This window comes from Lactuca saligna, chromosome 5 (genome assembly GCF_052625555.1).
Source record: "Lactuca saligna cultivar CGN05327 chromosome 5, ASM5262555v1, whole genome shotgun sequence".
NCBI classification, from domain to species: Eukaryota; Viridiplantae; Streptophyta; class Magnoliopsida; order Asterales; family Asteraceae; genus Lactuca; species Lactuca saligna.
Genome location: NC_136421.1, coordinates 314,587,371 through 314,659,459, shown reverse-complemented (window position 1 = coordinate 314,659,459; position 72,089 = coordinate 314,587,371). Strand labels below are relative to the sequence as shown.

Below are 72,089 nucleotides of genomic sequence, written 5' to 3'. Positions count from 1 at the left end.
TCAGCTGCCCTTAATCTGGGATGTTCCTCTGTAAGATCATTTAACAAGTCAAAGAAACAGCAATACCAGAAGGTATCTAAGCCTAAGAACCCAAGATTCCTGCACATATGTTCAACCTCCATCTTTTTGATTAAATGCCTGGTAAATCAGTTGAAGCCCAGACTTCAAAATTGAACTAGGAACTTGGATAGGTTGAGATAGAATTTAAGTTGTAAGCAAATGGAGTTCAGGAGATGCTTCATTGAAGAGGATCTAATTTTCCTCTACACATGTTCATATAAGATTTTCTCTCTAATTTTCTGCTTTTGTTAAACGTGCAGACCCCTGAGATTCTTCAGTTGTCAAAGAAGAAGATTAAGGAGAAGCTAAAAGAAGTTGATCAAAATGGTAAATTCTTTTGGTAGCAATTAGTAATTTTAAACAGTACAAAATGAAACTTTATAATTTCAACTAGAGAATAGTACAATTCTTTTATGATATCTGTCAATTGTCATGCCATAAACTATTACATATATCAAAATGGAAAAAATGCCATAGGAACCAATTTTATTTTATTCCATTGCTATAAAGTTTGAAGAAAATAAGAACACTATTACATTGGTTCTTGAATCTTTACTTTAAGTCCTTACAGCTTATATCAGATTGTGTATTGCTCCTTATAAGGCACATAACCCTTTTTTTCTTTTTCATCAATTGCTGCACTGATAAATTGCTACCCTGGATAATGATGTCTTTAATTTTTCTGGATTTGTCTGAGAAAAGCTAGCCTCATCTTTTGACTCTTTATATGTATATGCAATTAGGCATACCATTTTCTGATATCAGCAATAAAGCAGTACTATTTAAATGTTATCTATTAATTTCACGTTAAGCATTCCCTTCTCTTTTACTTCTGTTGTGGAGGAGTCTGGGAGTTTCCTGCTACAGTTAAACATGTCCTTATTGTCAGGTTGGTGGTTTAGGTCCCAAAGGGAATCTTTTTTGCAATTTTGGTCCTTATTTTCATGGTTTAATAAGGCTTTTGGTACTTGGGTTGTCAACTCTAACAACCCAAATGTTAAATTTATGAAACTGACCATTTTGTCTCTCTCATCTTAATCTCTTTCATTTCTATTTTCATCAGAATTTCTCTCTCCTTAAACACTTTTAAATAGAATCTTTTTGAAATTATACTTCTCATTTCATGGTGTCAAAATCCTAAATGTCTTCATTGTCTATGCCATTCCATGTTCAAGGAGCATCAATTTACGCCTAACAAAATTCATCACTTTTCCTAAAAAATAAATGTTCTATATTTTTAAGGAGCATAGCTATTCCAGTATCCCTTAATTCCTGAAAAGATTCTCTAAAAAAGAATATTGTTTGTACTTTTAGTAAGTACTCATTTCACGGTTTCATAACATTTTTGGTCAATGGGTAACTTTAACAACACATGTGTTATAGAGGATCTGGATTTGTTGAGGCTTTGTAGTAGGATAACTATTTGATCCCATAAACTCATTAACTTTTCTCAATTGCAACAGCTGAAAGGTTTGGTTTTGTTTGTGATAGATCCCTAACATGGAGCAAAGAATATGTGCTCTAAATCAGCATGTTGTTTTTCTTTCTTACCTTTTCTATTTGGTTCATAGAAATTTGAAGGATACGGAATGAAATTTGATCCCATCAAAACTCCCTTAAAATATGTTTTCAAAGGATTTTACCAATAATAGCCACTTTACTTGGAACAATGACTGGGAATATTACAATAAACCTCAAACAAGAACTAAAACTCATAAGTTAGCTTTAATAATGGACCAAAAGTGTAACTTGATATTGTTTCTAAGTTTGTGTGTTGTGTATTCTTCTGACAAATTTATGCCTTTCTGTATTAATCTTTTTAAAGGATCAACATGGATTGATTGCTTCTTCTGTTTCCCATGACTTCAGATCCAATTCAAAAGGCAAGTAAATTTACACTTGTACAACCACAAACTACAATTCTAATTAAAATTATCACATTGTGTACACACAGTAAACCCTCATCATTTTATCGCCATAGTTAATGAATCTGTTGTTAAAGACAGGGGAATGTTTTGCTCAACATATCATCATCAAACATGAAATTGCTTGAAACCAACTTGACATATTTCTCATTTGGTGACAGTTGTTCAACCTTTGAATTTAGACACTGAAGACTGCATGGAAAACTCCTTGAGCACTTTATTTAGTACACCTGGTAATTCTTTACACAAGACATATTTCTATTTAGTCAATTCTTTTGTTTACTTAGAAAGTATACTTTTATTGTTTATTGAATTGGGACAACAGGGAAAATAAATTGCAAATGGTGTGGTTGAAATGTAAAAAACAAGTGCTAATAATCATTTCTCTTTTGTGAATAAAAATATTTTTTTATACATGAGAATTTTGTTAAACCACTTCAATTTTTTTGCATGAATCTATTCATTTAGCTGTGATGCTTGAACAAGCATCTTATTGTTACCTTTTATTTCAACCATTTCATCTTATTGTTAGGTTAAGAAGTATGTATTTCTTTTTAGTGATCTATCTGTAAAAGAAATAATTTTCATTATTGAATATCAAATGTAGCTTATTTATTTATTTTTTTTCAATTTTGCTTTTTTCTAATAAAGAAACATGGAGTCATATTCGGGAACATGTCTGTTTTGATATAGGACAGTAAGTTAGTTCTAAATAAAGTTTTATAAAATAGTATTATGCTGAAATGGTTGAAATTACATTATTACCCTCGTTGGACACAGGCGGTAGGTTTTTAGGCATCTATCAAAGCCAAGCAATGCAACAAATTAAATTTGTTGATGAATGCATGCTATGATAGACATGAGGTAAAAAATTTCATTATATAACAAATGTAACCAGTCTTTTTTCATTTTTTGAAATCATGAAAAAACTGTTGTTTCTTTTTGAAATAATAGGGGATTGATTGTATTTGTCATTTGTACAGGATAACTTGGAATTCTTGGATGATATCAATAAGATAAATTTATGTATCTATTAATCAGGAAGGCTTATTGATGCTCAATTACTTAAAGGTAAACAATTTACGAAACTATCTTTAACTTTTTTAGTTTTTCATACTCTGAAGAATGTAATTAATCTGTCTGATATAAAATATCTTTCATTCGTTTTTGTTTTACAGCATCTTAGTTTGTTTCTTTCTCTTACAGTATTCTACTTTAACTTTTTCTTATTACGGAAATGTACTTTGAAAACCTTCAGCTGTCTACCCAATTATATCATTGTACTTTCATTTTTTTTCTTCTTAAAGCATCATGCTTTGAAAGTTGTACCAGATTTTAGCATTTTTTTTTCTTAGTGTGACATTATACTTTGAATATTCTACCCATTTGTTGATTTTTTTTTTTTTTTTTTTTTTTGTAAAATCTGATTTTAAGCGTGTCTGGTAGGCTTATTTCAGAATGCGTTTTTGTGGGTTTGTTGATCATTTGAAAATTTTAATGTGTGTTTGGATGTTTTTTGTTCGTCTGGTCGTTTGAGAATGTATTTCAAGTTTTGTTGGTAACTGTTTAGTAAGGCCAAAATCAGAGTGATAGTTCTTTTTCTTATTTATTCTTTTTAATTAGTTTGTTTCAAAGCTTTATGCATTTATTTTCACCATGTTTGGATTGCTGTTTTCTTAGTACTACAAAAAGGTTTGTCTTGGTCTTCAAGGTTATTCACACTGTGAGGTTAATTTTTTTATAGAATGATGAAAACATCTGCATGGTTTCCATCCATAACATAACCTCAAACTTTTTGATTTTGTCAAAGAAAAAAAATTTGAATTCATGTGTTAATATACCCTTGGTCACTACAAATACTATTTTTCGGTACACTGATGCACTTTATTTCCAAGTATTTTTAATTCATGATTCATTAATAATGCAGATAGATAGATCAACAATATCCTAACAGTGGATTTTTAAATGTACTTCATTCCATTTTGTTATACTGATTTCCAACGTCTTATCGTCTCTGTTGTAAAGTACTTATGGAAAGTTGGAGTGAAAAAAAAAAGTTAACCTAAAGATTCTCCAATCATTGGCCACTTTTAAAAGTTTTTATTTTTTATATCGACTAGTTAACTCTCATGCTACTCTTATTGTTATGACAAAAATAGCATGCCACTTTCATTTTTTAAACAAAAATATGCTACTTTTAGTGTTATATCAAAAATAGTATAACATTTAAGGTTTTGGTTAATTATGCAAGCTCATCTAAGGAAGCATAACAAGTTTGTAGTTTGAGGCTGCAAGTGGCTATTTCTTTTGGATTTAGGCTGCATGTTTGTGATGCACTTACATTAATGGGTGATGAATCAAAAGAAGCAGATGTTGCATCTATGATCAAAACAGTGAGCCATAATTCTTGTTTATAAAAGTTGTGGAATTTTGTTGACCTTAACCTCATTACAGGCTGCATGTTTGTGAGGCACTTGCATCTATGATCTTTTACCTCTCAGTTTTGTAGATCATGTAGCCTTTAATCAATTTGTATAGTAATTACAGGTGAATGGCATTCCTCCTGGATGTATTTCATGATTTCTGCCATTTGATTATTGATTTCTTTGCCATATGAATTGTTGGTTTTTTTAGGTGTTTGGTTATTGCAGTGTTGTCATGACTGCAGTGAAGTCATCTGGTTGTGTAAGAGATACTTTTTAATGTTGCTACATTTAATGTTAAGAGGCAAGCCTAATTGTATTTAACAAAATGAGAGACAAACATGGCCATCATCCTTGTCTTCTGATAAAGTGTAAGTTATTTTATGGCTAACTGCAATTGTTTTTTCTTAGCAGTTATTATTATACATTACAAACTGGATTTTTGGAGAAAATATGCAAACCTATAACCAATATATAAACATTTTAGGATTGTAACATTGTTGTCTTAAAACATGAAACATCGTTAACACGTGAGTATGCTCTCCTTGCAATCGGAGCAATTCTGATAACTGGTCTAAATGTTGCTCGCTTGGCTTTGTGTTGGCATCTAATACAAAGAAAATATAAACTTATAGGGATTTTGATGGTCTATCAAGGCTTTGCTGTTTTACCAACTTATAGTCAATGTTCCTTATTATAAAGACTGTTATTACGAAAAGCTGATTTAACCTCTTATTGCTTTAAAATGTGTCTGAATAATATGTTACAGATAAAGATATGCAGCTGAAAATCAACCAAAACTTACAATGAGGAAGGCCAAGTGAGCAATCTTGAATCATTCTTGTTTTATGTATTTCCAGAAATACCCTTCTGTTTTTAAAACGTGTGCTTATTTTTTATTATCTTCAGGAAATGATGTGCTTTTTTAATAAAAAAGATGTTGAATACTGCATGGAAAACTCCTTGAGCACTTATTTAGTACACCTGGTAATTCTTTACAAAAGACATTTTGCTATTTAGTCAGTTCTTTTATTAATTTAGAAAGTGTACTTTTATTATTTATTGAATTGGGACAACAGGGAAAATAAATGGCAAATGGTGTGATTGAAATGTAAAAAACAAGTGGTCAATATAGAGAGGTAATAATCATTTCTCTTTTGTGAATAAAAATATTTTTTATACATGAGAATTTTGTTAAAACACTTCAATTTTTTTGCAGGAATCTATTATTCATTTAGCTGTGATGCTTGAACAAGCATCTTATTGTTACCTTTAATTTCAACCATTTCATGTTATTGTTAGGTTAAGAAGTATGGATTTCTTTTTAGTGATCTATCTATAAAAGAAATAATTTTCATTATTGAATATCAATGATCCCCGAGTGTAGCTGATTGTTCAATTTTGCTTTTTTTTTTTTATAAAGAAACAACATGGAGTCATATTCGGGAACATGTCTGTTTTCATATAGGACAGTAAGTTAGTCCTAAATAAAGTTTTATATAATAGTATTATGCTGAATTGGCTGAAATTACATTATTACCCTCATTGGATACAGGTGGTAGGCTTGTAGGCATCAATCAAAGCCAAGCAATGCAATAAATTTGTTAATGAATGCATACTCTGATAGACACGAGGTAAAAAATTTCATTATACAACAAATGTAACTAGTCTTTTTTCATTTTTTGATATCATGAAAAAACTGTTGTTTCTTTTTCACATAATTTGATTGTATTTTTCATCTGTACAGGACAACTTGGAATTCTTTGGATGATATTTTATAATTGAGACTTACTGTGTTCTGCATTATTGATAAATTTATGTATCTATTAATCAGTAAGGCTTATTGATGCTCAATTACTTCAAGGTAAACAATTTACAAAACTATCATTGACCACTCTTAAAACTTTTGTTATTATTATTATTATTATTATTGACTAGTTTACTCTCATGCTACTCTCATCGTAAATTTGTAATGACAAAAATAGCATGCCACTTTCATTTTTAATCAGAAGTAACATGCTACTTTTAGTGTTATATCAAAAATAGCATGCTAATTTCATTTTTAAAACAAAACTTGTATGCTACTTTTAGTTTTATGACAAAAATACCATGCTGCCTTTATTTTTAAGGAAGCATACATAACAAGTTTGTAAAGAGGTGAATAATATATAGTTTCTCTTCTAAATAAACTGTGAGTGCATGTAACAACCAAGTGGCTATTTCTTTTAAATTGAGGCTGCATGTTTGTGAGGCACTTACATTAATGAGAGATGAATCAAAAGAAGCAGATGTTGCATCTATGATCCAAATAGTGAACCATAATTCTTGTTTAAAAAGTTGTGGAATTTTGTTGACCTTAATCTTATTACAGGCATTTGATCAATTTGTATAGTAATTACAGGTGAATGGCATCCCCCCTGGATTTATTTCAACTCATATAATTGTTAAATCTTGGGAAATACATTTAGAAAAAACTCTTGTTCTCATAATTACAGACATAAACATCTATTTCCAATAACATGATTAATATTTCATAACTTCTGCCATATGAATTGTTGGTTTTTAGGGAAGTAACAACCATCACCTTGTTTGTTCACCAAAAACCAGATGAAATTGTTGGATGACATGTTTGATTTTACATAACAGTGTATATGTATGATAGGAACTTTATGTATTTTTCAGTTATTAAGGCTTATTGATGCTCGCTCATCTAGGTGTTTGGTTATTGCAGTGTTGTCGTGAATGCATTGAAGTCATCTAAGAGAGACTTTTTAATGTTGATGCATTTATTGGTAAGAGGCAAACATTACTAAAAGGTAACAACTTACATAACTTTAATTCTTCAGCACTTTTAGTTTTCTGTACATTAAAGACTATAATATTATCTAATCTTTCAGGAGAGAATGCATATCCTATGCTATGTGGGATAGATTAGTATTTAACAAAATGAAAGACAAACATGGCCATCACCCTTGTCTTCTGATGTCATGGATTTTCTTAAAGTGTAAGCTATTTTAAGGTGCTAACTGCAATTGTTTTTCTTATTATGACATTAATTATACCTTTAATAATCTAATGATTTATATTGTGGTTAGTTTTTTTTACTCTTTTTTCATTGTTTAATTATCTATTTGAAAAATAAAAAAGCGTATGGTATGTACAGACATGAGATACTTTTTTGTGTATGCAGCTTAAGATGGACCTACTTCCTGTTATCTGGTTTCATCAGAAGAAGAGTCTTAATACTAAGTTATATTGTGATTTTGCTGTGAAGTTGCATCATATACATATAGTTATTATATACGCAACAAACTGTATTTTTGGAGAAAATATGCAAATTTATGCAACATTTTAGGATTATAACATTGTTAAACGAGAATCAGATCTCTTTGCAATCCTGATAACTGGTCCAAATCTTCACTTGCATCCATCACAAAGAAAATATAAATTTATAGGGCTTCGCTGTTATAACAACTTAGAGTCCATGTTGCTTATTATAAAGATTGTTATTACGAAAGCTGAATTTACCTCTTAATGCTTTTAAATCTGTCTGAATGTAAAGATATGATGTGAAAATCAACCAAAACTTACAATGAAGAATCCGATAAGGAAGGCCAAATGAGCAATCTCTTATCATTCCTGTTTGTGTATTTCCATAAAAATCGTATGCCTGGTATTTCTTTTCAAAAGATATTTTCTATTTAGTCAATTCTTTTTTTTATTTATAAAGTGTACTTTTTAATTAATATGGAAAGGAAATACCACATGGTGTGGGTTGAAATATGCTAAAGACAATTGGTCAATATAATGAATGAGGTAATAATCAAATCTCTTTTGTGATTAAAAAATTTATTTACATATATGAGAATGCTGGTAAAAAACTTCAATTTTTTTTTGCAGGAATCTCTTCATTCAGCTGTGATGATTGAACAAGCATCTTATTAATTTAGCCAAACCAAATACATGTTAAGAAAGTATGGATTTCATCTCATTCACTATATTATACTTTCTTCATTGAAATTGTATATATTTGGAAAAAAAACACATTTGTTTTGCATCACCATAGTTACTGATTTTGTTGCTGTGGTAGTGATAGAACAAGGGCACAGTGTTGTTCTTCTAGAGAAAGGGGAATATTTTGCTCTAAATGCATCTAAGATTACTACATTATACTTTCTTCACTGTAATAAGATTACAAGTATTTGATGGAGCTATTGCCTGATGTTAAGTAGCTTATTGTTATTTTCTTAAGGCGGATTGGGATTGAGATTGGGTATAAATACATTATATAATTTTTCTGTATTTATTTCTACAGATACAAATAAATATTGAGAAGCAGCTACAGCTTAGCCAACTATTGGTTTTGTGTCTGTTGTATATTAATTTCTCCTTGTTGCTTTTTATAAGTTGGATTGTATAACATTGCAACAGGAATCCTGTATTGGAATTGTTGATCATGCATATTTATTATAATGTTGAAGTTTTAAATCCTCTTTTTAATGCTGCATTTATTTTATTAAACTGCAGTTAATCTTTGTGAATCAGTCTTCTGCGCATGCCACAGACATTGGTAAGTGTAAGTTTCAGCCTTTAAAACTTTTAAAAAAATGCTTAAATTTGTGATTAGTTGATGATAGTGGGCATCCATGATGTGTTATCAAATAATTGCACTGATAAGATTGTTTAGTGTTAGTTAATAGGTGGTTGGAGGGATAGCTGAGCTAGTGCCATCTGTGAAGCATCACCAATTTAGTGTTTGACTTTCACTAACTCTGTCTTCTTGTTATCATGAAAACAGACATGAGTTTCTGATATGAGCTGGTTAATCTTTTCATGATTTCTGCCATTTGATTGCATATAAACTGGTGCTTCTACAGAAGTAACAAACAACCAGATGATGTTGCTACATTATGGTATACGAGTGCTTTCTATTTTCTTATTCATTTTTTTTTTCATGTCTACCAAAGTTGAATCTTTTCCTTCCACTCTTTCCTTTTCCTACGGAAGCTTGTCTGCAAATGTTACTGGTGGAAGTCCTGAAATTAAGTTGTATCCATCGGATAATGCCATTTGTTTCATCATATATTATTTCAGTTATCTTCCTTTGGCGTACTATGGAAGCTCAGTTGGATTTTACCAAGGAGTAAGAAACTCAAGTTTATGTATGATAATGATTTGATCACATAAGTCAAAACTGTTATTTCTTTTTGATATAATGGGGGATTGTATTTATTTGTGTTTGAAGTTGTTGGTTGGATGACATGGCGGAATTGAGACTTACTATATAACAGAGTGGAAAGACTGTTGTTGGTTTATGATAAATTTGTGTATTTTTCAACTAGTAAGGCTTATTGATGCTCAGTTAGGTGCGTGGTTACTGCAGTGAAGTGGTCTGAGAGAAAGACCGTTTAATAATGCAAAGAGGCAAGCATTACTTAAAGGAAACAATTTACAATGTTTTCTTCACAACTTTGTTGACCAAAAGTGATATTGATAAATATTAAACAAGTAAGGAAGGTGTGGAGTGCACACTTATTTAAGTTTATTCAAGATTAAAAGTAGACTGTCATTTAGGGGGCAGCGCCCTAAGGAGCGGGGTCCAAGGGGCAAAGCCCTTTGCTGGTATTAATCCAAATGTAGAATATTTGACCTGTTTTTATGCTTGGTATTAATCCTTATAGAAAATCCGGATTTATGACAGTTTTCAGAAAAAGGAGGTATTTAACCAATTTTGGTCAGTTTTTTCTGGTACTTACGAAATTCATATATCTAATTCTCTGTTCTTTTCTCTTTTGAGTCTTATCCAATCAAAGAGTAGAGAGTACCACCCAATTTTTTGATTTGATCACAATTCTCAGTATATCCAAGTGCCTTTATTACCCATAATTTCTAACAACCTTTATGTTTTCCGTAATTTAAAGATTATATATAATCTGTCTGATATTTTGTCATTCAGGCAAGAATACATCTCCTATGCTATCATTGATTTTCTGAAAGTATAAGTTTTTTTAGGGCCAAATGCAATAAACAACTTACTTTCATTTGTTTGTGTTTTATAGCATCCTACTTTCGTTTCTTTCTATTATAGTATTGTACTTTCAATCTGATTTTCTAACTACACCAGTTGTAGTGCAACTTAAAACAAAAGGAAATTACATAGTTTTTTTGTAGTTATGTTGATCTTTTCCCATAACTTTTTTTTTGGGTTATTTTCTTGTATGTCTGGTAGGTTTGTTTCAAAGTGTGTTTTTGTTGATACTTTGATAATGTTTTGTGTGTGGGTAAGCGATGCATCACCTAACTTTTTACTTGTTTCTCTTCCATTGATTTTCATTTTACTAATTCTCTGGTCAAAATCTTGGATCTAGTCATGGCTTGAATGTGTTAGGTTTACCATATTGTATGTAGTTTGTTGGTTTGTTTATGAGGTTAAAACATCTTTTAGGTTTTTATTAACATTTTTACTCGAATCTAATCTTATTGTAGTTTTGGCTAACAACAACAACAATGTTATCTCCCCTCGCTCCCCTAAACCAGAATCACATGGTTTGTTGATGAGGATGAAGACATCCATTCTTGATTTGAATCGAACACACTACTACTAAACTTGTATGATTCTTGATTCTTGGTTATATTTTTTTCTAAATTTTAGTTACATAATAACAATAACATGAGTTAGTTAATCTTTCATGATTTATGCCATATGAATTGGTGCTTTTCAGGGAAGTAACAACCATCAATCACCCTATTTGTCTACCAAAACCAGATAATGTTGCTACAATACGCATACAAGTCACTTATGTTTTTTTGTTTCTTTTCAATTCTACCAAAGTTGGAACTTTTCTTACCATAAGTGGAACTTATTCCATATTGATAAATGATAAGATTGGGGAAACCTGATTTCTAAAGTTACTGGTGGAAGTCTTGAAATTAACTTTTCTTACCATAAGTGGAACTTTCTTCAGCACTTCAAGAATATAATATCTTTCAGGAAAGGATGCATTTCCTATGGTAGATAGATTACTATTTAACAAAATATGAGACAAACTTGGCAATCACCCTTGCTTGTCTCCGAAGTCATGGATTTTTAAAGTGTAGAGCTAACTGCAATAAATAACAACCTACTTTCATTTCTTTTATTACAGTATTATACTTTCAACTTTTTCTTACCAAGACTTTGAAATATTTACCCAATTATAGCATACTACTTTTAGTCTTTTAGCTATATACTTTTAGATGTCTACCCTATTATAGCATTCTACTTTCATCTTTTTTTCTTATGCTTTGAAAATTTTACCCACTTATAGCATTGTTCTTCCGGTTCTTCTTTCCTATTGTGACATTACTTATCCTCTGAATAATCTACTCATTTATACCATCCTACATTCCACTGTTTTGCATTATAGTCTAAAAAATGTACCTAATTAAGCTGTGAAATCACTAGGCTGGTAGAATTTTGTAATGCTCTATGTAGATGCTAAGGTATAGAACATTCTATTATGACATTATACTTTCATAATCAGTATCTTAACATGTTATGTTTTCACGTTTTGTCCATATATGAACGGTATAGAACATAACACATTTTATAAAAGGAACATATGTTCATATATGAAAATATGTCCATAAATGAACATAAGTTTGTGGGTTAATATATGATGGCATATCCTTGATTGCCATAGTCATCTAAAATATAGCTTTTAAGTGTTAATTACACATACATTATTCAATAATACATTGGGATTAAAAATTAGATTAAAAGGTGGATTTTGTCTAATTATGTTGAACCTTTGGTTAATCATTTGGTAGAACATGGGTTTAATTTTTTTTTATATTACATCGGTACAAAGATGAAATAGTATAGGATCGATGTTATTATTAAAAATAGTTATATGTTTCTAAATGTTAGTTTTAAAAACATTTATGTTAAATACATTAATACCTAATTTTTTTGGAGAATGTCCTAATTTGAATAAAAAGGTTAATCCTCAAAAGTGGACCGTATTGTTTAATTTTGATAATACAGTTGGCATCATTAAGAAATTTATGGTTAATTATGATAATTTGAATGAAAGGGTAAATACCCGTCAACCCACAATTTACTTACTTGAATATACAACGATCAATAATCAACAAACTACACATCAAAAATCGATATATTAATTGATGTCTAAAAGCCAAATTAGTGGATTAACCCAATTAAGGAACATACTTCATTATTAATAGTTCGTCAACGTATATTACAAAACTACTATTCATTGTCCAAAATCTATTTTCCGAAACGATGTTTGCGTTGCATCGCATGGTTGTTTAATAATTATTTTTAATTATCAACATTATTTTCGTTTCTTACCCATGGTTTCCATGGGTTGTAACCTAGTTTAATATATAAATAAATAGTAGTCGTTTGACAAGGTATAATTATAATATGTGTTGTATAATTATACGGGACAAATATCGATAGTTTATAACAATTCCGAATTATACAAAACGACAAATAATTTAATATTCAATTAAGTAATAGTTGTTTGAATTTGTATAATTATAATACTAGCAGTGCACCCGCGCAAAGCGGCGGGACGTGTAAATTCTTTCAGTGATATGTTTCCTCTAAAAAAATGTTATGTTACAAAAGAAAGTACACGTCGAAGACAAAATAATCAAACTATGGTGTTATTTGAGAAATGAAGTCATTTTTTGTTCCTGGACGGTGAATTTTATAGTAGAGGAGGGAGCAAAGAGGTATATGCGATTGGAGGGATATTTGAATCAACATGCTAAATTTAAGGATATCTAAAAGGGTTCAAAATTTGAATGAATCCGAGATTTGAGGAAACCATATCAAATTGTTGAAAAATATAAGGAGATTTGATGATAAATATTTGAATTCAAAATATGGTTAAAATTTAATATTATTTTATTAATGATTACTTGTACTATCAGCTTTATCATTTGGACGTCTTAAAAAAATATTATTATTATAATCAATCTATTTTTAGAAATAGTTAGATTTCTTTTATAAGATAGTAAAGATATGTCATTAAATTATACGTATTGAGTATAAATAACGTATGACAAATTTCAAATCATATAAATATAGTAGTAAAAGTGTTATAAAAGTAACAATTTTTATGATAGTTTTGATATACCAGTTAAATAGATTGCATATATATATGATACTATCGATTTCGGTTTATACAAATCGTTTAAAATAAATTAATATAATTTATAGAGTTTAACATGTGTCATATGAATATAAATACAAAAGCTTTATTTAATAAAAATAACAATTTTCATAATAGTTTCAATATACCGGTTAAATAGAATTTCTATAAACAATACTAAATATTTCGGTTTATATAAATCGTTAAAAGATATAGTTTATAGAATTTGACATAACGATTACGTAGATTCCAGTTAATATAAATCATTAAAAGAATTTGATATAGTTTGACATGTATTCTCAATTTTATAATAGTGTTGATATACTGGTTAAATAGATTGCATATAAACGATACTAACGATTGGTTTATATATATCGTTTGGAAAAAACTAATATAATTTTAGAGTTAACATGTGGCATATGAATATAAATAAAAAAAGTGTTATTTAATAAAAATAACAATTTTCATAATAGTTTCAATATACCGGTTAAATACATTTCATTTAAACATTTCTAAAGATTTCGGTTTATATAAATCGTTAAAAGATATAGTTTATAGAATTTGACATAATGATTAAACAGATTTCGGTTTATATAAATCGTTAAATGATTTTCATATAGTTTGACATGTATTCCCAATTTTTATAATAGCTTTGATATACCGGTTAAATAGATTGCATATAAACGATACTAATGATTTCGGTTTATACAAATCGCTTAAAAGAAATAGTTTATATAATTTTACATAACGACTAAATGTTGGAAAAATAATAAAGTAAGAAAGTGAACAATAGATTCTATATTACGAAAGGGATCAATGAGAAGCGGTCCAGTCATGCCGAAGGCTCGGGAGCGGTCAAAATAGGCTGAAGGGCCTGCGAGGCGGTCCAGTCAGGCTGAAGGCTCATTTATGCATGATGTTATTTATATATGTTATCTGGTTGGTTGTTGGTACTTTGGGGAACTCACTAAGCTTCAGGCTTACATTTTTGGTTTATGGTTTCAGGTACTTCAGTGAATCGTGGCAATGTGAAGGCGTGACCGTACACATCCTAAAGTTTTGGACTTATGATTTCTCGGAAACTTTGATAATGTGAACGTTTTGAAAACTATGTTGAAAGAGATTTTGGTTTTTAAATAATGTTTTGGGAACAACGTTTTTGTAAACACTTATATAGAAAAAGGGTTTTTCGAGAAATTTAAATTTTATAAAATTTTATGGATGTTACAATATCTATACTTGAGACAAGGATAGACCTGGAGACTCTAAGGAGACCTATATAGTGAGAATTCCCTCGAGTCTTATGCTAATTGTTTCTATGTTGTGTTTTCAGTTTGAGGATGGTGATGACTACTTGAGGAGGAGGTTCCAATTCAGGTTTTGTCTCTGGCTCGGGCACAAAACCGATTGATGAAAGGCTACGTGAGCTTAATGCGGCCGAGGTTACTTGTTGCATTTTGGATGAGCGACTCAGAGCCTTCTGAGTCAAGATTGGTGCAGACCATATTAGGGCGCGGACTCCTTCATTCTAGGAGTTCTAAGCTTATGGAGCACCTGAGTTCTTTGGGGCTAAGGACCCCATCGCTAACCGAAGTTGGATCGCTAACATAGACAATGCTCAGCGGAAGAGCTTTTTCCTTGAAGGGGCAAAGGTAGGGTTTGAATCCCGCTTATTAAGGGATCGGGCACGTGACTGGTGGGATGAGGTTGGTCGATCTATGGGGATTGCGGCTGTAGCAGTCAGACTATTGAGTTAGCAGTTCGTTACGAGATTTCAGAAGGAGTTTGCACCGGCGATCGAGGTGCAACAACTGGCGAAGGAGTTTCAGGACCTGCGCCAGACTATTGAGATTTGAGACTATAGCGGAGATTATCGCCAAGTTTAGAGAGAGGACTCTTTTGGTTTTGCAGTACTTTGAGGATACGGGTGAGCATTTGGACCAAACCGGCTCTTGGACCGGACCGATTATGGAGAATATTATGGACTGTGGACCGGACCGGATGTGTCATGTCCGTGTCCGTGTTCGGGTCCGGGTCCAGGTAAGTCCGGGTTTTTCGGTTCTTGGACCAGTCCAACTTTAATTGCATAGAGTACAAGTTGTTAAAATAAATTTTTGGGTTTGATAGAACTCGTTAAAACGAATATATTATTGGGTTTGATACGATATAACTTGTAAAAATGATTACGTTCCGTTTCATGTATAACTAATCTACCTTAATGTTATAATATTATAAATTGCAAAAATAATTTTCCAAATAAAAACAACTGACATATAAATCAAGTTCACAAAGATCCATTTCATATGATTTATCTGTGAAAGATACATAAAATTCAAAATTATAGTCTAAAATAATAGTTAAAAAGTTAAAATATTTCAGCTTTGATAGTTCAACTTTGAAGGATTAATCATTGAATATAATACCAAAGTCAACAAAATTATAGTCTAAATTTATCTACAAACTGTAAACTAGATGTTGGAAAAAAACGAATGTCAATCCGACTTAAAACGAATGAATTATGGCTGTTAAAAAAATTTCACACATTAAAAATTTTTAAAAATATTGCTGAAAAGCTGAAAATTTTCAGCTTTGATAGCTCAACTTTGAAACACTGTAACTCGTTGAATATAATACAAAAATCAACAAAATCATAGTCTAAATTCATCTACAAGCTATAAATTAAACGTTGGAAAAAACCGCGTATCAATCCGAATTAAAACAAATGAGTTATGGTTGTTTAAAAAGTTTCACATATTACAAAATTTAAAAATATTGTTGAAAAGCCGAAAATTTTCAGCTTTGATAGCTTAACTTTGAAAGACTGTAACTTAGGGATGAGATTTAGAACCAAAACCGGAATCGGACCAAAATCGGAACCGTTAGAACTAGAATATATAAAACCTGTTCCGAGTTCCGGGTAATTCGGGTTTGGGTCCATCGGGTCCGGGTAAACCGGGTCTAAAAATCGGAACCGGTGTTTGGAACCGGAACAACTTTTAGGACCAGAACCGGTTTTTGTGAAACGTTTAAAAGATGCATATCTCATTCGTTTCAACTCCGATTGACATGCAGATTTTTCCAACATGTAGTTTGTACATGATTTTAGACTATAAATTTGCCATTTTTAGTTTTATATTCATTGACTTACAGTCCACCAAAGTCGAGATATCAAAGTTGAAAGTTTTTAGTTTTTTAGTTTTTTTGTATACGGTGAAAGTTTTAAAACATGCATATCTAATTCGTTTGAAGTCGGATTAACATGTGGTTTTTTCCCAACTTATAGGTTACAGTTTGTATATGAGTTTAGACTATAATTTTGTCATTTTTGGTTTAATATTTAATGATTTACAGTCCTCCGAAATCGGGATATCAAAACTGAAAATTTTCAACTTTTTAGCTATTTGTTTTTGTACTTTGTATTCTGTGAAAATGTTAACGCATGCATATCTCATTTGTTTAAAGTCGGATTGACATGCGGTTTTTTCCAAAGTGTATTTTAGAGTTTGGACATGATTTTAGACTATAATTTTGTTAATTTTGGTTTCATATTCAATGAGTTACAGTCCCCCAAATTCGGGATATCAATATAAAAGTTTTCAAAGTTCAACCCACTAAGTAGTAAGTAATTACCAAAAAATTCTGCTTTTTCCGGGTTTTCCGGTTCTAAACTCACTTTATCTTGTTCCAACCTACCCACTTTGATGTTTCCGGGTTTTCCGGTTCTAGACCCACTTTACCCAGTACCATACCCGGAACCGAACCGGAACCGATTCCTACATACTGGTCTGGATTCCGGTTCTTCAAAATCCCATTAACCGGTTCCGGGTTTTCTGAGTCCGGGTCCATCCGGTCCGGGTACAGTGTAAGTCATTGAATATAATATCAAAATCAACAAAATTATAGTCTAAATTCATCTACAAACTGTAAATTAAACGTTGGAAAAAATCACGTGTCAACTCGACTTAAAACGAATGAGTTATGGTTGTTTAAAAATTTTCACAGATTACAATTTTTTTTTAAATCGGGTCCAACCGGTTCTAAACTTGGTAAAAACCGGACCGGACCGGGAAAAAAACCGGACTGGTTTTAATGGATTCCTAGAACCGAGAACCGACCAAGGGGTTAAAAAAACGGTCCGGTCCGGTCCACCAGTCCAAATGCTCACCGCTAGTTAAGGATGGGGAGATGAAGAAGACGAGATATCATGACATGTTGAAGGATGACATCAAGGAGTTTGTGAGTTACTCAGAGTGCAAGACCCTAAATGATATGATTGAGAGGGCCCATGAGCGGTAGATTAAGTTGGAGCTTCGGATGAAGCTCAAACTATAGTAGGTGCAGACTATTATGGGTCAGGCTAAGAGGCCCAATGTTTCTAATTCACACTCTAGGGGCCAGCAGGGCCGAGGCCACTACAGAAAGTGCGGTATGAAACACAGCGAGGATTGTCAACCAGCGGGTTCAGGTTGTTACAAATGTGGGCAGACGGGTCATATGAGTAGGGGTCTTCCCCCGGAGTGCATTGATCTGTTTTCATTGCAACCAGATAGGCCACAGGAAGGTCGATTGTCCGAGGTTGACCAGAGGGGTAGTGGCGGCGTCTACACAAGCCACTTTGAGGATTACTGATGGCCGTCAGGGAAAGATGCAGGTACCTATGGTGAAGAGCAGGGCATTTTAGCTAACCACCGATGAGGCTCGTGCAACGCCATATGTGGTTACTAGTATGTGAACTTTTCATATTTTATTGCTTTCCTTATTTATGCTTATGATTATATCTGATCTTTTATAGGGACCTTTTTGGTAAATGGTATGACTGCTCATGTATTGCTTGATTCTGGAACTATCTAATCCTTTGTATCCCTTGCGCTTAACAAGAAGTTCTGCAATGCTCCCATGATCCTGGATTACCCGTTGGAGGTTGAGTTTGTTGACGGTCGTTCTGTGAGTACTTCAAGGGTTCATCATGGGTGTATTCTGAATTTGTTTAGCAAGAGGCACTCTATTGATTTGGTACCGATCCCCTTGCGAGGATCGAAGGTTATCATTGGGATGGATTGGTTGGGTCCTAATGGGGCCATGATCGACTGTGAGCGCTTTTTAGTGAGAGTTCGAACCCCAAGTGGGGGAGAACTGGTTATTCCTGGCGAGAAAGATTTGTATGGGATAACTCTCTATTCAGTTGCGAGGGCCAGGAGATATCTGCAACACGGTTGTTTTGGGTTTCTAGTATATGTGGTGGATACTCGGGTGGTGGGCATGACGATGTTGAGTGGGGTTCCCATTGTTCGGGATTTCCCCTATGTGTTTCCTGAAGAATTGACAAGAGTGCCTCAAGAGAGGCAAGTCGAGTTTTGGATTGATCTAGTTCCTGGAGAGGCTCCAAAATCCAAGGCACTGCATCGTTTGGCACGACCAGAGATGCATGAGTTGTCTACGCAACTTCAGGAGCTGCTAGGCAAATGATTCATTCAACCGAGCAACTCATCTTGAGGAGACCTGATTTTGTTTGTGAAAAAGAAGGATGGTTCGTACAAGATGTGCACTGGCTACCGGGAGTTGAATAAGCTAATGGTGAATAACTGTTACCCACTTCTGAGGATCAATGATTTATTTTATCGGTTGCAGGGTGCATCTTGGTTTTCCAAGATTGATTTGCGATCAAGATACCATCAAATGAGTTCAGAGAAGACAATGTGAAGAAGACAACCTTCAAGACTTGTTATGGTTATTACGAGTTCGTGGTGATTCCATTCGGGCTCACCAACGCACCAGCAACATTCATGGATCTCATGAACCGGGTTTTCAAGCCGATGTTGGATCGATTGGTGATAGTGTTTATTGATGATATTTTGGTCTACTCCAAGACTAAGGAGCAACATGAGGAGCACTTGTGGGCGGTGTTGGAGACCCTAAGAAGGGAGAGATTGTATTTCAATTCTCCAAATGTGAGTTCTGGTTACACGAGGTGCAGTTCTTGGGGGACATCGTCAACCAGGAGGGTATATTGGTCAACCTGGCCAAGATTGAGGTTGTAATGCGATGGGAGATTCCTAAGACCCCATACAAGATTCAAAGCTTCTTGGGTATCCTAGGGTATTATCAGATATTTATCCGGAATTTATCCAAGATTGCAGTGCCTTTGACCCGCTTGACGAAGAAGAATGTTACTTTTCAATGGGGGCAAGATCAGCAATTGGCTTTTGCGACTCTAAGGCAGAGTTTATGCGGGGCTTTGATTCTTATGCTTCCCGAGGGCATTGATGATTTTGTGGTTTATTGTGACACCTCTATATTGGGTTTTAGAGTTGTTCTTATGCAATAGGGGCATATGATTGCTTACACTTCGATGCAGCTAAAGCCTCATGAAGCGAATTATCCTACATATGATTTGGAATAGGGGCGGTAGTGTTTACCCTCAAGAATTGAAAACATTATATTTATGGGGTTAGGTGTACTATCTACACAGACCATAAGAGTTTGAGGTACTAGATGGACTAGCTGAATCTAAATATGTGGCAACGAAGATGGTTGTATGTGGTAAATGATTATGATTGCAATATCATGTACCACCCTTGTAAGGCCAATTTGGTGGCCGATGCTTTTATCCGTAATGTAATGAGTGCTTCTATCATGGATTTTTGTTTGAGGATGGTTATTACTTCACCTTTTTTGGATATGATAAACAAAGGAACGGGTGGAGGGATTAAAAAAAGAGAATTGGAAGGTCGAGCGGATCAGGGGATAAATTCATTTATTTGCCAGAGATAGTCAAGGGTTGTTCACTTAGTGTGGCAGAGTTTGGGTTCCGACTACTGGTGGAGCAAGACAGACAGTTCTAGAAGATGCTCATAAGTTAAAGTTTTCAATTTATCTAGGGACCACGAAGATGTATCGAGACCTGAAATTGAATTATTGGTGGCCCTGTATGAAGAGGGATATAGCATGGTTGTTGAGCAGTGCTTGACTTGCTGGAAAGTCAAGGCCGAACATCAGAGATCCCACGACAAGATGCGGCAGTTACCCATTCCCATGTGGAAATAGGAAGAGATTACCATGGATTTCATCACAAAACTACCAAGGAAGGCACGTGGAGTTGATTCTATTTGGGTCATTGTTGATAGATTAACCAAGAGTGCACATTTCATATCGATTTCCGAGAGTATATCTACTGAGAAGTTAGTTGACATTTACATTCGGGAGGTGGTGGTACGACATGGGGTGTCAGTTTTTGTGGTTTCGAACCGCGATGTTCGTTTCACCTCTAGGTTTTGGAGGAAGTTTCATGAGGATTTGGGTATTCGGTTGCATTTCAGCATAACATACCACCCCCAAATCGATGGACAAAGTGAGTGGACGATTCAGACGCTCGAGATATGCTTCGGGCATGTGTGTTAGATTTTGGAGGGAGTTCGAATACTTACTTTCTACTAGCTGAGATCTCCTAAAACAACAGTTATCATGCCAGCATTGACCGACCACCATTTGAGATGTTGTATGGGAGGAGGTGCAGGACCCCAGTTTGTTAGGGGGAGGTCGGGCATCAGGTCATGGGGAGTATTGAGGTGGTACTCAAGACTACCGAGATGATTCAGCAGGTGTGCGATAGGTTGCAGGTTGCACAAAGCCGACAAAAGAGTTATGCAGACTTGCGGCATGAAGACCTCGAGTTTCATGAGGGGGACTTGGTGCTTCTGATGGTGTCACCTTGGACAGATGTCATCCAATTTTGGAAGCGGGGAAAGTTGGGCCCCCGATTTATCGGTCCCTTCAGGATTACCGCCCGAGTGGGCAAGGTTACACATCGGCTGGATTTGTCTGACGAGCCTAGCCAAATCCAAAACACCTTCCATGTTTCTCAGCTTTCGAAGTGTATGACCGATGAGTCCGTAATTATTTCTTTGGAAGATATTCAGGTCGATGATCACTTGAATTATATGGAGAGACCAATGTCAATGTTGGATCGGAAGACAAAGCCCTTCCGACTGGATGTGGGAACCCGAGACAGAGATGCGGGAGCATTACCCAAATTTATTTTAAACGGCGAACTTTGAGGATGAATTCTGATTCAATTGGGGGAGAGTTGTAACATATGGATTCTTGGAAGTATTCAAATTAATGTATTTTGGATATTGGGCAGTTCCACACCGCGGTGAAGGCATCCTATGACGTGGTGATGGGCGTTGAGTCACGAATTTTAAATGGCTGCCACAGCGTGGCAGCCTATAATAACAGTATGGTAGTTGTTTAATGAGAAACCCTGATTTTTAGGGTATGCACCTTATTTAAAGGAATATGATGTCTAGGGTTTGCTCACCCTCATCCTCCATCACACTCTCTCAGCCTCCAAGTAAACCCTAACCTCCATTGTTGCTCTGTAAGATTTTTGTGTTGATTTTTGGGGATTCGAAGAAGAAGGGGGTGAATTCTAGACTTGGATTCATCAAGAAACTCTTATCACCATATTATTGTGCACCTTTTGGACTCTTGTAAGTCCCTAAGTTCTGAGATTTTTAGTTATAAATGCTAGATCTTGTATTTTATCCCATTTTCTTCTTGATCTCGTTAAATGAGATGGAGAGATTTTATAGAGGTTGCAACTTTATGAATCTTTGGATCATTTGGATTAGTTCATGGTTTGGATATGAACTTTTATGGTTGGTTTGTGCCATGCAAAAGATTTGGTCATAAAATCTCATTTTTTTTACCTAAGTTGAGTCCAAGACTTGCATTGGGCATGCAAGTCTATAAAGCATCAATCTTTAGGATGGTTTTGGTGTTATAAGCTCTTTTGGAGCAAATAAGCTTGTGTGGTGTTATAAGCTCTTTTAGGATTAAGTGCTTCTTGGTTAAGTCATTGCCATTTCTTAGGTTTTTTGGATTTAGGACTTGAGATCTAGACCTCTTGGTGGATCTCAAAGGATAAATGGGAAACTTTATTCATTTGAACATTAGAAATGATCATATCAGGACTTTGAAACTTTTTTCAATTGGAGGAATTGACTTAACTCATTAGGATGTTTTCGGATCCAGTTCCACGACGTTGCCTTGGACTTGACTTAACTTATTAGGGTCAACCTTGTGTAGTGACATAGAACATGGTTTGGCATGCGGAATTAAAGGTTGCACAATTGAACATGGTGATTTGGGTGTTTAAGAGATATATTGAATGTATATGGTGTTACAAAAGGATCTAGATCTAGACTACATAATTAACACACACTTACACACTCACTTCTACATCTCTCAAAGCACACCTCTACAAGTGGACAAACCCACTATTTATAGAGGTGTTTACATGTCTCTCTCTCACTCTAACTACCAAATGGGTCTAAAGGCTAAAGCACCACATGCAAGTGGGTTTTACAAAAGTCAAACATTTACAAAGTCATGAATGAAGAACTTTGCACCCCAACATTCTCCCCCTCAAAGTTAGGAATGAATGACCCACTTCAAATCTTCCAAAATCAAGCACTACGCGGTTCGAGCCTCAAAGGTGACACATGTTGAAACGAACTTCAATCTTCAATTCTTCTATGACTCTTCAATTTGGGCTCTAGGATGTGAGACCATACAATCCGAGCAGCAACGAATGATTAAGAGTATTCCAAACTCCATATAATCACCCAAAAGTTGCGCATAAAAACACACCCCAAAAATCTTCAATAAAACCAAACCCATTTCGAATACATCACTTCCGAACTTCCAATTGCATCATCTCATAAGCTTCAAAACTTCAAGATCACTTCGGTCTTCAAATCCGCGTAATATGAAAAATTCAAGTTCGAATTTCCATATAAAACTTCTCCCCCTTTTTATAATCGAAATTTGATTATAAAACTCCAAAGGAAAAAGAACGTGCTCTATTCGGAATTTTTCGTGTCAAAACTCCCCCTTAACATGTGGCATAAACTTTGTGCTTCAATCCGGAAAACCCAAAAAATATTCAATTTTTATTGCCGTTCACGAATCGCCTTTGAGAAAATTTCTCAAAAATGGGTAGAAATTGTCAATTTCAAAATTCTGCAGTGACCCGTTGTGCCCAAAACAACAAAATATGCAAAACTCTCCCCCTTTTCCAAAGCTGGGTAGAAAGCATCAATTTGCACAAACTGCAGGGGCCTGAAATGCACTTCTTCAATTTTCAGCAAAAATTAGTTCTTTTTCGAATTTAGGTGAAAACTGCCAAAAATTCGAAGTTTCAGGGACTATCTTCATAAATTCTACCCTTGTGCACCAAACATACGAAAACCATGCCCAAAAATGCGAAGCCTTAACCAATTTTCGAAGTTGGGTGAAAAATGTCAAATATTCGAAACTTGAGTTAATTTGCGAAGTGTCAGAATTTCTAAGGTTCAGGGGCAAATTTCGAAAATATGTCATTTCCTTTCAATTCATCAACATACACGAAGACTTTGGAACATATGAAGGATCAATTATGAACAGTAAAAATCTTCGTATGAATTTCCAAAATACCCCTTCGAATATTCAGCATATACCCTTCGAATATTCAACATATAAACACCCCCTTCGTATGATTCCCCAAATACCCTTCGCTTTTTGGTGTAAGCCATCTGTTCTTACAGTCTTCGTTTTTTTTTTCCGTTCCTTATAGTTTTTCGTTTCTTACTGATCTTCCCAAACCCAAACCGATCCTTCGCATGAAATCAACTTTGTTCTTACAGTTCTCCCCAAAGCAAATACCTTTCGTTTATTTCACATCCAATACCATTCGAAATTAATCAGTGACTATTGAATCAATTCTCTTCGTGAACAAATTCTTTCAACCATCTTTCACAGTGCTTCGCATATCAACATATACCACTTTGACTCGGTACCATTCGTTCCTCAAAACTCAATCTTCGCTTTTTCAATCAACCAGCCCTTTCGAAACAAATCAAAACACAGTCTTCGTTCATTATCATCACCCATTTCTTTCACGAACCCAGTAGACATTCAAGAACCAAAATTGAATCATACGAAACCACTGATTACCCACCAACGACTCCAATAAACCATTCCGTTTTCCAGTTCTTCAATCTAATAAGAAATCGACTCCAAACCCATGGACTTTAACTGATTTGATCATAATCCAAAACAAATTTTCGACTCCAATAATCACCCAAATCATCGATTCGAACTCCATTCATCAAAAAATCAACAATATCCAATTCAAATCTGACTTCAAAATCAAGGAATCAAGATCCCAATTTCAACTTTCGTTAGTTTGACTTTTCAAAGTCAACAAACCATAAACATGAATTCGATGATTCTGGGCCAGATTTCAGATCAAACACATTATTCAAACCGTTCTTCATTCCCCTCAAATGTTATGGATCGATTTTATCAAAATCAAAACAGTGATTAACAATCCCTTGTTCATCATCGGTTTAGCATATACAACCAATTCACAAGAGAAGATTCAAGAACAAATTCTAATTAATTTGTAAAATCGATTAGAAGAACAAGATACTCAAGAATAATCGATAAAGAAGATACAGACGCCGACAGTACAAGTAAGATATGCGAATGTACATGTTATCTCACGAACAGTTATTGATGAATCAAACGGATTTCAAAGACTTGTGGGCTTACTTCATTGAAAAATCGGATTTAAAGGAATATCAATTGGGCTTGAAATAAGATGAACAGTAACCGAATAAAATCATTTGATATTTGGAACAATTTGGGCTCATAATGAACAATATACAAATTTGGATATTGGACCAATTAATTTGATGAACAGTAAAGAATTCAAACTTTTAGATCATAAAAAAAAATTTGAGCATGAATTTCGATTCAAACGAACAAATGCAATTTGAAAATTGAATGGAACAAACAAATAGGATTGGATCGGATTTGATCAACGAAAAATTATTGGATCGCAACAAATGGGTTTTTTCAAAGAAAATTTGATCCAACGAGTCAAATGATCATGAATCAAAAACGCAACGCACGATTTAATGAGATTAAGAGAGATCATAGAGAAAGACTCACCAAAATTGATCAAATTGCGACAAAAATTGCCAAACAGAGAATCGTTCTTCAAATATCACCTTGATCTTGAAGACCCCCTCTAATACCAATTGTAGTGACAATGAACATGGTTTGGCATGCGGAATTAAAGCTTGCACAATTGAACATGGTGATTTGGGTGTTTAAGAGATATATTGAATGTATATGGTGTTACAAAAAGGATCTAGATCTAGACTACATAATTAACACACACTTACACACTTACTTCTACATCTCTCAAAGCACACCTCTACAAGTGGACAAACCCACTATTTATAGAGGTGTTTACATGTCTCTCTCTCACTCTAACTACCAAATGGGTCTAAAGTCTAAAGCACCACATGCAAGTGGGTTTTACAAAAGTCAAACATTTACAAAGTCATGAATGAAGAACTTTGCACCCCAACACCTTGGTCGTAGGCCTGGCAATTGGGTTGGGTTCGAGTTGGCTGGTCACGGGTTGGTGGGTTAGTGGGTTAGAATACATTGACCCAAACCAACCTATATAGTATATGGGTTGGTGGGTTGGCAGGTTACGGGTTAGCGGGTTGAAAACATCAACCTAACCCAACCCATATAACCCGTATAAGTATATCGGTTCGTGGGTTTGTGCGTCAGTCGGTCGAACCCAACCCGTATAACCCATTTAATAAGAAACACATTTTAAAATGGAACTAAAAAATACAAATAAAATGAAGTCATAAAGTCTTAAATATTCAACATAGAGTCATAAACATGAGTGACGACGACGAGTGGTATGCGACAAACGGAGGACGAGAAGAAGAGTGGTGTGCGTGCAACACTGCGGCAGTAGATAACTAAATTTCCTTTTGATTAGGGGCTTCTTAGGGGCTAGGGCACGCTAAATCGACTCGAAGATGTTTTGCAATTTTGGAATTCGGAAAAAGATTAAACTCTAATCAAATATTCAAAACTGATAAATAATTAAATATATTTTTTAAAAATTATATATATATATATATATATATATATATAATCGGGTTGGCAGGTTGACCCGCGAACCCAAACATGTAACCCAACCCAACCCATGAAATAAACGGGTTAGAGGGTTGGTGGGTTGGCAGATCAAAAATCTCAACCCAAACCCATTTATTTTCATGTTGGGTCAGTGTCGGGTTACGGTTTGGGTCGAGGATTTCCACCCCTAGTTACTCATGGCATTTTAGATGCTACCATGGTGATGTTTCGTACCATCAAGTAGGGGATTATAGAGCTCATGGGCACTCTCCCCTAATGGGATTTTACATCCCCTAATCATACCTAATGTGATTTGGGAGGATATATCATTATATTTTATTACAGGGTTACCAAAATCTGATGGATTTGATGTAATCCAAGTGGTTGTCGATCGTTTGTCAAAGTATTGCCACTTTATACCCTTGAAACACCCATTTACTGCCATAATCATTGTTGAAGTGTTTTTAAAAGAGATCATCAAGTTACATGGCATCCCAAAGATTGTTTTAAGCGATCGCAACCCCTTGTTTTAGAGCACATTTTGGTGAGAAATATTTTCCTTGCAGGGAAGAAAACTGAACTTCAGTTCAGCATACCATCGGGAGAGTGACGACAGACAATGGTTGTTAATCAAAGTCTAGAAACCTATCTCCGGTGTTTCGCTGTCGAACAACCTAAATCATGGTCCTTTTGGCTACCCTGGGCTGAATATTGGCACAATACGGCGTACCATGTCTCCATTAACACTACTCCTTTTGAAGTTATGTACGGTCGACCCCCTCCCATTATCACACAATTCATTTTGGGCGAAATACAATGTGAAGCTATGGCGAGAGATCTGATTTACAGGGATGAAGCACTTATACAACTCAAGTATCACCTACTCAAGAGAGAATGAAGAAAACAACTAACAAGCACCACCATGATGAATCCTTCTCTAAGGGCAAGTGGGTCTACCTAAAACTCTGTCCCCATAAGCAACAATCGGTAGATCGCTGCATCAACCAAAAATTAGTTGCACATTTCTACGACCCATTCGAGATCATAAACATAGTGGGGCCTGTTGCTTACAAACTGGAGCTTCTTGCAGAGGCCAAATTCCAACCTGCATTCCATGTCTCCCTTCTTAAACGGTTCATCGAAAACCATCGGATTGAGCCAACACTTCCTAAGGGCCTCAAAATGGACTCCGACGACATAACGACACCAAGGCAATGTTTGGATGTTCGAGAGGTCTCCAAGGCTATCCACAAACTTCAAAATGGTTGATTCAATTGGATGAGGACACCACCGACAACGCTACATGGGAAGACTTTTTCCACATCCGAAGCCAATTTTCGGAGTTAAAGCTTGAGGACAAGCTTGTTCCTCAAGTGGTCGATATTGATAAGGAAATACCATGATCCCACATCTGGTCCAACCCACAACCATGAAGCCCAATGTGCCCAGCTATTGGAAATAAAGGTGTAGCCATATTAAGGCAAAGGTGGGCCTTGGCCCACCCTACAAAAAATTAAGTTTATATATATATATATATATATATATATATATATATATATATATATATATATAATTTTATTAAATAATAGGAACTAAGGTTGTGACATGACTCATCTCATTCAAACCTCCATATTTTATATCTTGTACATATTTTGCAAATAATTTAGCCTAACCTAAAATAAAATTATGCCTATGCCACTGCTTGGAAAGTTTACAAGAGGAGACACAAAAGAGACAACAAGGGACAACGATAGTGTACATACCACTAACTTCTTGCAAGACTGAAGAGAGAGAGAAGGCGAAGGGTTCGTTTAGAAAGTATTGTAGCATTCTCATTTTTATTATCTTTTTGTCTTTTGAAAGAATTGGTGTCCGACTATATGCTTAGGCAGAGACAATCTTATGATTCTTCTTTAAATGTCTCTGTTTATCCATTTGAATGAAGAGAACTGCTTCTTGGTTATTATTTTTTTCTTGAATCTTGTTATCTGTGCAAACTAGTATCTCCATTCTTATCAGCCTTGCTATCGGGTTCTGTTCCCAAGTACACCATTTTCGAACTTCGATCGCTCAACTTCGTATGGTAGGTGGCCAAGGTCTTCATATGAGCCTCATAACCAAAATTCTTGAGGTGGATGAGCGATGGTTTCAATCCCTTCCAAGCCTCATAGAGGGTCATGTCTTTTACTCCCTTTGTTGACACTCGATTTAAAATATGCACTGCATGACGAAAGGTTTTTCCCCATAGGTCATCTCTAGTATTGAGTAAAGATCTCGTCATTTCCAAAATGGTCTTGTTCTGGTGTTTGGCTACACCATCCGCTGTGGGGAATACAACGCGATTAACTATCATCTAATTCCTTCTCTTTCACAGAAATCGTCAAATAGTCTAGAGTCAAATTCACCTTCTTTTTAGGCCTTAAAATCTTTATCTTGAAATTGCTTTCGGATTCCACCTGTGTTTTGAACTTCTTAAATGTCAAGAATGGTTCATCCTTAGATATATGTCGAAGTCATCAACAATTAAGAATAAATATCAACTCTCGCATGTTTTCTGTGGTGATATCGGCCCACAAAGGTCAGCATGTGTCACACCCCCAAACCTGAACGGCGGAAACGTTCGGGGGCGGAGGACGTCATGTGTAGTATCACAACAATGCACAATAGTAATAAAAGTACAACATCCATTACATTCATAAAATATAACTTTACATCTTTGTTCAAATAATTGTATATTTGACACCACAAAGTATAATTTACAAACATAATAATTTAAAGTCGTGTATTCCTCAAAACCTGCTGATACTTGTTTAATGATTTCCTAAAAATACAAGTAGTTTGAAAAGAGTGTCAACAATTAAGTTGGTGAGTTCATAAGTATGTTATAAAAGTATTTTGTCATTTGTTCTCTGAAATGTAAATATATTCATCCATAAAATCCTATATTTTCTGTTGTATATGTATTTGTATTCTGAAATAGTATATTTTTAAATTCCCATAAAACTATGAAAAATATGTTTTCTCTGTACTAGAATAGTATTCCATATTTGTGCTTGTATGAAATTGTAATTATTGTACTATAGTTTTAATTTATTAAAACTATACGAAGTTGCTTACTAAGATTTTTAGCTCAATATCAAATTGTGAGTTATCATAACCATGCTTGATGACCTAAGCCTCGCCTGAAACACAATGTTCTTCAGGCGTTGTAATATGGTACAACAATTGTTATCCCTAGTATGCCGAGTTGACTGTAGCCAACGTTCGGGATGTGGGATTGCCAGTCCTGTATAGATATATACACAAGTGTCATGCTCTCCCTCCAGGAGACTCTGGTTATAACTTTCAAGGCTTTTGTTTTAGCACTTAAATAAGTACTTAAAGTGTGTCTCACAAAAGATATATTGATATTTATGTGTAGAATAATGATAAATATCTTTGAAATAGATATATTGTAAATATCTCATAAATTATATTAAATATAATTTATATAGTTATTTTCATAGTTACTCTGAATATCTAGAAAGCATACGTAGTTCCATAAAGTGTATTGATAAATATGCATGAACCATAAATTATACCTATTATAATTTATATGTTTATTGTTGTAATAAGATCCGAACCAGTAAAATAGTTTGTTTATAATAATCATAAACTATATAATCAAAATTTGTTATTTGTACGAGAAATCTTTGTATTTTACCTGTATTTTCCCCTTTAAAATATTATAAAAATAATGAAAATATAGGGGTATAAACTCACCTGATGTGAAGAATTGAGTAGCAGTTTGTTGCTAAAAAGGCTTTATTTCTGAATATTAGGCCTTGCGAGGGTTCGTATTTGGAAACTGAAAGACTCTATTTTTGTTGACTTCTTGCTTCTAGGGATGTCTTTTAAGTGTTGAATGTAAATAAGTTTGTGGGGGTAGGAAGTGTGAAAAAGTGTGAAAGTTGTGCCAAAACCGGAAAATCTCGCACCCTTTATATAGGGGTGAGAGGCTTCGGATCAGAAGATAGGAGGAGGCCACACGTCGGATTGCATGCAAGGGAAGGGGGCACGCGTCAGACAGGAGGGTTGCATACGCGTGCGAGCTCGGAAGACGCCACCGATGTGAGGTGCGTTGGTCTCCCATTGGACCTCGGCTTCGGATGAATCAGCGGCTGACACGAGGCGCACACTAGGTGGATACGGATGCGAGGTGACGTGGTGGTTGTTGTTCATGCAAAATTATCCGGTTTTCAAGGATTTCTCGATTTTTGAGCCAAAAACTTCCGAAATTCATAACTTTCTCATACGAGCTCCGTTTTTTACGTTCTTTATATGCAGGCGTAGGCGACAATATAATCTACAACTCTCGTTTAGACTTCGTCGGCTAATTTTGAATTTATTTTTAATATTATTATTTTTAACAGACCGGGACAGGAAACTCTGTTAAAAATTCATATCTTCTTCATCCAAAGTCTGTTTTCGTCTATCTTTTTACCGTTGTACTACTATTGATGAGACCTTCGATTCTCGTTTAGGTTGTATCGGTTAAATATTGTTTGATTTTTATTTCGAATTTCGGGTTGTGTACCGCTATATCGAAATTTGGAAAAACCATAACTTCTTCATACGAAGTCAGATTTGGACGTTCTTTTTACAGACATTCACAGGTTAATGTATTCTACGACTTTTATTTAGATAGTTAAGGCTAAAGAGTATTTTATTGAAAACTCAAATTTTACGTTAAATAGTGTTTTGTCGGTTTTGTCGCGGATTTTCGATAGGTCATAACTTCTTCGTTATAACTCGAAATTGGGCGTTCTTTATATTTTTGGAGTCCTTGACACGATTTCTACCATTACGTTCATCCCAAACAAGTTTGTTTAATATTTCATTTTTGAGGGTCAATATGTAAATGCACATAGTATACAAAATTTTCTCTTTATTACTTTAAAAAGAACTAGTTACAAGTTAATCTATACTAATACACTGATTTGAAATAACGGGTTGTTACAGCATGTAACAACTTTAATCGATTACTGGCACGAAATTGAGCTATGTTTGGAAATGGTTGTTGTCTTTGTTTTACAACTAAACTGTGTTGGGTATCTGATTTTAGGCAATTCTTGTACCATATTTTTCTCCGGTATGAACTCCATGACTCGAAAATTCACTTGTCCCATTCTTTCGTGCCATAACCACGCTTCATCATCAATATTTTCAATAAGACACACAAGTTGTACATCTTGATCTTGTATAGTCGTTCCTTGACCATACGTTTCATGTTCATTATCAGCGTATCGCACAAGTCTGCATTTTTCATCTTGATTGTGTTCCCTTTCTTAGTTAACTGTTCCAAACTTATTATTTCAATTTTCAAAGCAGGAGTGTAATATACCTTTGGTATGATAAGTTTTTCACTGGTTTTTCACTCTAGCAAAATTTAACCTTTGCCTTCAATTGATACCCTCGAGTCGTTACCTAACCATATCTGACCTGTTACCCTATCATCGAGCTTAGCAAACATATCTCTCACCCCTGTCATGTTATTGCTCATTCCATAGTCGAGTTACCATCGGTTCTTCCGACTTTCTTCATGACAATTAGTACAAACTTTTTCTTCATTTGGCAACACCTTTGTGCTCTTATTCTCGCCACACACTATAAGCAACAATGGATGTTAGTCTTCCTGCATTTCTTACTACCATAATTCTCATAAGCTTTATGTATCTTTAGTAATATTGTTAACCCTCTGCCCTTTTTTGTTGCATTCTGTCATTGATTTGGCTGCAATGATTGTTCATGATTCTCTGCTCCTTTTGCTAAACTCTCTAAAATTCACAATTAAATAAACATATAGCAAATCAGGATAAGAGATGTAAACATGACAAGATTCTTTAAAAATCATGTTTGGTTGATTCTAAAATCACGTGAAAGAGATACAAGGAACTCACATGTGGGGGTGACGTATCTAGGTGGACGATTGGTTGGAAATCACTCCCAACCAATATTTATAAATAATGTCACAACCCTAGTGTTCTGTGTATAATTAGTATATGTTAGTAAAAATCAAAGAGTTTTTAAATGAGATTAAAGGGTTTTTGTTCACTGTGCATAACAAGCAGTGGCGAGTCTAGAACCTAAAACCACATGGTTCACTATTTAAATTAAATAGACAAAAAAATATCAAAAAAATATATTGCAGGTTCGGATCAGGTTGAATTATATAAGCAAAAAAATAATAATAAGTACTTACAATTGTACCCGACGAGGTCTTATAGCTTGATACAATTTCACAATCGTGTCATTACTAATACTTCCTAAAACATTTTCTTCAATATATGACACCAAACTATCACTTAAAAAGCGATCACCCATTTTGTTGCGTACATCAGTATGTACTAACTTCATTGCTGAAAATGCGCATTCCATATCCGTTGAATATGCTTCTGTACTTCGACCATCTTTTCGGTAAGTTCTCCAATGTTCTTCAATTGATTAAATCTTTCATCTTCTCTCACATCCTTGATGTAATTTTTAAGTTCAACTTCAAGAACGTGAAGATCATATTATGTTTGAAACTCTTCCTGATAAAGTGTAGCCATTTCCATTAGTTTATCCAAATCAAAGGCTTTAAAAGACTCATGCTGGCACATACAATCTATGCAAAGAAGTAATTTCGTGTTGGCTTCATTAAAGCGATGGTTAAGCTCTTGAAGTTGCATATCAACCACCGCCTTAAATACATCAACATGATAGTGGTGCAAGGTATTAACCTGAAAATAAAAAGAATATTTAATATGCAAATGAGAAAACACAATAAATAATTCAAGTTGGTAATATCAAACATTACTAACCTATGAACCTCTTCAACGACTAAATCTGTCATAATATTTATCTTCCATATCCACGATTATAACATTGTGTTTATCACAAAATAAAGTAACATTCCTTAAAAGTGTTATGTAACATCCCAAGTTTTGTCATTTGTAGTCTCTGGGAATGGAAGAGTAAAGTCATGAAGAGCCTAAGGGCTAGATTGTCATTTTGGGGCCAAGAGGAGTACGTTGCGCGTACATAAGGGTACATTGCGCGTACCAGGGCGCGCCCTAGTACGCTGGGCGTAATCTTGTGTATGTTGGGTGTACTCATAAAAGATGGAAACCCTAATTATTGGAGTTGGGGGCTATATAAACATCCTTATAGACCATTCCCTCTCATCACTCTCCGCCTCCATCTTTCAGAAAACGTTCCAAAACCCCAGTCCTTGTGAGAGACTGTGAGTTGGTGGGTATTTTGAGTTCTTGTAGGTGGATGTCATTACATCAAGGAGTTGGAGAAGAAGTTTGGGTTGTATATTTGAAGTTGTGTTGTAACCTAGCAGCTCCAGAAGGTAAAAAGCTTCAATCTTTATGTTTGTATAACATAGATCTAGCCATTCTAGCAATTTTGGAATCATTTCTTATCCCAAAATTTCCAAGATGATGTATGTTGTGTTTTTGGACGAAATAATATGTCCTTCTAGACTCTTGGAGGGGTGTTGAGTGTTAAAAATAAGGTCCTAATGGCTTATGAGGTCCCATGCAAGTAGTTGAAAGGTCTTAATGGATTAAGACCTTGGATTAAGAACATTTTAGACATCCAAAGTGAAAAGTTGGAGACTTTGTGAGTCCTAGGCAGATTTGGTTGATGGATCTAAAGTCTGGGCTTAAGTGCTTAAGCCATCAAGCACTTATGAAGGTTTTTATCCAGTTCGCGTACGCCTCGTGTAAGAAGTTGTACGCCCAGCGTACAGGGTCAACGGCTCCGTTATCCAATCAACATGAGTCGAGGTACCCCCCGTGTACCAGAGGAGTACGCCCAGCGTACGTCCTCTGTTGGGCTTTTTGACTTCGGGCTTTGAGTTTTGGACTATTTTTGGGCTAGCTGGACTTGGGCCTTGGCAGGACATTATGGATATGGTGTTTTGGGCCAAGTCTTGGTAATAGATCTTGGATTTAGTCCCAATTTGGAAAGTTGGGCCAATGATGGGCCTTGTTATATGAACTTATAGATCATAGGTTTGGTATTGGGCCTTGACCCAAATTAGAGGGGAGGTAAATAGGGCTATTGTTATAAGGGATTCTTGGTCAAAATTTATATTCCTATTTCTTGACTCGTTATTCGTTATTTTGGATAGTTCGGGATTACCGTTGAGACGGTGGTTCATGAATCTGCTTCTTCGGTTCAGATCGGCATTTCGAGGTGAGTTATCCTCACTATATCAACAGGGTCTAAGGCACCAAGGTCGACCATTTCTCGAATTGTACACTGGTTTTGTTTGATATGCTTATCGATCTGTTAGATCTGCATCCTGGTAGTTAGGATGGTATATTATTAGTGACTAGGGCTGGCAATGGAGCGGGTTTTGACCCTGATCCGATCCAAACCCTTAATAATTATACGGCTTTGGAGCATAGTTTTTGATCCGTTTACCCGTTAACGACCCGTACCCGCTAACCCTTTTATTAAAAGGGTCGAGTATGGGTCATCACCGATCCGCTCCATTTATAACCCGCCCCATATAAATTTTAGAATTATGCATTTATATTTTATACTGCCTAAATTTTACTTTAAATTACAATCAAATGTCCAAAGAGAAAAGGCTGAAGACTAAACTATTTATACATAGGACTCAGGGACTCAACTTTTAGACTTCCAGTCTTCTCCCAAGAATCATGATGTCAATTCATTTATATTTCATCATGTAATCACCAATTTCATTTATAAATCAATAAATTCATTTATCAACTGGAAGAAAGTTTGTAATTGTTATTCTTTATCAATGCAGTCGATGGTAAAAAACCAATTGGAAGTAACTATAATAATGATTTTAATTTCAATCGAAAGTCTTTGAGTATATAATGTGTTTTCTAAATCAACATTTGTTTTATTTAACTAATTTGATTTTACAATTTAAGTAAAATATGTTTGATTACTCAAAAAACCTACGGGTTACGGGGCGGGTTTGGATATCTGCTGATTCGGTGGATAAGGGTATGGGTTTGATTACTCAAAACCCTGCGGGTTATGGAGCGGGTTTTGATCGGGTTTTGAAATTTGTTAAAAGGGTTTGGATCAAGGTCGATTCGCTCCAAACCCGCCCCATTGCCAGGTCTATTAGTGACCGGTTAGGTCAGTATCCTGGTTAGGAGGTTGCTATGTTATATGATTTGGTAGATCGGTTTGTTTGTCTATGGACTGTTATGTGATTATTTTGTTATATGTGCACATGGTTGTTTGTATGAGGTTGGATTGAGGCGGGTCTTGCTTTGTGTTGTAGGCCAACATACCCAGGGTGAACCAGATAGACTGCAGACTCGGAAGGGCACACAGTCAGGCCGAAGGCCCAGCAAGCGGTTCGGATAGGCTGAAGGCCCGAGAGGGCGGTCCATACGTGTCGAGGCTCAGAGAGTGGACTAGACAGACTGAAGGCCCGGTGCGAGCGGTCCAGTTATACTGTAGACTCAGGGAGTAAACCAGGTGGACTGAAGGCCTGGTGCGGGCGGACCGGTCACACTGCAGACTCGAGATGCATGGTTGTTCTGTATTTGTTGATACGATATGATTATGGTTATATGAGGTTGGTATTTTGGGGGAGTCACTAAGCCTCGGGCTTACAGTTTCAGTTTATTGTTTCAGGTACATCAGGGGATCGCGGCAAGGCGAAGGCGTGATCGTACAGCTCCTCATGATTTGTTTATGTTTCTGGGAAAACTCTGATGTTTAAACTATTTTGGAAACAAATTGTAATAATTGAATGGTTTTATATGAATTAAAAAGTTTTAAATTGGCTCGAATTTTATGGATGTTACAGGTTCACATTCTAAATCTCTAATTTCTTGAATTGCTTTTTTAGAGCTACTTACTTGATTCACGATATTTATGATATCTTGATCTTTTCTTTGTAATGTTGTATTCAAATGATCTGTGACTCCCAAGATATCAACCATCAAGTGTAGACAAAACACAAAATCAAAGGACTTTAATAACCTTAAGATGTGAATTGCTTCAGCTTTACGATCACGATCACTATTATATTTACCAAGGTCTTCAAGTACTTCACAAATGGAAGAATATATGTTCTTGATATTCAATAGAGGTGAAAAATAGAATCCCATCGAATATCAGATGGTCGTTTGATTTTAATTTCTAAAAGAAACAACAATCAAATAATCAAACAAATTAACAACAATCAAATAATCATATCACATTAAGACTATTAAGAGTATATCACATTAAGACTATTAAGAGTATGAAACAATATTAAAAAAAAAAAAAATTATATGCAATTGAACGGCCAAAGAGTGAATAAAAATTGTGATTACTCATATTGTGGTTTTAGATGAAAAAGGAATTGGAAATATAATTCCTTCATATTTTATTGTTTAGAAAAAGATGAATATTTACCTAATTGTGTTGTGTGGCTACCTAGGATATCCCAAATTCCCAAAGTGCTTGAGTGAAAGAAAAACTTAAACTGTGTTCTATGAATGGAACCGCGCCGATCTTGACTTATAATTTTTTTAAATTTAATTTGTATTAGACTATGTATTTTAGAGTATACCCTAAATAAAATTATTGGACTATTAACTTATAGAATATGAGCTTTAAAATCTTATTTATATTTTTTTCCTTTACCAAAAATACTAAGATGGTTCATTTAATTTTTATATGGTAGGTCACTAAAAACTATTATATATAACTTGTTTTAAAAATAAAAAAATAAATAAAAAATAAATAATAAAAAAAAAGATGGTTCAAGGGACCCACAATAGTTGTATGTAAATTGGCCCTTGATAACAAGGTAAATGTAGCGCAAATAAATTTCTCTTGCAAATCTTTTTTCAAATGATGTGGTTAAGCTACATTACCACGGTTCTTTCTATTTTAGCAAGAATTGTAAAATGTTTATGTTTGTAGACTAGCTAAAAAAAATAGTACTTAGTAAAATATATTGTGTAAATGTACTCCTAGATGATAAAAAATAGTACTTAGTAAAATATATTGTGTAAATCAACTATGCAACGGTTTGTTAATATCATAAAAATGCCAAACAAAACCATAGATAGGGGAAAGGGAACCAATAACAAAGCCCTACATTGTTATTTCCAAGCCTCGACGCCATTACGAGATAAACCTAGAAAGATTAAATCATACTGTAAAACGAGATGACTCCATTACGAAATAAAACCACTAATAAAGAAAGTTTACACAACACAAAAACCTATTCATTTTTCCAAGCATACAACACCAAAGAGAAACCAAGACCTTGCGATCGTGAATCTTTAGCCAACGAACTCGACCAACTTACCCCTGAGTGATCCGAACCCGAACCCGAACCCCACAATTTCTCAGCCGAAAGACAGGTTTGAAACAGAAACACCGCATTCCCTATAAAATTACCAAAAAACCAGCCATAAACATCCCAATAAACCTCAACCGGCAATCCATCGATCAAAATTGTGCAGTTTCCCCTAAACTTCCATCGAAGCCGTTTCACTTGCAACACCAATTTACCATCAATACGTATCAATAAACACGGATCATTAGTGCTAACTGTATCACACTCGATCAACACCTCATGTACTTGTCCCTTACCACAAAACTGGGCTGTCGTTGTATACACTTTTTTACCAAAAATATGTTCTTTTTTCGATACGAAAACAGAATTCGGTGAAGAAGTCATCACATGATTCATCTTTTTGTACACTTCTTTCTCCATATCACCCAACAACAAGATCAGTTCTTGGTTGACAGTGATGGCAAAATAGAAACCCTCGATCGGTTCAGGGGAAGAACCGAATTTAGCAGATGAAAGATCCCAAAAGGCGTGGATTGAATTTGAACCCATTTCCATGGTTTTAAACCCTTTTCTTTTGGAGAACAACCATGGTTTGATTTCGAGTTTACAGACAGATTGAGTACTGGAATCATCTATTTCAACAGAAAGAGCTTGACCCATTATGTTTTTAGTCCAAGTTGTCGTCACGATGAAGCAACAACTGTGCAATTTACACTGGTAAACACAAGTAACAAGACTCTGTGCATTTCTATCGGTGGAAACACCTGACGAAGAAGAAGACGAAGAAGCATCGGCAATTTGAACGCCATTTTCACCGAAACAAGAAGGGAAATCCCTCATTCTTAACATCTAACCCGCAATTCCGCAACTGGGTAGTGATAATCTTTGAAGGGTCCCCTTAAATTTGACTTACAAGAGTCAAGGTTACTTGAATGGAATGGGAAAGGAGCTTTGGGATAATCTTTGAAGGGTACCCTGAAGTATGTCTTTATAAAAGGGTCGGGATTTCTTGAATGAAATGGTATTGGATTGGTTTTTGTGAAGCTTTGTAGGGAATATCTGAAGGGTGCCCTGCAATTTGTCTCGCCAAAGATCAAGATTTCTTGAACGTGCACATGAAGCTTAAAGGATTTTGAGCAATCTATGAAGGGTACCCTTAAATTTCGACTTACAATCTGGTCAATATTCTTGAATGAAATGGTTGTTGTGTAGATGAAGCTTAAAGAAGGACTTGTAGGATAATTTCTGAAATTTGACTTAGAAAAGGGTCAAGATTTGTCGAATGAAAGGGGCATTGGTGTACATGAAGCTTAAAGAAGAATTTGTAGGTGAATTTCTGAAGGGTACCCTGAAATTCGACTTACAAAGGGGTCAATATTTAAAAGGACATTGTGTACATGAAGCTTAGATTGGCAAAGGGTTCAAGATTTCTTGATTTTTTTGAACCTAGAAGATTGCCCTACAGAATGGACAAGATTTCATGAAGAGAGAAATGAGTGTAGGGTGCATGAAGATCAGACTGATAAAATACGAATAATTCTTGATGTTCTGTATAGAAATCTTCCATGTCTGAAGAAATGGGGTTCAGGCCTTCATGAAGAAAAAGATAGCAGCTTTGCAATGAACTTTCTCTCTCACACATAAATACACAGAGTTGTAGTGAGGGAGAATTCGAATGAGTTTGCTTTTCATGCTTTAGTTTAGGGCCCCCTTTTTATGATTGGTGTTTCTTTATTGTCTCAATAAATGGCGTTTGCTCAACAATATCTTTGCTTAAGAATGTAAATAACAATAATGAAAGGCATGTGAAAAAAGGAACATCTCTTAATCGGGGTATTATGGGAACTAGTTTTTGGACCCTTGAAGATAAAGATTTTCCAATTGGCGGATTTGGATCCCGCAACTTTATATGTATCAATGGATATTTTAATCGTTAGTTTTAATATTTGTAATTTATAATCGATGGTGTGATAGATCTGTAAACTATGATCCTCTGATAGATCTATAAAATGTTGCAAATAAAGTTGAGGATAAGCCTGACAATCGAGTTATGTTCGGGTTGGCGTGTCGCGGGTTGCTTGTTGGCAGGTCAAAACATGTCAACCCAAACACGACCCATTTAAATATACAGGTCGCGGGTCGCGGGTTGACGGGTTTGGAGCATAAACTCATATATGACCCGCAAACTCATTTATTTACACGGGTTCACAGGTTGGCGGGTTCGTGGGTCAGATTTGGGTTCGTGGGTTCGATTCCATAAATAAAATTGACAATGAAACATGAATAAATTCTTGATGGTTGATTCAAACATATCCGAATTTTAGACACTTAAGTTTTAAACATCCAAACGAAAATTAAAAATATTCATAGAAACATATTCAAACTAAACATTAATACAAACATAGATAATTCAAGTGTTAAAGTAATAGCCACAATTCTCATTTTTTTCTCCCAAAAAAACAAAGTTAATTCTCTAACACCATTTTGATATCTGATTTTGATCACAAAGTAACACAGGTGAAAGTGGGATTGTGGGAGACCAGGAGACTGGATGTCTAGAAGAGGGAGATATACTCATACGCAATTTGATTTTGAGATTATTATTTAGGGCAAATGGGCAAAATGGTTACAGACTTAGTCTTACAGGTTACGACTTACGACCTTAGATCATCCATCACGAGTTAAAATTTCAAAACCGTCAAATAGTCTATGAATAAATGGTATATATTATATAATACTTATTAAATATTAATACTAGATACATAATAACATTTAAACATAAAATAATTTTTTTATTAAAAATATAAACGGGTTGGCGGGTCAACCCATTTATTTTTTAAGAAACTCGTATATTACCCGTTTAATTATCGGGTTGACGGTTTGGCGGGTTGAAAAATTCAACCCAAACTCATTTATTTCGTGTCTTGTTGTGGGTCGTATCGAGAATTGTCAGTCCTAGTTGAGGAGTTGAGGTCATTAATTAAGGGCTTGATAGATCTATAAAATATTGCATATAAACTTGTGAGGAGTTAGAATTATGACAAATTATATAAAATACATAAAGTTTATACAAAATTTGATTGGGAGATTTTGAAATTGGGTTTTATTTTTTTCAATTGTGTTATTACAAAATTTCATTGGCTTGCTTACACCACTTTAGGGTGATGAACCACTTGAGCGACCTTGGTAAGTTATTGCATAAAATCGTGATGCTCTAAGAGGAAAAAAAACGAAGAAATAAGAGAAAGTGGGTACAAATCTACGTAAATGTTTAATTTAACCTAAATATTTGGTAATTAGTAACATATATGTAAGCCACATCAAGTTTTGACTAGTCAACAAGTGAGAAACATGAAACTTCTGAAGGAAACCGATCGATTGGTTAAATTTATAACAAATTTATAAACTTAACGACTTAATTGAGAAAATAAATAAAAATAATATAAAATCAAATTTTTATATAAACTTAATGTGTTTTATACAATTTCTCTTGAGATTATATCAAAATAAAGGTACGAAGAAGGACTTCATATACATATAAATAGCTTTTTTATTTTGAGTCTGTACAAGATTTATGGATAGAAATATGAGTAAAACTAATTTTCTTTTCAACATAAAAAACAAGAGGCATGGTTTATATTGCTTCATTTTGAAGGTGTGATAGATTTATAAATATTATGTCTACTCATAAATGAAAAATATGTGTATGTATATGATGTCTTTAATATGTTCCATTAAAATTTGTAGAGTTTCATGCATTGTTGCAATAAAATAATATAGTCAAATGAAAAATAAAATGTTGATGTGACAATTCATTAAACTCTATAAAATTTCAATACATTATGGATGTCCTTTCAAGTCTGTATATTTCTACCCTTAAATGTTATAGTATTCCATTACCCCTAGATATATAGAGATATAAAATCTATATTATTCTTTTGTTAGCTAATATATTTTATATTATATATAAAATAAAAATAGATATACTATGTATATTTACAGATGTTATCATCTTACTTGGATAGTCTTCTACATAAAATGCAAGGAATGTCTTCTGAATCATAAGATGTTTTTTTATTTTACTTCGGGGTTGAAAAGCAAGCATGGTTATTATTAATAATCATGTACCTGATGGTTTTCGCATAGAGAGTAACATGACATTTTGTAAGGATGGAAATGTATTATAGATAAGTTATTTAAAATTCTTTCTAATTAAAATCAAGAGCTTTGTCTATAGGAGATTGTATCATTCTTATTAAGACACTTCTTAGAAACTTGGATGGATATTTTTGTCTCTTTTTGAAGCATCGATCACCATTCTTGACCTTTTGGAATTTATGTGTGCTAACATTTTTTGGGATTGTGATCCCGGAGATCGAAATATATCTTGGGTTAAATGGAAAAACATTCCAGCCTCTAAAGATGAAGGTGGTTTGGAGATTGGAAGTTTATTCGCGGTTGATAAAGAAGATTTTCAACCAAACCTAATGGGTAATGGACTTCTATTATTATGACTATTCATGGTTTGATGGGTGGATCTAAATAAGTGGGAATCAAATCAAATTTAAAGAGTCTAGAGCTAGATTATTGGAACCATTAACATATCCAAGTAGAAAATATTTATTTAGACATGTTTTTAATAAGAATGTGGGAAATGAAAATCCTACAAAACGATCATTGGATTGATGAATTTACTTTTCGTGATAGATTTCCACGACTTTATGCTCTTAAAGTTGATAATGATTGTTTGGTGAAAGATAGGCTCTATCATGGGAGTTAAGGTGGAAATGGTGTCGAGGAGAAGTGGAGGAGGCTTAGAAGAGATCCAATTATGTATTCTCAGTTTTCCTGGGATGCAAATGATATATGGGTTTGGGTGCTTGATGGTTACGAAATTTTCGTGGTTTCTTTAGGTCGTCATTTGACTATACTTGTACTGTAGTTAAAAGGATGAATTACAGCTCATTGGAATAAGTTTGTGCATATAAGATTAAATGTTTTGGGTATCATAGTATTCTTGATCGCTTGCCTACAATTACAAATGCCAATCTAATTACGAAAGATATAGATGTTGATTCGCTTTTATGTCTGATATGTGACGGTAATGTTGAAGCTTTGGACCATATTATATATATATATATATATATATATATATATATATATATATATATATATATATATATAAGCAAGCATTGTTTATTCTTTTTCTGAAATCTTTAAAATCCTTGTCATGCTTTATCACCCACAATGTTTTTTCTTTCTATAAGTTAAAACTAAATTGGTATAACCTACTATTAAATTTTTAGGTACAGTGACTTCCTAAATTTTCTATAATATTCTTAGAATAGTATAAAATAACAAATGTTAATTTTATGTTTTCTTTTTCCAGAAACCAAGTTTTGAACTTTCTTTTGAGTCCGATCCAATCTAAAACCAAAAAGCAACCTGGTTTTCTTACCTTTCAAACTTAAACATCTTTGTTTTAGTTTCACATTTTGAATTAACGTAATGCAAGATGTGCAGTGCATGTGTCATGTGTGTATTTCCCACATATCACACATTAATTATATTATTAAAAAAAAAAAAAAAAAAAAAAAAAAAAAAAAAAAAATTAACACATGTACTCACTAATTTTACTCTTAAATCTACACAACTTTCATGCACTCACTGACTTAACTTTTAAATCTTTAAACCTTCAACCTTTAGCTGATGGAGACATATCCAACAACTCCTAATAACGCTAGGTCCCCTTTGATATTTTATAATTTTGTTAGCATGTTATCTCAGTGGTTAGATATTTTGGAAGAAAAAAAATAACAAAACAGGCCTAATTTCAAGAAGAAAGAAAAAAAAAAAAAAAAAAAAAAAGGTAATTAAGAATGAATACTTGAAAGCTACAATAGCATGAAATAAAACAGTGGACATTAAGCACTTTTTACTGCTAGAGAGAGAGAAAAGCCACTTTGTTGCCTCCCTCTATGGACTACTCAATAGTCAATAGACATCATCGTGCAGATGCAAGTCAAAAAGCAAAATCGAGAATGAGATTGAGATTCCACCCTGTCTCTCTTTTTTTTCTTTCAAAAGTAGATTGTCTTGTCGTTGCCAAGAATTATCATGTTTGATGTTTGGATAGTATTAGTATGATCTGCTATAAATGGATAGGGTTTGCACTTTGCATATATTGTGTTTAGGACTAGTTTAACTAGATATTGTATGACAAATACATATGTTGTGAAATATTGGAAAGCTAAAACAACGGATTTAAACCATATTACACTTAATTTGAAGGTTGGTTGAAGGATTTTTAGCCTCTAAAAGACAAAAATAATGTTAAATGAAGGACGGTTGGAATTGCTCTTAGGCTGGGTTGGCATTCTCACTAAAAAAAACTAGTTTTGTGGCTTATCAATAAATTATATCTCAAACTGCTTATTAAAAAACTAATTTATAAACTACTTTAAAGGTCTCGCACAATCTTATATTGCAATAATATAAAAAATAAAATAAAGTAGATTATAGGCGTCAAACAGAGTCTTTGAGTTTCAATGAAAATATAAGGATATCTTTGTCATGCAATTTACACATTTACTAGCTAGTGTACCGTAAATCCAGTTGAGTTCCTGAAGATATTAAAAAAAAAAAAAAAAAAAAAAAGTGTTACTTGTACATGTTTTACACAAACTACTTTAGAAATGGTTTTTAGTTTTACAAGTTTATTGTGTGAATAGTAAATTACAAAACAGTCCCTAAATTGTCTTTTTTTTTTCTACAACACAATGTATGCCACAAGTACTATCCATAAAATATAACACGAATCACAATTTTACTTGATAAGTAAAATCAAATATAATAACAATCACCTTTTTACTAGATACTTAAAAGTGCAATATAACACTACATCGAAGATGACTTTTAACCCATCTTGAATCATCAAAAAAGTAGATTCATCATTCATCTAGTGGGGCAATCCATCCGATTGCCAGATGTGAATTTCTTGAGTTATAAATGGCAACTTTACAAAGAGACTGTAATGACTCTCCTTAGTTCTCCCTTTGGATTTGAAAACTTGAGCTACAAAGAAACGGATGGAAATATCAAAGAGTCTTAAATGGGGGCAGGTAGGTTATAACTATCAATCATGATCAATACCCAACACATTAATTACATGTCATTAACAAGCAAAGGAATCCAAAAAACAAAGATTTAAACAGCCCACATGTTGTCAAGTCTACATCCATGAGGGTCTGTGTATCAAATATCTTGATGGAAATAGATATTTATTACTTTATGAATTATGATTGCTTGTTTATGAAATTTGGGTATTACATCCAAAGTCCAAAAAGGTTAAAACTTGGCAAATATAAATAAGGTTCTAATTCATCAAAATCCAATTCCACAAAAGTATGTAAAGTAAAAGCAATGACAAAGAAACATAACACAAATATGAAGAAATTAAGTAAAAGACAACATACTCTGTGATCTCAAGCATCAGCAGGATCCTCTGCAACTCTTCCAGTTCCACCAAAAGGATCATGAGAAGGACCAGTTTCTTCTCCAATATGACGTTGCACCAAACGCTGCAAATCAGCCATAACTTTCTGTTCACGTTTTGCCTTTTCTTCATAGTTAAACATGGCAAGAGCTCTTTTGTCTTCAGCACTATAAACTTGGTTTTCTTTCCTAATACGAATTGCATTCATCCTTTGATGCCTACTACCACTCATCACATAACCAAGATCCTCAAACTTACTAATCTCTTCAGCTGAAAGACCAACTTCTCCTCTTCGAGGGATACGTTTCCCTTGTTGAACATACTGTGCAATTGCATCACCTTCACCAGGCCTCAGTGCACCTCCATAGCTGATATGCCCTTCTGCTCTTGGCAATGGCATTGGACCTACTTCTGCTTCTTCATCATCATCATCATCTAAACCAGCTTTCTTTCTTGATTCAATCATCTCTTTCAGCAATATCAACTCCCGTTCAGCTTCTTCTGTTTTCACTGGTTCATCCACCTGTGGTTTGCTTCTATCATCATCTTCAGAGTCTGAATTCTTATCAGATGCTGAATTGTCACTGCCCTTTAAGCTCCTTTTCTTGCTTCTTTTAGCCTTTGATGATCCCTCTTCTCCATTACTTTCGCTGCTTTCTTCAGAATCACTATCTTTACTTTTTCTTGATGTACTTCTTCTCTTTCTCTTACTATCTCTCCTGCTGCTGCTCTTTCGTTTGGTGGATTTCCTCTTCTGCTTCTTTTTCTTCCTCCTCCTATCTTCCTCCTCAGAATCATCAGTGGATTCATCTGATTCGCTGTCACTCACGGATACTGATTTCCTGCTTCTCCGCTTACGCCTAGAACTTGAACGCTTGCTCTTCTTCCTCCTCCTCGATCTGGAATCATCTGAATCAGATTCCGAGTCCTCTGATTCTGATTCAGACTCGGATGAATGGCTCCTCTCCTTTGAATCTAACTCAGACTTTGTATCCTTGTACTTTTCATTATCTTCTTCAGCATCCTTCTCTGCAATTTCCTCGGGTTCAAGCTCATCGGGATCATCATCGCGCCTTGGAGGACTAGGTGTGATGTTCCATATACAATTCCTCAACATTTTCCTTAACTTTTGACGTTTTAGCCTCCGGTAATCTTCATAACTGGCTCCTTTTAACTCTTCGTCGGATTCAGACTCTGGTCCGTTCCCGTTCCCGTTCAGGTTATTACGATCAAGATACTGTTTCTTTTGGTCACCGTAATAAGGTTTCCTGTTCGTATTCATGGTTTTGATTCTAGGGCTAGGGCTTCTTTTAGATCTAGGATAATCAGGGGAACGATGATTGCGGCGATAACTATTTTGATTATCGTACCTGCTATAGTCCGGGCTGCGACTCCGGCTACGGCTAACACTGCGATTACGATTCCTCGATTTTGAATAATCGGGGGAACGACGGTTACCCGGACGATTGAACTCATCATCGTACCTTGAATAGTCTGGGCTGCGACGAGAACTGCGATTCCGACGGTCACTTGGCGCACGAGAATCCGGCGAGTAGTTGCGGGTTTCTTTATGGCCGCGACGTCGCTCTAAGGGGACTTCAATGACGGAAGCGGTGTATCCCATTTGAAAGCAGTGGTTTGAAAGAAACGAAAAGGGCGAAATCCGTTGGTTTGAGCCCTATAATAACCTCGGTTGGCAAAATTTCTTTGGAACCCCTACACTATTTAAATATCCAGTTTAGTCCTTTACCAACTCAGGTCATGCTTGCTTTTGATATGACAAAAATGTTTGACTATGTCAACTCCATGTTATGATATGGCTCAACTTTACATCTATCCGGATCAATAATATCTCACTCGCACATACCAAAAAATATTGCTAACTGAATCTAATTGAAATCCATTCCACCATTACCCCTCAACCAGCACCACCCTCATCCTCCTTCTCCACACATCAATTTAGGGGTGTTCGCAGTTTGGTTTGAAACCGTGAAACCAGCCAAACCGGTCATCGGTTTAGTTTTACGATTTGTATTTTTCTTTAAGGTTTGGTTTGCGGTTCGAACTTTTCAAACCGTATTGAACAGTTTGGCTTACGGTTTTTAAAATTTAAAAAAAACCGTATAAAAACCAAACCAAACCGTAGGATTGTATATATATTAATTAACTTTTTTTTATATGTTTTCATTTACTGCTTTTTATTTACTATTTTGGTAGTTTTTTATGACAACTTTAATATTGCAGATTTTTTAACAATATTAGGCCAATTTTTTATTGTTTTGACAGCTTTAATATTGTAGTTAATAATATTCAGATTCCTTCCATTTTTCCTCACGCGATTCCCTTTCCTTCCCTAGGCGATGCTCCACAAACAACTATTTCCTCTGTCACTGTGAAGATCCTATCTTCACTGATCCATTATTCCCGTTAAATCCAATACGGGTCATCACCGCCAGTAACCACTGACACTCATCTCTTGTCATAACTTGGTGTCGAGCACTCCTTGACTCAACTAACTGAATTCCACCATAACCCGCTTTCCCGCACTACTACAGACTGGATACTTCTGTCATTCCTCTTCCGCCTTCCCGATGAACTGAGACCACTCTGGTCCCTACCAACCTATCAATATCTGGATTACCGGCTCCCACCGGTAGCTAGTCCCAACACCATCACTAGTCGCTCTCAGCGTCTTCCAAAGAAACCTCGACTACCTTCAACTGCTCAAACAATTCTGCCACTCAGACACTACAAACCTGGGATCCCCGATCCCCTAACTTGACACTAAGGTCCCTACTAGGTCCCACCTGTGCTGCTAAAAACTCACGGGCCTCGCCCACGGGGTCTCACTCGACCATACTACTGAGCAACCCTACTCCTAGGTCTCATCTACACTGCTAATCTCATACGGGCCTCGCCCACGGGTCTCACCCAACTATATCCTGGAGCGGCCTCTCCTAAGGTCTTACCTCGCTAGGGCTATACAGGCAACTCCCTATCATTCTCAACCACTACCCATCCTGATCCCCATCTGATCACTAGGAAATAAGGGCCTCGCCCCAACTCCGCTAACGAAGCGACTAAGGAATGCTACAGCTTACCCATAGCCTGACAATACTTCCACCACTGACTGCTAGCACGAAACCATCTCCTGCAATTTGACCTCAAGATCCCCATTCCGACTTACACGAGTTCTACATGCGGCCCTTTAACCTGAATCCGGACCACATACCCACCATTACCCTTTACACGCACGCACTGATGGGAAGTTCTCAAACTCCCAACCCCGAACTTCTAAACGCTGAACTACCCCCTTTCCTTCTCAGAAATCATATACCCGATCTGGATTTGCATGCCCTTACCCTATACACTCAGAGGATTCTCCCCCGCTTCGATCCTGCTTACGCCTCGATGCTTAGTGAAGAGAAATCCCAATCCTTGCTACCATAATAATTCCGCTGAGGAATCCCAAGCTTACCATAGCTAAGGATCTAACCTGTCCATTCTAAAACTTATACGACTCCGAACTAGCAAGACATACCGAGTCTCTCCAAGGCATGCTACAGATATTGCGCTCAAAGTAACCTTCTTCGATACAACGCATCCCTTAAATTACTAACCAAATATCCAAGGTATGCAAATGGCATATAACTCGATCAAAGTCAACCCGCTCAAAAATAAAATACTCGCACAGATAATGATGCAGAACCATAACAATATAATCATGCACAAAATAAAAGAACTGAAAACGGAAGTCGCATACCTGCAACGTCCGGCGCTGCTCGCATCTCCAAAGTAGCCATCTGAAAAGCCCTACCTCCAACCGCAGGCGCCTCCGCACGGCCCTGACGGCTGTCTGTGATCCTCAAAGTTGCAGGGGCAGGTGCCATCACCCATCCTGCTGAAAGCAAACTGGGGCACTGGGCCTTCTTGTGGCCCCGCTGATTGCAGTGAAAACATATCAAGTCTGATCCATGAGTAATGGTAGCAGTACAATCTCTGCTAAAATGACCAGTCCGACCGCACCTGAAACAGCCAGACTCACCACCACTCCCACTCCTGCACGCGCCCCCGTGCGTCCTGCCACACCTTCCGCATCGACTGCGGTCCTGATAATCCCTCGACCTCGACTCTGATCCCTTGGGCCTTTTGCCCGAACTCGCGGCTACCTGAACCTCATCCGGCTTCCTCTTCCGGATCAGCTCCAAATCAATTTCCCTCTCCCTGGCCCGAGAGATCATATCCTCCAGAGTCTTACATCCGGACCTGCTCACGAATTCCCTGATATCATCCCTCAGCATCTCGTGATATCGCGCCTTCTTCATCTCCTCGTCCGCGACATACTACGGAACAAGAAGGGCTCTCTCCCTGAACTTGGCGGTGATCTCCGCCACAGTCTCCGTAGTCTGCGTCAAATCCTGAAACTCCTGGGCCAACTGCTGCACCTCAATAATCGGCGAAAACTCCGCTCTAAACCTCGCTGAGAAATCACTCCAAGTCATCGCGACCAATGCGGCATCATCACCCAAAGCGTGACCAATCTCCTCCCACCAATCCCTCGCTCTGTCCTTCAGAAGACAGGAAGCGAGTCTAACCTTGTCCTCCTCAGGACACCGGCTCGTACGGAATGCGTTGGCAACATCAGCCAACCATCTGCTGCTAGTGATGGGGACCCTAGCCCCATGATAATCCGGTGCCCCGCAAGCCCTGAACTCCCGAAATGTCAAGGTACGCGCTCCCAACAAAGCCATCATCTCAGTACGGAAGGCTCCCAGCCTCTCATTCAAAATCTCTAATATACCCTCCTTGACCGTGCCAAAGATCACAGGAGTCTGAGCTAGAATACTGCGCGTAACCTCCGCTGATATCAACTCTCTCATCCGCTCCTCGAGCTGCTCGGCCCCTAATCCCGAGCCTAATCCCTCTCCGGTGCCTGGTCCGCCCGCTGGTCCTTCTTGCAATGTCACCATACTGAAACATACAACATAACCATTATCAGAATACTCCTCACTGCTGCGAGACCAAACATACTCACTACCAGGTTCCCGGTCTTGTCTCATCCCTTCCCGAATCAAGTACGGATCCTTTGCTTTCAGTAGTACGGGCCCATACTACCTTCCACATCTATCCACACTTTCCTCAGGAACCTTTTCTACTTTTATTGCTCCCAGCACTACCTCATCCTAGGCTTACCCTAGGGAAACCTTTGACTCAACTTAAACCAGTCCTCAGCTGCTGAAGGCCTCCTCGCAATGCCAATTAGCCATCACCTGGATACCATCACATGTGACGAGGCTCAGATAATCCTTCAAGTAAAGGACTCGTTCCTACAACGGTTGGACTCAAACAAGAGTTGCGCAATAGGACCAAATCCAACACTCTGAGATTATTCAACCCTAATCAGATGTGACGTGACGTATCCACCTAATGGCTAACTCCCATCACTTAGAATCCCACAATGCACAAAGCAAGCAGCATTCAGACAAGGGGAAAGTCTAACCATAACATACTCAAGCAGTCATATCCACATAGCAAGAATCTGAACTAGCATACAACACAACTCATAAACTCAGGCATAACCTAATCAGGCTATTCTACTACTGACTATTCAGCACTATCATGCAGATCAAAAGCACATATAACAGGCACATAACGCATCCTCCCTAGATCCTTAGTCCTAATCTAGCATGTTGTTCTATTAACTGATAATCAAAACATAAACTTATATGGGTATTTTGGGGTACTTACTTGAGCTCGGTTGATTGCATGCACCACACCTCTCTTCTCTTTTCAAAGTTCTTTTCTTTCTGAATTCTTTTTATTTTTATAAAACCATTTTCTTTCTCAAAACTCTCTTTACAAAACTATCTTTTCGCTTTTGAAAACTTTTTATCCGACCCCTCAGTTTGAGTTCAGGCACACCCGAGAGTATGCCCGAATCCCTCAAACCAAGGCTCTGATACCAACTTGTAACGACCCAAAATTTAAGACCAAAAATTTCTTTTAATAAATCATTACTTAGAGTAAAGTCATCATTCCAAAACATAACGTGAGTATAAGTTTTCAAAACACATGTTCATTATCAGAGTAAACATTCCCAGGCTGTCTAATCTATGGTGTGTGCCATGCGATCACCCCGAGCTCTTCCCACCGCTACCGGAAGTACCTGAAACCAAAACTGAAAACCGTAAGCACGAAGCTTAGTGAGTTCCCCACCCTACCACATACCATGCATAACCACATACTGCACATACTGGGCCACGCCCCCTACCTCGGGCCCCGCCGCTCTAGGCCCCGCCTGGCTTCGAGCCCCGCTCGGATACATATCTGTTTTACTTAGGCCCCGCCTGTCACAGGGCCTCGCTCGCCAACAAATAATAACACATAAACATTTCATAACTAACACATAAAAATGGTTCTGTCCTAAGGCCTCGCCTATCCTAGGCCTCGCCCATATCCTGCTACTGATGAGTCATGGAACCCCATCCACACTCTGCTACCGGTGAGATACGGTACCTCGCCCACACTCACCTGCCTACCAGGCACATACATGTATCACACAGACAACAAGTATAAACTATCATATAAACAATTCCTTGGGCACCCGCCCACTATTACAGGACCTCGCCCTGAGAATAATACTAGCATATTGTGCCTAGGGCTAACCCCCGGGTCTTCTACTCATAACTACATGGGCCGGCATTGTCGCCTTAGACCCATTCACACAAAGGGAAAACTCACCTGCACTGGCTGAACTTGCAGATGATCTCACTAGCTGCTGCCCGACCACTCACGGAACTCCTGCTCCCCGAACTACCAATATCAAAGCAACACTGAGTCTAACTGACCCCCGAAAGACAACCAAGTCCACCCTGGTCCAAAGTCAAAGTCCTGGTCAAAGTCAACCTTCCAGGTCAACCCTACTCGCCGAGTCACCCTACTGACTCGCCGAGTTCATAATATTCAGATTCCTTCCATTCGTGACTCAACTCGTCGAGTCAGTCCATGACTCACCGAATCTACCGACTTCTGAGTCCAGACCTGTCCAACTCACTGAGTCTCCACCCGACTCACTGATTCGAGTCACAACTCGAAGGGTTTGGGGTTTCGCGACCTGACTCGCCGAGTCCAAGGCAATATTCATACGACTCGACGAGTCGTTCATCCCACTCATCGAGTTTCTCCACAACTTCATGCTACTCGCCGAGTCCACTCAAAGGACTCGCCGAGTCCCTTCAGTTCTCCTTACATGCAGAGGATTTTTGAGTCATGCATGGACTCCAAACTATAGATCCACCCTTCCCAAGCCTATTCCACACGTAAAGTTGCAAACTTTACGTGTAGAGAAGGAGATCTAGGCAAAATATGCCATAAACTAGAGTGTAAGGCCAAGGGGCTTCAAAATCGACTTAATGGATGATACTTTATGCTTCTTCAGGCCATAACACACTTGGATCTGGAGTAGCAACTCCAGATCCGGCTTCTAACTCAAAATAATAACATTATGGCTAAAGAGCCCCAACAACCACACATAGATCTAGGTGCAAAAAGGGTCCATGAACTAATTTATTACCTCCAAGTGCACAGAATGAACTCACAATCCCAGATCTATAGCTCCTTCTTGTTCCTCCAAGTTCATCCTTCCTTTTCCAAGATTTAATGCACCCTCCAAGGCTCAACTAGGAGATGTGACAGCTAGGGTTTGATATCCAGGGCTAAAGAGGCAGTAAGGAACCCTAGGAAGAAGATTAAGACATTTATATAGGCTCCAAGTCCCGAATTTAGGGTTTTCCACGCACAAACCAGACTCGCCGAGTCACCTTGGACGACTCGCCGAGTCGGTTGCTTACACTAGACCCGGATCCCGCTCGGACTCGCCGAGTCGGCCCTTAAATTAGGGCTTTTCTTTCCTTTCATGGCTTTTAAGCCTTGGGTGTTACAATGGGTATTCTCAAGAGATTTTTCACCAAGATCATCATCTTTGGTAAGTTTTCACTTGGATCTATGGTTTAGCTTCTTGATTTCTTCAAAAATATCTTCTTAGACCATAACATTTCATGGATTATACATCTTTGCTTCATAGAGTTCGAAAATCCTTTAAGGAGCTTGCTAAAGTAGAGATATTCACTTCATTCTTCATCAAAACCGAATCCAAACCTCCAAGTGAGTTCATACCCCCCTTATATTCGATTTTTACTTTGTTTTTGGGGAGAATACAAATTGCTTTGTGTAGATCTATGTGTATATGCATGACTATGTGTGCTTTCATGAATTATTTGGTGATTATGTGTTGTTTACTTCATAAATCTAAAAATATGTTAAGAATATGAAGTTTATCACTTGGATCTTCATAAAAACCTTGAGAAAATATGTGTTATCACATATAATATATGTAAATGTAACACCCCAATTCTCAGGTATTGCTTAAATAAGATTTTTTGGGTTAAGCTCTACTCAACGAGTTGGTTGACCTACTCGTCGAGTAGCAAGTGGATGAGATCGCGTGTTAAGTGACCTACTCGACGAGTCCATATTGGGACTCGACGAGTAGGATCTAGCAGATGAAACCCTAAATCTCGGGGTTTGCACCTCTATTTAAAGGAGCCTTAGCCTCATTTGGCCTCTTTGCAGTCTTTAAGATCCCCTTAAAACCCTAATATGTGTGTGTGCCTTGGTGTGGTGTTTGAAGCTTGGAAGGAGAATCTTGGAGGAAGAAAGCTAAGAGTGCAAAGGAATTGGAGCAAGGAATGCGTGGGAAGCAGGATTTACCTCAGCTAGCATCCTTTGGAGGTATCAAAGTGCCAATCCTTACTTCCCTTTTTCCCTTTTGTTGAGTTTCTAGGGCTTTTATGGATTTTCAAGTTGGTATGATGAGCTATGGGCTAGATCTGAAGTTATAACTTCAGATCTGGACCCTCCTTGGATTCTAGAAGCATAAAGTTTCAGTCTTGGTTGTGATTAAGGTCCCTCTTGAGCATGAAGTTCCATTAAGAACTTAAAATAGGCATTTAGAGCCTTTACAGCCATGCATGCACGTAAAGTTTGCAACTTTACGTGATAAGCATGCCCTAGAAGCTTGGATCTATGATTTGGAGCCACTGCATGGCTCAAAACAAGTCTGTATGGAAAGTGGACTGAATGAACTCGGCGAGTCACAAGGTCGACTGAACGAGTCACATGAAGATGGTCGTGAACTTGACGAGTTGGATGAACAACTCGGCGAGTCCGATAAAGATTGCCATAAACTCTACGAGTTGAAGAACAACTTGGCGAGTCGGATGAGTTTTCCCTATAATATGTATGCATGTGTGTCCGTCGAGTTGCAAGGAGGGAACTTGACGGGTGGTCTTAAAGTTTGAATGAGAATCGAAGGAACTCGACAAGTTACCCCGATGACTCAACGAGTTGGATTGAGTTGGGGTCAACATGGACTGCTGACCTTGATTGAGGGTTTCGACTTTGATCAGGGGTTGACTAGTGGGTTATGGAGTACCTTATAAGGTTAAGGACTTACGAGTATATTGTACTATGATAATAGGTGGTGGAGCCGGTGTCAAGTGATCCGTGAGTTGGAGTTTACCTTCCGAGTCGACATCTGCAAGGTGAGTTATCCTCACTATATCGATAGGGTCTACGACACCAAATTCGGCCATTTAGTTGTTATTGTTATGGTATACTACAAATGGTTATGATCTGTTAGATCGGAATCGGGGTAGACAATATGTTATGTTCTTATGATCCGTAGGGATTGGTATGTTAGTGACTTGTTAGGTCGGTACTCTAGTTACAGGAGAATTCTATGATTGATGATCAGTGAGATAGATATGTATGATGTTTGTATATGCCAGTATATGATAGAACTATTGACCTTGACTGGGGGTTTTAACTTTGATCAGGGGTTGACTAGTGGGTTATGGAGTACCTTATAAGGTTAAGGACTTACGAGTATATTGTACTATGATAATTGTAACGACCACAAATTTTCAATAAATTTTAACTTTTCAAAACAACCCATTTTCATAATGTTATTACAAAAATGTTTTCAATACAATTATTATCATAGTCTTCCCAGAACCATAACATAAAACATAAACACGAGGAGTGGTACGATCACGCCTTTGCCTTGCCACGGTCTCCTGAAGAACCTGAAAAACATTAAACCACAACTTTAAGCCCGAAAGCTTAGTGAGATACCCCCAAAATACCAACCACATATATCATACACACGTAACATGCTATATCATAACGAATCACAGAACAACCATGCATATCGGGTCTACTGTGTGACTGGTCCACCACATCGGCCAACAATCCACCTGGTCCACCCTCCGAGTCTAGCCATATACATCGAGTCTGCAGTGTGGTTGGTCCGTGTAACGCCCGGGTTTTCAGGGCTAAGCATTTTTGTCAATGTAATAGTCTAGGCCAACTATTGTAACTCTTTTTGAAGTAATAAATATGAAATATTTGAGTATTATGTGAATTATGTGTGTTTATGTGTTTATTATTTAATTATAAATGTATAATTAATAAAGAATAAAAATGAGCGTCAAAATTAAAGTGTGAGATAATCCCGATATCTCTACATAAAGTTGTAGAATATGTCTCAAGGTTTCCGTACATATAAAGAATTCCGAAATCCGAGCTATAACGAAGAAGTTATGGCCCGCCGAAGTTTTACGGCAAAACCGGCACGACACCGGGAGACGTAAATAGTGAATTTACGATAGAAGACTTTTTAGCTTTATCAATCTAAACAAAAGTCGTAGAATATGTTAAACTAAGAACATCGATAAAAAGAACGCCCAAATCTGACTTCGTATGAAGAAGTTATGATTTTTCTAAGATTCGGCTTAGCAGTGCACGGCCTGAAACTCGAATTTTAGTTCGAGCGGTTTTTGGCTTACGCAACGTAAATGAGAGTTGAAGATCTCATTAATAGGAAATCAACGGTAAAAAGACAGACAAAAACAGAGTCCGTATGTAGAAGTTATTAATTTTACGCAGACGTTTAACAGTATAATCTCCTTGTACTGTTAAATTTAAGATCGGTCGAGAATTAGATGACAGTGTCAAAATGAAAGTTGTAGATCTTATTATTACCTACGCGTGGATATAAAGAACGTCAAAAACGGAGGTCGTATGTGAAAGTTACAGATTTTAAAAGTCGGAAGTATGCTGTGCGAAAATGGGTGATGTGGCACAATCTTGGCCATTGCTTTCTCCCCAAGGCTTGCCACCAGATGGTGACATGTGGCACCAAGTTCAGCCACATTTCACCCTATAAATACCACCTCTCCCACCCTCATTTTCTTCACACATTTCCCATTCTTTCTTCTCTTTACTCTCTCTCTCTCTCTAGAACCTCTCTCTAGCCCCGAAATCCCTCGAAAAGCCTAGGGAACCTCCCTAGCACGAGGCGGAAGCCCCGGAGTGCTCGAAGGCTCTGAGAAGAAGAGATTTTCGGCTCGGGAACGCTGCTCCAAGCAAAGCCCGGTTTTCTATAAAACCCGCTGTAAGTGAGCTACGCCTACGCTATTTTTAATATAACTTTTATTTAATTATAGTAACGTTATTAGGAACTTATAATAAATACTTGGGCTATTATTATGGGTTATATAAGTATTTTTTTGACGCTTATATAATAATAATAATAATAGCTAGACTATTAATTAGTCTCGACGAATAATAAACTAAACTCTAGTGGTAATAATACTAGGTTTCATCGAAAAAAAATTCTTTTTGAGAAGCGAAGCGCTATATGAGTTCGGAATCACCACCTTTTCCAGTGAGTGCATAGTTACTTTCAGCTTACACATAGATATGAAGTATTTTATATAAATTACGTGCTATGTGTGCATATTATCTGAATACTTGCTATCTATGTTAGATGAACGTTGTTATACATGTTTTTAATGATTTAAACTGTATATGTATTTTATATCTACGAAAATGTTGGGGTAAAACATGGGTAGATGTAATAGGTGATGTGTGATAAAATGATGAGAGGCCTCGATGTTGTTGTTGTTGATCCAGTCATCTAGCGGAGTATAGATGACGACAACAGACTCTTCTAGACAGTCCAGTGGAACACTATTAGGCTCGCAACCTGTAGGTGTTGTGAACGATGTGTTCATCGGTGTACTCCATCCCCCACATGGTTGCCTATTAGGACATTTATTGCTGAGGAATCCCCTTAGCAGTAGTGTTCGTCCCGATGATGATCCTTAGGCTAGGTCCCTTATGATAGGTGTTTAGGGACGTAAAGTGAGGATAACGGGAACGGGTAATCGGGTTATTGTTGATTGATGAAATTAATAAACTTATTTATTGTGGGTTGAAAACCCTATGTTCTCACCAGGCTCCCAAGCCTGACCCACTCAGTTTTATGCATTACAGGTAGTGGCGCATGAGCATAGGTGTGATGTTTTGGACGAGGGATTACGGATATAGGCCTGTAGATATGAAATAATGTAGTAAGGCTTATATTGTACTGTTTATACTTTTGATCTGTACGAACATGACATCCCGAGTCTTTTAATGAAATACATTTCTATGGAAATGATTTTGATAAATCTTTATCATATTATTGTTTTGGGACAAATTCCGCAACCCTTTTATTAAAAGATAACTCTGATTTTGAAATAAAGTATAAACAAAACCGGTCTTTTCTGGCTGTGATTTTGGGGATGTCACAGTTGGTATCAGAGCATTAGTTTAAGCGAACTAGGAATTTGTAGGATTTCTAGACTTAAACTTAGAATGCTAAGCGATGATTGTGAGGTGTGAGCACTAGCTTATTTTAGGAATTATGCCTAGAATGCTTTTATGTGCTAAATGCTTTATGTATGATATGCTGTTATTTTGTTCGGATCTATGGTCTGTTGCCGACCGGATCTGGAAACCTTATGTGTTTAGGATTCTAAACGTACGACTACGATATTAGAACTAGCATGTAAACGTTTCAGAGTGATAAGGATGATTTAAAACATCTCTCCTAAATAAAGATCTAAATTCACCTTATTCGGTGTATAGATCAAGATGGCAAGGACCCGTAGCGGAAACGTGAACGCAAATGGAGGTAGGAACCAACCCCTAGTAGTTCAGCAAATACCTATTGTTGAAGAAGTTGCACCTGAGCCAGTTACCATGGTTGGAGTTCAAGCCATGATTCAGGCTATGCTAGCTGAACAAAGGGAAGAAATGAGACGGATGCTCCGCGAGAATAGGGACGAACCTACCATACATGTTGAACCAACGGAGCCAGTTCCCGAGCCATCTGAGGAAGGGAACTATAGTCATCAAGTGAGTCAAATAGGGACTCAAGGTGAACAAAGGGATGGCCCAGAAGGGAGAAACAACAAGGATGGGCGGATGTACAAAAATTTCTTGGGTGCAAAACCACCAAGTCTCTCAGGAAGCCCAAAGCCTGTTGAGATTATGGACTGGATCTCCGAGATGGAGATGGTGTTTGAGAGCTGCGACTGCAACGAAAAGCAGAAGACTGTCTTCGTTGTAAGACAATTGAAAACTGGAGTCTTGAGTTGGTGGAAGCTATTGGCAGATACGATGCCACGAGGAGAAGCCCTGAAAATGTCATGGGATGAGTTCTTGGAACAACTGAAGGCGCAATACTGTTCAGAGATAGACCTGATTGATCTGAACAATGAGTTCCAAAATTTGAAGAAGGGGAGAATGAGCATCGATGACTATGCTGCTGCATTTATGGAAAAGATGAAGTTGTTTCCGTACCTAGTGCCAACCGAACTTTCTAAAATTGAGAAATTCGCAAACGAACTGCCGGCTGACTTTGGCCCAACAGTCAAGATGGCAACCACTCTGAAATCAGCTGTTCGAGCAGCTAAGAATGTGGAGACCCAACAAAAGGAAAGAGGTCTGGAAAGGGCTGAGGTCGGTGAGAAACGGAAGTTCGATGGATCCTCGAAGTCCAACAAGAAGAGTAGATTCTCGAAACCTGGTTCAAGAGGAGGAGGATCAGAAGCGAAGTGGTGTGACAAGTGCAAGAAGAAGCACTTTGGGAAGTGTGATGGAGGGGTCACTTGTTACAAATGCGGAAAGCCTGGGCACTATGCCAATGAATGCACCCTTAACTAGAAGGCCTGTTATGGGTGTAATGAAGAAGGACACATTTTGAAGGACTGCCCGAAGAAGAAGGAGGCAGGAAGACCCAACATACCACCAAAGCCGAAGGCGAGAGCCTTCCAGATGACGCTCGAGGCTGCAAAGGAGGCAACAGACGTCGCTTCAGGTACCTTTCTTGTAAATGGTTTGCCTGCAAATATACTGTTTGATTCCGGAGCCAACTACTCCTTTGTGTCGCATAAATTTAGTGCGAAATTAGCATTACCTGTAGAAAAACTAGATAATGCCCTGATTGTAGAAGTTGCCAGTTGTAAATTCGTACTTGTAAGTAATCGTATTAGGAACATCGTTATTGACCTAAACGGAAACGAATTCCATGAGGAACTATTTGTTGGATAAGGTGTCTAAGTCCATAACTATTTCTGGTATGTACTTGACCCGACCCGGCATGGTCCATTTGGGTTGCATGGCACCATGCAATTGGATAAACTAAATGAGAGAAATAACGCTTGGAGATTATTAATATATTATAAGTTCTAATATATTAATAATATTATTTGATTAGTTTGATCAAGAATTAATTTAGAATTAATTAAGTGATCAAAAGATAACTAATTAAATATATGGGTTGATTAAGTAAATCATCCATATCTTGTATAGTGGGCTAAAAGGCTCCATGGATCATCAAGTTGGGTTCCACCCATAGGATGCTCCATGGATGCTCCATGGGAGTTACAAACCCATGGGTCATGGAAATGAAGAGTCATGACACATCAGGGTTTAACCCTAGATGTGTCAACACTATATAAAGAATATGATCTCCTCCCAAATCGGTTACACTAAGTAAAAAGGGGGCTTGGCCGATTTTGAAGAGTGTGTATTCTCTCATAAGTTCTTCCAAGAGCATTTGGTGTTGTGTGAAGCATTTGAGGCATCACCATTTGAGGTGCTAGGCTCACAAGGTTTCAAGGAACACAAGCAACAACAAGGTAAGTTATTCTATCTATACTTTATGTTAAAATTGTTCCCCATGTATGCTAGATAGGGATATAACCTTGGAATTCAACTTTGCATGACAAATTAGACAAACATAGATCCAAGGTTATTAGGGTTGCATGTACACTTAGGAAGTGTTAGAATGCTCAAAACCCATCAGTGGTATCAGAGCCTAGGCTTGTTTGTTCTTATTTGTTCTTAAAAGTTGAAAAACAGAATCGAAAATTTGCTGTCTGCGATCGGACTCGCCGAGTCCATAGGGGGGACTCGCCGAGTCCATAGGGGGGACTCGCCGAGTCCATGTGTATCTTCAACCAACTCGGCGAGTCATGTTCATGCACTCGGCGAGTAGGGTCGAATGAGTGCAGAATTTCGATTCAGTTGCTGGAAAATGAATTAGAAACATTACCCTAAACTGTTTTAGTAATTGTAAACTTGTTTTTGGTGGTGTAATGTTTTGCTAATTCATTTACAACAACTAGTTATCAAAAATTACAAAGTTTTATGTAATTTTTTATTATGTTCATATTCATGTTCTTGTTCTTATGATGTTTTAGATGATCATAGGAATTATTTGTAACCTATTTGGTAGTTTAATTCTTGATCATAATGTGTTTTAATGGAGTCCATAACTTATCCTTAAGTTATGGAAAACCAAGAGTCACTTGAGTTAAAAACCATTAAGAAAACACAAGAGTTATAAAAATGAAGAGTCTTCATTTTATGACTCTATTAAACTCATAAGTTACAAGAAATGAAAAGTTTTGAAAGTTACAAAACTTGCCCTCAAGTTTTGGAACAAGTAAAGTTAAGTTAAAACTTTAGTTCCAACCCCTAGAATTTTAAAAGTTAAAATTCAACCCTTATACTTATATTATGATAATTTAATAATTATATATATATATATATATGTATAAGAACAAGTCGTCTTACCGCTAGTACGCCTCATTCACGAAGCCGGTCTATAAGGTGGGTATAAGGTTGTTGCCTATAAAATGGTGACTTAATGGGTGTATATTCTCACCCACCGCTTGCTTGACTGGTGGAGGGTCGTTAGCCGAACGGGTAAGACAAGGACTTATAAATTCTCATTCAAAGTATGATGAATATATAAAGTAACTAAACGTTTTATTAAATTCCCAATCTTAGTTACTTTAGGAAAAATGTGAATAAGGTGCTAATCCATGAAATTACACTTTACACTTTGTCTGAGTCGTTGGTGGAGCGTGTGTGGTTAACCGGCACACTAACTTGGACTTAACAAGGTAGGTAAAGGGTGACTTAAGGTTTATTATAGTATCGGTGGAGCGTGTGTGGTTTACCGGCACATCGATTGAGTGATAAACTTTAAGGGTACCAAGTGATTTGCATGGTTACTTCACACCTCGTTTTGTGATCCTCGGCATCCCAGTCACAAAACCTGGAGGGCACTCCCGAGATCGAAACATGCCTTTGAAAAGTTCATTGGATCTCAAAGAATCTAGGAATTTCTAAAACCAATAAAAACTAAATATTTATTATTTCGGTTTTCGTGGTGGAAATTGGTGAATCGTCATTCACCTACCTTTCAAATATGGTATAGCTTAGATTACGGCATACCTCTTCTAAGTTATATTATATTGTGATTGGATCCTAGCCTTAATATTACATTTGGGTGTTTTATTAAGGAATCTCTCAAATCTAAACTAAACTTGTTCTTCTCTTTCAGATGTCTTCAAATAATGCTTCTGGCTCGAATCCTAATGGCTCCTTTACTCTTATGAGTCTTTGTGGGAAAGTCACCTTTGATGGATCCAACTTCAATAAGTGGATCAGAAACATCAGGATGATTACTCGCTACGAGGACAAAGAATATGTCCTTGACAAGGAGCTTAAGGAAATTGACGAGTCCACTGCAACTCCCCAGGAGATCGCTAACTTTCATACTCATGAAAGAGATGCAACCAAGGTGGCTTGCATCATGTTAGCCACCATGACAGCTGAACTCCAAAAGTCTTATGAAGACTTCTACCCTTATGAAATGCACCAAGATTTGATGGAAAGATACCATCAAAGTGCACGACAAGAGAGGTACGAAGTCATCTGCTCCATGATAACGACCATGATGAAGGACGGAGAGTCCGTCACGAGCCACATGCAGAAAATGCAAAGGTATGTGGATCGGTTGCTGAAGCTCAATGTGAACTTCCCTGAGGAGCTTGCAATAGATATCATTTTGCACTCCTTACCATCGTGCTATGATCAATTCCGCATGACATATCACATGAACAAGGAAGAAGTCACTCTCAGAAAACTTCAGGGACTTCTTAAGACCGCAGAAACAGGTCTTAAGGGGAAGTCGGTTGCTATCACTCCTACTCCAGAAACAAATCCGGTCTTGGCAATCGGGAAGAGTCGAGGAAGGAAGAGAAAGAGATCTTCAAAGGGTACCAAGGCTCGGACCCTTGATGGCTCTTCTTCAAGTGGAACCAAGAAAGGTTTCATTACTCCTTCTTCTGACCCAAAAGAGGCTGAATGCTTCTATTGCCACGAAAAAGCTCATTGGAAGCGGAACTGCCCAAAGTACCAGCAAGATGTAAAGGATGGGAAAGTCAAACCCAACCATGCAGGTATTTACACTATCATTTCTAATAACTCACCCCATTCGAAATCTTGGGTCCTTGATACAGGTTGCGGAATTCATATTTGCTGTGACTTGCAGGGACTAGGAAGAAGTGAGAATGTGGAGCAAGGAAGAATAAACTTAATCATGGGGAATAGGAAAGTTACACCTGTCACCAAGATTGGAGTTTATACTTTATCGCTAAGTAGTGGGTTAAATTTAGATTTGAATAAGTGTTGTTATTCGCCAGAAATGGCAAGAAATATTATTTCCTTTCATGCATTGTACAAACAAGGTTTCACCTTTTCGTTTGATAATGAAGTTGGTTCGATTAATGCTTTCTTTAATAATGTACTTTATTTTAAAGCATTACCTTATGATGGTGTGTATGAAGCTGTATCTATTATAGATAACTTAGGAAATAATGTTTTGTGTATTGATTCTAATAATAATAACATGGATAAAGCATCGTTATGGCATTGTCGTCTTGGACATATAAGCAAGAAACGCATAGGCCAACTCCAAAAAGATGGAGTCTTGGAGTCGTTTGACCTAAAGTCAAATGATAGTTGCGAATCATGCTTACTTGGAAAAATGACAAAGTCACCCTTCACAGGCTCATGTGAAAGGGGTGAAGGTTTGTTGGACCTTATACACACGGATGTGTGTGGACCATTCAAACATGCCACAAGGGATGCTAATCGTTATTATTTGACTTTTACCGATGATTACAGTAGATATGGATATGTCTACTTAATCAAGCATAAGTCAGAGACTTTCGAGAAGTTTAAGGAATTTAAACAGGAAGTCGAGAATCAATTGAGCAGGAACATTAAGATGCTTTGATCCGATCGAGGTGGTGAGTATCTTAGTTCAGAGTTCATCGACTATCTAAAGGAATGTGGGATTGTCTCACAATTGACACCTCCCAGGACACCGCAGTTGAATGGTGTGGCTGAGAGGCGTAATCGAACCTTGTTGGACATGGTTCGTTCCATGATGAGTCGAGCTTCGCTACCAATCTCATTCTGGGGGTATGCCTTAGAGACTGCCGCCCATATCCTTAATCTAGTCCCTACAAAGAAAGTTGCCAAAACTCCTCACGAGATGTGGACTGGTAAAGTACCTAAACTAGACCACATCAAGATTTGGGGATGCGAGGCTTTCGTGAGACGCGAGACTCATGATAAGCTCGAACCCCGAAGCGAGAGGTGTATTTTCATCGGCTACCCACAGCAATCCTTTGGTTACCTCTTCTACAGACCTAGTGACAATGTGGTCTTTGTAGCAAGAAGAGGAGTCTTTCGAGAAAGAGAGTTTATAAGCCAAGGAGACAGTGGGAGGCAAGTTGATCTTGAAGAAATTCAAGAGTCAAGTGGTGAAGGAACTTCAAACTCTAGCCCTCAACTTGAGGAGGAAACTCCTGTTGAGCCAATTGACGAATCTGTACCTCTGAGGCGTTCCACGAGAGTTAGGAGTGCACCTGAGCATTACTATGGATTCCATATTACTGCAGAAGGTGAGACACTTATTAGTGATGAGACACTAGTAAGTCAAGATGACCCTAACAGCTACGAGGAAGCCATGGCAGGCCCCGAGTCTGCTAAATGGAAAGAGGCTATGGATAGCGAGATACAATCCATGTATGACAATCAAGTTTGGAACTTGGTTGAGAATGTACCAGGTCGAAAGACTGTAGGGTGCAAATGGGTCTTCAAGAAGAAGACCGACATGGATGGTAAAGTACACACTTATAAGGCTAGGCTGGTTGCAAAGGGCTTCTCTCAAATTCCTGGAGTGGACTATGATGAGACCTTTTCTCCGGTAGCCAAGATTAAGTCTATTCGGGTTCTGTTAGCCATAGCCGCATTTCATGACTATGAAATTTGGCAAATGGATGTCAAAACCGCTTTCCTTAATGGAAAGTTGGCTGAAGATGTTTACATGAGTCAGCCAGAGGGTTTTGTCAGTAACGAGTACCCTAATAGAGTGTGTAAGCTTGAGAAATCCATTTATGGATTAAAGCAAGCACCTCGCAGATGGAATCTTTGCTTTGATGAAAAGGTCAAGGAATTTGGCTTTTCTAGGAGTGAAGATGAATCTTGTGTATATGTCAAGGCTAGTGGGAGTATAGTTAGCTTTTTGGTATTGTATGTGGATGACATACTACTCATAGGAAACGACATTCCAACCTTGCAGGAAGTAAAGTCCTGGCTTGGAAAGTGTTTCGCTATGAAGGACCTTGGTGAAGCTGCCTATATTCTGGGGATAAGGATTTTGAGAGATCGGAGTAAAAGACTAATTGGACTTAGTCAAAGTACCTACTTGGAGAAGATTCTGAAGAGATTCAGAATGCAAAACTCCAAGAAAGGAGAGTTGCCCATCCAGAATAGCGCCAAGCTGAGTAAGACACAAAGCCCTAGCACTGAGGCTGAGATAGCAGAAATGAGTCGATTACCTTATGCTTCGGCTGTAGGTTCGATCATGTATGCTATGACGTGTACTCGACCTGATGTAGCCTTTGCCTTGAGCATGGTTAGCAGGTTTCAGGGGAACCCTGGCAAGGCACACTGGATTGCGGTAAAGAATATTCTCAAGTACCTACGAAGGACTAAGGACTGGGTCCTTACCCTCGGTGGGAGTGATGACTTGAGAGTTGTAGGGTATAGTGATGCTAGCTTCCAAACTGATAGGGATAACTTCCGCTCTCAGTCGGGCTGGGTCTTTACCCTAAATGGAGGAGCAATTTCTTGGAAGAGTTCCAAGCAAGAGACAGTGGCAGATTCTACTTGTGAATCAGAGTATATTGCAGCTAGCGAAGCAGCAAAGGAGGCGTTATGGCTGAGGAACTTCATTGGAGACCTTGGAGTTGTACCAGCTATTAAAGAGCCGATGGAAATTTTCTGTGATAGTGAAAGTGCAGTTGCCTTAGCCAAGGAACCAAGGGATCACGGGAGATCCAGACACATCGACAGAAAATACCATTTCATCAGACATCGGATCGAAGAAGGACTCCTCGTGGCAAAGAGGGTATCATCAGATGAGAATCCGGCAGATCCCCTCACGAAGGGACTGACTCGGGTTAAGCATCTCCAGCATGCTCGGAGCATAGGGCTGAAGGATGATATTAGATTTAGTAGTTAGATAATCTTGAAATTTGTAAAGTGTAATTGACATGTGATGATGAATAAAAGTGTTTTATTTATGAGTAAAGTGTTGCTATCTCTTGTCGATCGTTTACTATATTTCTTTTGCATGTTTTGACTTCCAGAATAATTTTGTTTGGTTTAACATATTATTCAAACCTCCACAGTCGATCATATGTCGGAAGTAGGTATGAATCAAGACTGACATGTTTGATTGTAGAGGTCTGGGACAAGGCTACAACAATCATGAGTGCTCATAAGTTCTGAGCATTGGACTCAACCCACGCTCACTGGAATCACTTCATGGAATTCTATCTCGAGTGATCGTGAGACGGTAATATCATATAAGTCTTTAAACCTAGAGATATGATTTGTTACTTACGAGTTGGTTGTGCATTAATTGTACGAAAAACGCATTGGTAACTCGATGTTATAAAATCGTGCTCTTATGTGTAATTCAATGAGTAGTAGAACAAACATATGAGTCGAAGTTTATCTGTTCCTTCTTGGATTAGAAGCTGATATCTGGGCCCCTCGATGATTTTGTTTTGACCTATGTACCGGTCCCGGTCAGAACTAGATTGATGTGTTCAATAAAGTTCTTTGTCAAACAAATCGGAAATCGGGAAACAAATGTTGGACAATAAGTAAGACATTGTTCCATGTATTTGTCCGACTGATATCTAGAACAGAGGATTATATGATCACTTATCTTAAATGGCGTACCATCGTCTTCTCAAGTTTCGAGAAACCTTGTAAAGAGCTACGATTGCCGATCGGTTCCTGAAGTCATACTTGCAGTAATAGTTACTAGACTTATCCAAGTGGGAGACTGTTGGATAAGGTGTCTAAGTCCATAACTATTTTTGGTATGTACTTGACCCGACCCGGCATGGTCCATTTGGGTTGCATGGCACCATGCAATTGGATAAACTAAATGAGAGAAATAACGCTTGGAGATTATTAATATATTATAAGTTCTAATATATTAATAATATTATTTGATTAGTTTGATCAAGAATTAATTTAGAATTAATTAAGTGATCAAAAGATAACTAATTAAATATATGGGTTGATTAAGTAAATCATCCATATCTTGTATAGTGGGCTAAAAGGCTCCATGGATCATCAAGTTGGGTTCCACCCATAGGATGCTCCATGGATGCTCCATGGGAGTTACAAACCCATGGGTCATGGAAATGAAGAGTCATGACACATCAGGGTTTAACCCTAGATGTGTCAACACTATATAAAGAATATGATCTCCTCCCAAATCGGTTACACTAAGTAAAAAGGGGGCTTGGCCGATTTTGAAGAGTGTGTATTCTCTCATAAGTTCTTCCAAGAGCATTTGGTGTTGTGTGAAGCATTTGAGGCATCACCATTTGAGGTGCTAGGCTCACAAGGTTTCAAGGAACACAAGCAACAACAAGGTAAGTTATTCTATCTATACTTTATGTTAAAATTGTTCCCCATGTATGCTAGATAGGGATATAACCTTGGAATTCAACTTTGCATGACAAATTAGACAAACATAGATCCAAGGTTATTAGGGTTGCATGTACACTTAGGAAGTGTTAGAATGCTCAAAACCCATCACTATTACCCATAGAGTTAAACGGTTTCGACATCGTTTTGGGTATGGATTGGCTTAGCGCCAACGATGCCGAGATATTATGCCGAAAGAAGATAGTTAGGATAAACCCACCCGGAAAGGAATCATTTATGGTGTACGGGGACAAACACAGAGTGAGTTCTGGAATCATCTCCTTGATGAAAGCCAGGAAATGTTTGTCCAAGGGATGTGCATCGTACTTGGCATTCGTAATCGATGCTAAGAAAGAAAAGAAAGAGGTGCAAAATATACCGGTTGTGTGCGATTATCCGGAAGTCTTTCCCGAATATCTTCCCGGATTACCACCTGATAGGCAAGTAGAGTTTCGTATAGACTTATTACCAGGAACAACACCGATAGCAAAGGCTCCTTACCGATTAGCACCGACGGAGATGAAGGAGCTCATGACGCAACTTCAGGAGCTGTTGGACAGCGGTTTCATTCGACCTAGTTCATCACCCTGGGGAGTTCCGGTGTTATTCGTGAAGAAGAAGGACGGAAGCATGAGGATGTGAATACACTACCGAGAGTTGAATAAGGCAACGGTGAAGAACAAGTATCCATTGCCGAGGATTGATGATCTATTCGATCAACTGCAAGGTTCGATTTACTTATCAAAGATCAATCTTAGGTCAGGATATCATCAGCTGAAGGTGAGAGAGTAGGATATTGAGAAGACTGCATTCAGAACAAGGTATGGACACTACGAGTTCTTGGTTATGTCATTCGGACTAACCAATGCTCCCGCAGCATTCATGGATTTGATGAATAGGGTTTGTAAACCATTCCTCGATAAATTTGTGATAGTGTTCATCGACGACATTCTCATCTACTCGAAAAGCCAGGAAGAGCATGGCAAGCATCTACGAGAAGTGTTGGAGGTGTTAAAGAAGGAGAAGCTTTTTGCAAAGTTCTCCAAATGCGACTTTTGGATACGGGAAGTCCAATTCTTGGGTCATGTTGTTAACCAAGAAGGAATAATGGTTGACCCCGCCAAGATCGAGGCTGTAATGAAGTGGGAACGTCCGAAGAGTCCCACGGAGATTCGAAGCTTTCTAGGATTAGCCGGATATTACCGACAATTTATCCAAGGCTTTTCTTCGATAGCTGCTCCATTAACAGCTTTGACCCATAAAGGAGCTATAAATACATGGAGTGAGAAACACGATGAGGCGTTCAAGAAGCTAAAGAAGAAGTTATGTGAAGCACGGATACTTTCTCTACCCGATGGAGTCGAAGATTTCGCAGTTTATAGTGATGCATCTGGAGTCGGGTTGGGTTGTGTTCTGACCCAAAGAGAAAAGGTGATAGCATACGCATCTCGACAATTGAAAGAGCACGAAAAGCACTACCCCACTCATGATCTGGAGTTGGCAGCGGTAGTATTTGCCTTAAAGATATGGAGGCATTACCTCTACGGCACGAAGTGCAAGCTCTTCACTGATCATAAGAGTCTCCAGTATCTCTTTAATCATAAGGAGTTGAACATGAGGCAACGACGTTGGCTAGAACTTCTCAAGGACTACGACTGTGAGATACTTTACCACCCAGGTAAAGCAAATATTGTTGCTGATGCTCTCAGTCGGAAAGTCAATCTTGAAAGAAAAAGGCCAAGAGCGTTAAGAATTGAAGTCGTCTCGACGATTGTGGAAAGTATCAGGAAAGCTCAAGAAGAAGCCTTAGAGAAGGATGACCGAAAGGAAGAACGTTTGGGAAAAACGTTAGTGTTCGGTACGAACAGTCGAGGACTGAAGGTATTCCAAGATCGAATTTGGGTACCTAAGACGGGAGGAATAAGAGATCTTCTAATGGAAGAAGCACACAAGACCATGTACTCGATTCATCCCGGTAGCACTAAAATGTATAGGGACCTAAAACCCTACTACTGGTGGCCAACGATGAAGCTCGATGTTGCGAAGTATGTGGCTGAGTGCGTAACATGTGCGAGGGTTAAGGCACAACATCAAAAACCGTATGGGAGTTTAGAACCCTTACCTGTACCCATGGAAAAATGGGAAGACATCACCATGGATTTTGTGACTAAACTGCCCAGAACGAAGAATGGTCACGGCATGATTTGGGTAGTCGTGGATCGTTTCACCAAGAGTGCACACTTCATAGCGGCCAACGAGAAGTGGTCTATGGATAAGCTCGCAAATGCTTACGTGAAGGAAATTGTAAGACTTCACGGTGTCCCTCTTACTATTGTGTCAGATCGTGATAGTCGTTTCACATCGAGGTTTTGGAGGAGTCTACAAGAGGAGTTGGGTACAAAGTTGTGTTTGAGTACTGCTTACCATCCACAAACTGATGGTCAGAGTGAAAGAACGATTCAGACGTTGGAAGATATGCTGAGAGCATGTACCCTCGAATTCCAAGGGAATTGGGACGAGCACTTACCTCTGGTAGAATTTTCCTACAACAATAGTTTTCACTCGAGCATCAAGATGGCTCCTTATCAAGCCTTGTATGGGCAGAAGTGTCGTACGCCGTCTTGTTGGCTTGAAGCCGGAGAGAAGCAGTTTATGGGCCCCGAGATAGTCCATGAGACTGCTGAGAAATTGAAGGTGATTAGGGAAAGAATGTTAGCAGCTCAGGATCGTCAGAAGAGCTATGCCGACAAGAAAAGACGACCGATAACCTTCGAAGTTGGGGATTCCGTTTTACTTAAAGTCTCACCGTGGAAGGGACTTATACGATTTGGGAAACGAGGAAAGTTGAGTCCAAGGTTTATTGGACCATTCAAAGTTCTTCAGAGGATTGGGAACCAAGCTTACAAGCTGGAATTGCCCGAAGAACTCAATGGTATTCATAACACCTTCCATGTGTGTTATTTGAGGAAATTCATGGGAGATGTTCCCGACATAATTCCAATCTCGGAATTAAGGATGGATGAGAATAAAAGGCTGATCGAAGAGCCTGAGGCAATTATTGACCGTAAGACTAAGAAGTTACGATGCAAGATGGTCGACTTGGTGCTAGTCCGATGGAAACATTCGAATGGGCCGAATCTCACTTGGGAAACAGAGGATGGCATGATGAGTTGCTATCCACATCTGTTTGCTGATGCATGATTCCGGGACGGAATTATCCTAAGGGGGTGAGAATTGTAACGCCCGGGTTTTCAGGGCTAAGCATTTTTGTCAATGTAATAGTCTAGGTCAACTATTGTAACTCTTTTTGAATTAATAAATATGAAATATTTGAGTATTATGTGAATTATGTGTGTTTATGTGTTTATTATTTAATTATAAATGTATAATTAATAAAGAATAAAAATGAGCGTCAAAATTAAAGTGTGAGATAATCCCGATATCTCTACATAAAGTTGTAGAATATGTCTCAAGGTTTCCGTACATATAAAGAATGCCGAAATCCGAGCTATAACGAAGAAGTTATGGCCCGCCGAAGTTTTACGGCAAAACCGGCACGACACCGGGAGACGTAAATAGTGAATTTACGATAGAAGACTTTTTAAGATCGGTCGAGAATTAGCTGAGGGTGTCAAAATGAAAGTTGTAGATCTTATTATTACCTACACGTAGATATAAAGAACGTCAAAAACGGAGGTCGTATGTGAAAGTTACGGATTTTAGAAGTCGGAAGTGTGTTGTGCGAAAATGGGTGATGTGGCACAATCTTGGCCATTGCTTTCTCCCCAAGGCTTGCCACCAGATGGTGACATGTGGCACCAAGTTCAGCCACATTTCACCCTATAAATACCACCTCTCCCACCCTCATTTTCTTCACACCTTTCCCATTCTTTCTTCTCTTTACTCTCTCTCTCTCTAGAACCTCTCTCTAGCCCCGAAATCCCCCGAAAAGCCTAGGGAACCTCCCTAGCACGAGGCGGAAGCCCCGGAGTGCTCGAAGGCTCTGAGAAGAAGAGCTTTTCAGCTCGGGAACGCTGCTCCAAGCAAAGCCCGGTTTTCTATAAAACCCGCTGTAAGTGAGCTACGCCTACGCTATTTTTAATATAACTTTTATTTAATTATAGTAACGTTATTAGGAACTTATAATAAATACTTGGGCTATTATTATGGGTTATATAAGTATTTTTTTGACGCTTATATAATAATAATAATAATAGCTAGACTATTAATTAGTCTCGACGAATAATAAACTAAACTCTAGTGGTAATAATACTAGGTTTCATCGAAGAAAAATTCTTTTTGAGAAGCGAAGCGCTGTCTGAGTTCGGAATCACCACCTTTTCCAGTGAGTGCATAGTTACTTTC

General features: G+C 37.2%; 3 protein-coding genes across 20 annotated transcripts in view; 1 reads left to right on the top strand and 2 right to left on the bottom strand.

The window, feature by feature from the left end:
- Nucleotides 1–9,730, top strand: part of LOC145048648 (uncharacterized) — a 10,539-nt gene extending 809 nt beyond the window's left edge. For 2 of the 18 annotated variants that reach the window (XR_013682994.1, XR_013682993.1), the window contains exons 2-17: nucleotides 321–387; nucleotides 1,886–1,943; nucleotides 2,147–2,218; nucleotides 2,766–2,849; nucleotides 2,969–4,779; nucleotides 5,178–5,228; nucleotides 5,318–5,395; nucleotides 5,488–5,547; nucleotides 5,628–5,718; nucleotides 5,832–5,880; nucleotides 5,964–6,042; nucleotides 6,156–6,272; nucleotides 7,140–7,224; nucleotides 7,306–8,382; nucleotides 8,936–8,978; nucleotides 9,207–9,730. Coding sequence is in view for 13 of the 18 variants with exons in the window: in XM_078997205.1 (XP_078853331.1) it covers nucleotides 5–72; nucleotides 321–387; nucleotides 2,147–2,218; nucleotides 2,766–2,839 (281 nt within the window). In the remaining 5 variants the exon portion in view is untranslated. Of the gene's footprint in view, nucleotides 1–4; nucleotides 73–320; nucleotides 388–1,885; nucleotides 1,944–2,146; nucleotides 2,219–2,765; nucleotides 2,850–2,968; nucleotides 4,780–5,177; nucleotides 5,229–5,317; nucleotides 5,396–5,487; nucleotides 5,548–5,627; nucleotides 5,719–5,831; nucleotides 5,881–5,963; nucleotides 6,043–6,155; nucleotides 6,273–7,139; nucleotides 7,225–7,305; nucleotides 8,383–8,935; nucleotides 8,985–9,206 lie in introns of all 18 variants that reach the window. The other 16 variants (XM_078997208.1, XM_078997196.1, XR_013682992.1 and 13 more) reach the window with 15 other exon arrangements.
- Nucleotides 9,731–37,594: 27,864 nt separating this feature from the next.
- LOC145048646 (uncharacterized) lies at nucleotides 37,595–39,614 on the bottom strand. The gene has a single exon (XM_078997195.1). It carries the CDS (start codon nucleotides 38,741–38,743, stop codon nucleotides 37,817–37,819), a length of 927 nt encoding a protein of 308 aa, XP_078853321.1. The 5' UTR covers nucleotides 38,744–39,614; the 3' UTR covers nucleotides 37,595–37,816.
- Nucleotides 39,615–44,582: 4,968 nt separating this feature from the next.
- Nucleotides 44,583–47,050, bottom strand: LOC145048645 (Ras-induced vulval development antagonist protein). The gene is made up of 2 exons (XM_078997194.1): nucleotides 45,370–47,050; nucleotides 44,583–44,968 (listed from the first exon to the last, which is right to left on the bottom strand). Exon 1 carries the CDS (start codon nucleotides 47,011–47,013, stop codon nucleotides 45,379–45,381), a length of 1,635 nt encoding a protein of 544 aa, XP_078853320.1. The 5' UTR covers nucleotides 47,014–47,050; the 3' UTR covers nucleotides 44,583–44,968; nucleotides 45,370–45,378.
- Nucleotides 47,051–72,089: the final 25,039 nt, after the last annotated feature.

Excerpts from the sequence above, each read along its gene's own strand:
- LOC145048646 (XM_078997195.1), bottom strand. The coding sequence starts at position 38,743 with ATGTTAAGAATGAGGGATTTCCCTTCTTGTTTCGGTGAAAATGGCGTT.
- LOC145048645 (XM_078997194.1), bottom strand. The coding sequence starts at position 47,013 with ATGGGATACACCGCTTCCGTCATTGAAGTCCCCTTAGAGCGACGTCGC.